The 72089-nt window shown below is 36.7% G+C and overlaps 1 non-coding gene and 1 pseudogene across 1 annotated transcript; one reads left to right on the top strand and one right to left on the bottom strand.

The window, feature by feature from the left end:
- Positions 1 to 21306: 21306 nt before the first annotated feature.
- LOC118009738 lies at positions 21307 to 21513 on the top strand. Its single transcript, XR_004679017.1, has one exon. It is a non-coding gene; the product is annotated as a small nucleolar RNA U3 (small nucleolar RNA).
- A 1530-nt stretch (positions 21514 to 23043) lies between these two features.
- LOC118009673 lies at positions 23044 to 63227 on the bottom strand (annotated as a pseudogene).
- Between the last annotated feature and the right edge of the window lie 8862 nt (positions 63228 to 72089).

Raw genomic sequence — 72089 nt, 5'->3', positions numbered from 1 at the left:
GAGGAGCATGCAGGGGGCTAGTGGTGTTAATCAAGGGCAAGGTTGGAGGTAATGGCAAAGAAAGAGCATTTCATAGAGAGACGTTTGTATTATATCTTGAGTAAGTGAATTGAAATTTACTGAGATGAAGATTGGGAGAGAATCCGTGGAAAAGGATGGACAAAGGTACAGAGGTGCAGAAAAGCATTTTAAGCCAGGAAACCAAACAGTTTGGTGTAACTCGATGTCAGGTTGAAAACAAAGGTAATGAGAGAGCTGATGTTGGACTATATGGAAGAGGCTGCTCTACCTCAATTATCTAGTAGGTCCCAGGAGCAGTTTTTGTGGGTTGCAGAAAACCATCGAAGGGGTTGAAGTCATGAAAATCTGTAATCTAGTGTGTGTTTTGAAAGAGCATTCTGATCGCAGTGTAGTGTGTGGAATAGAAGAGATGAGAGGCAGAACCAGATGAGAACTCACGAAAAATTAGCTTCTCGCTGCTTACCAGGTACACCACTGTAAATTTGCTCTACCAATAAAGTGCTGCTTATAGGAATCAGGCTTGCATTTATATTGGAGGAAGGAGGAGTTCGTGGAGTAAAGATGTGGAAAGCTGCAGCAGAAATAATTATGAGTGACTTCTGCAAATGAGTAGAGACGCTGCAAAAGCTTCTTTTTTTTGTGGGAAGTCACGAAAATCATCATTGGCTGCTGCAGTCATCAAATCTGAGCTTATAGCAAGTCTTTAGAAAGTGACTGACCTTCCTGACCTGTGAGAATATTGACTTCTAGCTTACTTCACTTTCTAAATCTTGCTTGAATTTTGTACATTGGCAAATGTTAATCCAGAACTGCAAATGGATGTGAATGGAAGTTGACCGCAGATCACTGAACACAGCAGTAAAGTACAGACTTCTGTGCCTCAAAACACAAGATGCTTGAGTATCAAACGCCAGCTCACCTTTCTGCTTCTAGATGCCTAAACTGGCTACTTACACTCACTCCCCGAAACCTATGCTTTGAACACAGACTACTGTTCCCTCCACTTTGTTCAAATTTCCTTCCCCTCTCTGTTTCTGAGCTCTTCTACTTCATTCAAGGTCCTTGCCAAGGTTTTCAGATAAGAAACCTTCCCTTAATGTCAAGAGCAGCACTAGCTAACCTTTCTCTGTTGCATCACTTAGGGTCAAATCCTAGCATCACAGAACAGCCTACAACAGTGGCTGAAATAGGTAAGGGTTTTTTATATATTACACAACCAGAGATTCAAGGGTGGTAGTTAAGCATTGACATGGGAAATCAACGTATGTTCTGCCATTTTTAATATGTGGCTTTGTGGTCTTTATGGTTACAACACAGATGGCCCCAAGCCAGGCATCACATTCACATTCCAGGGAGGAGGAAGAAGAAAAGGGAACAGGCAGCCCCAGCGCATGTCTGCTTACATTTCATTGATTGGAATTGAATAGCAAAGCAATTCCTGTCTGCAGTGGGTCTAGTTAATTGGTTTTTAGTTTAATAATCATTTGTTGTCTAATAGATCTCTGTGGAAAAAAATTAGTAAGGGAAAGGAGTAACCACAAATGTGGGGTAACATACAGTATTTGCCACACTATATTTCTCAAAGTACTTTGAATAAAACACTTTATACAAGTGTCAGAATTATTTACGTGCTCTTGTCTGTCTCACTGTCAGAATCACAGGGCCAGTGTCAATGTCTCATTCATCTTTCTATCTGAAACATGTAGAATATTATGGAAAAAAGGAGTCACTGCCAGTGGGAATATATTGAGATTTTAATAAGATAGAACTAAGTGCTGTTCAGTAAGTAGGTTCAACTAGCATATGAAAACCTCAACTCCCCCAAAGGATAGGATGTAATATTAAGTGATTGGCATACTGTGTCCATAGCTGGCAATACAGATGACAGGGACTTAAATAAGGTAGAAATAAGTATTATAACCACCGCTGACTAGTTGAGCTATTAGCCTATGAATTATATTTCCAGGTTAAAAAGTACTTATCTAGCTTGTTGGTGATCCTGTCATTTTGATTCAGAGTATAAGTGATGATGCCATTAACACTATATGCTTTTTAAAATGCCATATTCCTTAATCTATGCTAGGACTGATAGCTTTATTTATTAGAGATAGTAAATAAGCTAAAATCATATCCTGTACTGTCTTCATTCAGTAATTTTGAATTCTGGGTCACATCACACCATATTATTTATCTCTGAATCTCTATGAGAATGAGTTTGTCTCTGAAAAGGAGATGATTGGACAACCCAAACACCATTTTAGTTACAACAAAAAGGAAAATAATAGACTTTATTAATGAGAAGCATTTTTTTTTGAGTGGCTGAATAATTTGAAACTATGATAGATTCAAGGACTTTTGAATCAATTCTTTTAAATTCACTTAATAATACACAAAATTTGTATATTGTAGCTTGCATGACACACTTTACAGTTCTATAAAAATCAAATTTCAAGACATTTTCAGAGAAAGACACATCGACTGATTATTTGGATTTTGGTTTTGGTTGTGTCCTCCCCTGACACTGTCTCCAGTTCTCTCCTGTATCCTTGTCTCCCATCCCTATTGTGAAAAATATGTATTATATGATGTAGTGTGTCTTTTATAACTGTTGTTATAACTTCATGTTCTTGCTGGTTTAAAATAAATCTGCAATTATTGAATGATTATTCTTCTCAAGGGAAAATAGTCAATAGTTCTTAACTGATTGCTCTTTGGAATAACTAATCAAACCATCCTTGAGAATACTGTATTAAGTCCTTTAATTAATGAGTTACTGTATTTTTGTAAGTAGCACTGACATTCCTAGAAAAAAGGATAGGTGGAGTTATACATTATAGCATAGGAGGTTTTCTTACTATTCACCAGTATGTGTGGTCTGTACAGAATTTTAAGTACTTATTTGTGCTTTACACACTTTCATTTTAAATATGCATAGATACATAATCCACACTCTGTCTTTAATATATGGTGTCACCCAGATCTGGTCCTTTCCAAATTGACAAAGACTTCCTTGCTTTGATCAATTATCACTTAGGCCTGGCAACATAAAAGAAAATAAGAAAGTATTACTATTGGCACTAGGTCACTACTAAAAACTATATAAATTCATCCATATAAGCAGTTTGCTATTGTTGACTTATTATTGATTAATCATTGATGCTAAATTACTCCCATTTAATTGGGGGTATTAAAAAGCATATTTTAGTGTCTGTCACCATTCAAAATGAAAATGAGATGATAATGATTATATTTGTCAGGAGATGACCTTTTAGGAGGACTATTCAGAAATGAAAGAGTACAGGCTGTCATCCATCAGACAAATGCTTGCAGGAACATATCCTTGGTGTATTGTTTTTGCTTTTGTTTAGGTATAATATTTATGAGCGTGTATCTCTCTCCTTCTCCATCTCTCCACCTTTGATTCATCTCTCTACCTCTCTATTATATAACATTTCTCTTGCATATAGATAGCTGAATTTTTTTTTTTTAAGATTTTATTTATTTGACAGAGAGAGACACAGTGAGAGAGTGAACACAAGCAGGGGGAGTGGGAGAGGGAGAAGCAGGCTCCCTGCTGAGCAGGGAGCCCGATGCGGGGCTCGATCCCAGGACCCTGGGATCATGACCCGAGCCGAAGGCAGACGCTTAACGACTGAGCCACCCAGGCGCCCCTAGATAGCTGAATTTGTAATAAAAAGAACACTGCATGGGCTATTAGGACAGTTGATGCTTAAGTCTGGATTTATCCTCATTTGGAGCTTTTAAAAAGTCATCTGGACTTTTGATTTCTCAGTTTCTTCATTAATCAAATAAAAGGATTATGTTCATCATTTTATTTCTAAAACTAGAATGTCAGCTGCACCAGAATAAAAACTTAATCTGGTTTATTTACTGCTGTCTCCCAGCACCCGAAACAGTGCTTTGAATGCAGGAGGTTCTCAATAAATATTTTTGAATTAATTAATAAATCCTAGTTATTCAAAATCAAATCTCAATTTTTATTATAAGGAGAAAAGCAATATTTATAACACATGTGAATAGAGGCATAAAAAGTATACAGCACAAACATCTCTAATCCCACCACACCATATGAGCAAGAGAGTAGGACCAATTTCATAGAACTCTGCTGTGTCCTTGTTACAGGATTGTAGGGTTCTTGTCTCATGGAGTCGAAGAATGAATCGTGCAGACACAAAAGGGTGAAGTGATAGTTTATTAACTCAAGGTGAGAACAGAAAGAAAGCTCTCTAGAGTGAGAGGGGTCCCATCTGGGTCACCAAATGATGGAATTTTGGAATGTTGGTGAGGTCTGGAGCCGATGGCCAAGAAAAAATTCTTGAGCGGTCTTTGGTGCAAGAAGGTGATTTTATTAAAGCCCGGGGATAGGACCCGTGGGCAGAAAGAGCTGCACTGGGGTCATAAGAAGTGGTCCATTATATACTTTCAAGTTGGGAGGGGGTTAGGGATAGCATAAGTCTCTGAGGAATTTTGGAAACAAGGTTTCCAGGACCTTGAGGGGACCAGCTATTGTTAGGAAAAGTCATTTATTACTGTTTAGTAAACCCTCAGTCATGAGACCCCTCAGATGTATATTGGTGGGTCATATGCTTGGGGGATGATTGCCAACATATATCTGGGGGGGGGGGGGGGGTAGAGATAATGGAAGTTTCCAAAGGAATTTTTATATGTTCAAGTAGACTTCCAGGATCCAGGGGGTCGGGCTTAGATTGCCTTTTGCCCTTAACAAAGTGTCAACATCCAGGCAGTTGAGTCCCTAGAGGAATGTCACTCTTCCTTACAAGGACTTGTCAATGGACTGTAAGTAGTAAGGAAATTGAATAACCTTTCTTCTGCATTTGTTTCCCACATCATCCTGACTCTGTATTTCAGTCTGTCTCGATTTCCTCATGAGTAACATTCTCCTGATTTTGTATTTCATATTCTTTTACATTTCTTGACTGTTTCATCACCTGTAAGCATTCCTAAAATATGTCATGTATTTTTATATAATTTGGAACTTTTTATAAATAGAGTAATGATGTTTCTTTCATGATGTGATTTATGCTGAACACCATATTTGAGATATCCATCCATGGAGATACAATTTATATATTTTCACTATAATTTGAATTCTTCATTCTGTTTCTTTGCTCTGTTTCCCTGTTTTTGTGCTTATAGACACTATCTTAATTATGGTATCATTTTAACATAAAAACATTTGACAGATCTTAATATATCACATGGTGTGTCTCCTTCCTTATTATTTTCCAGGTGCGTCTTGGTCCTTCTTGGGTATTTTCTTATTCAAAAACACATTAGATTCTGCTTATTCAAGTTCCAAAATCTCTCTGTATTTTTATTGGAATGCCACTGAATCTACAGAGCATTTGGGAGTAAGTGAATTGTTATTTTATTATTTTTCCTATTCATGAAAATGAAATGTAGTTTTCTAATCTTTTTACATAATCTTTTAAAACACACTTTACATTTTTATCCCTGCATTTCATGGCTGCAATATGGATGTTTTTACAAGTCAATTTTTAATTTTTTCAGTTGTCTTTTTTAGCTATGTCTAATCTGGTCTTTTAACTCATTTGTGCAATTAATTTCAGTTATTGAAATTATTTCATTATTAGAAATTATATTTGTTATTAAAATTTTTTTCTTAGTAATTTATAAAGTTTTTTTCCTTGATCAAATTTTTCAGTTTCTCTCTTTTTTCAACATGTGAATGTTTTTATTATATATTCCATATCCAGTAATTTCAGTATCTAAAAACTGTGTGTTTTGTTTCTTTCTGTTGTTTCTTTGGATATTATGGTGCATTATTTGTGTGGATTGTGATTCTGTGTTATAGTTTATGTTCCTAGAAATTTTTTTAGCAATGAATTCCTGAGAACTGTTAACCCAAAAAGAATTTGCCTTTGCTTCTGCCAGGTCCCTAGGAATGCTGTTAACAATAGTCACTTTATAATTAAGATTTCCGCTTAAGGATTTTTGAACCATCCAAGTACTGGGATTTGCGAGCACAGATTTGAGGAGGGCCAAATTATGGGGAGAGAATATATCTGCTCCTAGACCCAGTAAAATTTAATTATAAGTTTTCTAAAGTAAATGCTCAAATAAAAGGGAGGGAAGGGGGCCTAGAGTCAGTAAGAAGCCTAAGATTTAGTCAAGCTGAGGGCCACCCCTAAATTCCTAATCAATTTCCTGGTCAATCCCGGGAAGAAGGAGAAACACAGGAGAAACTGAAGTTATTTTTATTTCACGTTAGATTGATAGTATATGATTCACAGAGTCAGAAATAATGTCATTGCACAAAATATAAAACCTGACTTTTTGCACACCTGGTCTGGCTACTGAGATTCATTAACACACACAGTAAAAATGTGTGCTGCTCTTCCCTCCTGCACAGCAGTTTATTTCAGGTTCACTGTCACACTGAGCATGTACTGCTTTAAGCTTCAGCATTATTCAGTGGTCTCTTGTCAGACTCACTGACTTGGGGATGGGATTAATACTCCAGGGCCCACCCCTCCTTACCTCTCACGCCGTACCCTGTATACACATTAAAAAGGAACCTCAGAATCACCAGTGATCTTTGCCTTCACTTTTATTATGGATTTCTAATTGTCTCATCAGTCCAGTAATGGGTTTACAATTATGCTTTTTATATTTTATGCAGCATTCTGAACTTTTTTCAATGGTAGTGTTATTGAAAAAATACCGTAGTGCTGAAAATGAAAATCTCTATCTTAGGTTTTGGTTTTTTGCTTTTTTTTAGAATGAACAAAATCTATCAAAAGTGATTGTAAACCTACAGTCATTTTTCCTATATTTATTGAGTTCATCTTATGTGTCATATATCATGCCAGGTATCAAAGACAGAAAGAATGGGATAGGATCTGCCTTCTTGGAGCTCACAATCTCCAGGCAGGGAGACTCTCAGAAACCTAGTCAATTGTAATAGAAAACTGTTCTGTGGGAACTTTGTGGACCACTTTTTTTTTTTTTTAAGATTTTATTCATTTATTTAAGAGAAAGAGCATGAGTGAGAGAGCACAAGCAGGGGGAGCAGCAGAGGGAGAGGGAAAAGCAGACTCCCCCCTGAGCAGGGAGCTCGATGTGGGGTTCCATATCAAGACCCTGAGATCATGACCTGAGCCAAAGGCAGCCGCTTAACTGACTGAGCCACCCAGGCGCCCCTTGTGGACCACTTTCAATTGGCCTTGAGAATCTGAGGCAAGCTTTGCTGAAAAGGAGGTATATGAGGTGGTTCATGATGACATAGCAGAAAATTGACAAAAAAGTGGATTTAGGGACTTATTGCAAGATGAAGAAATAACTCATGTGGAGATTCCTCATAGAGCTGGGAGTGTTGAGGTGGCTGAAGGACGGACTGTGACAGGGTTTCAGGGTATACATTTGGCTAGGTGCTGATCATATTGGAAAGGGAGATTTTGAATAATTGCTAGATTAGGCATTTGAAAGTTTTGTGGTATTGAAAATATCCAGTAAGCTGGAAAATTAATGAAGAAATGAATAAGGATATAAGATGCTTAAGAAACATTTGCTCTTTGGAGAAATTGTGAGATAGTTGAACAGCTTCCTACTTGAATACAGATTTTTTCATTTTACTTACTCTTAGCTAGCAATAAAGGTAATTTTGACTTTCTCCAAAATTAATGATTCTAATGGAAAATGTTTATATACATACACACAGACACACACACACATATATACATATATAATATTTCCCTAAGGCCCCTCTTTGTTGCCAATTTTCTGGTGAGTCAATAAGAACTAGTATACTTGCATACTCAAAATTCAAAACCTGTACCCTCAAAAATCATTACCATAGTTTTCTCATGCCAGACCCTGTAATAGAGGATTTTCCCTTCTCTAGGATCTGAGACATTATTTTTCTCAGCACACAGGAATAATGAGAAGAACAAATGCATACAGAGACTTAGAAGAGGAAATGCTTGATTAAGATATTTGCTGAATCACTGTCTGGCTGCAAAGAAAGAACATTTGTCACAACACGTGAATTTGCCAAAGCAATGTGAGAACAGGTGACCGGGGCGAGCATAATGAACTTGCCAAGGAAATCAAGTACAGCACATTTGTAGCAGCTGCTGGACTTCAAGGAACCTTAGGGAATTTACTTGAGAAGTTGAGCCAGTTTATCTACTAGCATCATTGCCAGGGATGTGTTAGGAACTTGAGAAGCCAGCTTGTACATCAGGAACGTAAAATATCATAGGAGTCACTGTGGGGAATATGAGATCCCAACAATTAAAGAGGAAGACAAAACTTGAGATAGGTTTACAGGGGCATTTGTTCCTTCAACAGATAAACTTCTTGACTATCTGCTGAAGACAGAGTATAGATTAATGTGCTGATGTGCAAAAGAAGGAAAGAAAATCCTAACCTTTGGGACCTGACTATCTAGGGAACATGATACCTGCAGATATGATATGTTCATGAGAGTGTGAAAATAGATAGAGAAGTGTCAAAATGAGTATGAATACATTAGTGCTAAGTTTTAAAATTATATTGGTCATAGTGAGCTGTAATAGATGGCTTAATAGAAGAGGTTGTACTTGTGCAGAGTTTTGAAAATTGTATGTATTTGGACCAGGGAGGACGGAGATCTTGCATGAAGGAGTCACTTGCTTCTCCTGCAGCCATGGCAGACACCACCGATCAGTCATCTTCCCACTGAACCTGGAAGCAGTATTAATCATTCTCAGTGTAGTGTTGTAGGAAGACCCTGTGTTTCATCACAGATATCATTAGAGGTGAAAAGTGTTTACCACCCCTGATTTGTATAGAGAAATTAAGGCAAGGGCATTCTAGGCAGAGGGTGGAACATGTGCAAAAGATTGGCCTTAGAATTTGTGTCCGGGGCGCCTGGGTGGCTCAGTCGTTAAGCGTCTGCCTTCGGCTTAGGTCATGATCCCAGGGTCCTGGGATGGAGCCCCGCATCGGGCTCCCTGCTCTGTGGGAAGCCTGCTTCTCTCTCTCCCACTCTCCCTGCTTGTGTTCCCTCTCTCGCTGTCTCTCTCTCTCTGTCAAATAAATAAATAAAATCTTTAAAATAAATAAATAAATAGAATTTGTGTCCAGTAGAAAGTGAGGATTTACGCTGAGTAATAGGGGAAAGAGGTTGGGTTGTTACAGTGTGGATCCTAGAGGGTCATAGACGCCCATTTAGGATATTTGTCTCACCTGGTTACTGAGAACCAGGTTTTTTGTTTTTTTTAACCATTTTAATTGCAGTATGGTTGACATATAAAGAGTGTACATATTTGTGTAGACGACTTGATGAGTTTGTAGCTAAGTATGTACCCATGAAACCACATCTATGCTATAAACATACCCATCACATCCAGAAACTTCCACCCTCTTTATTTATTATTATTTCTTTTGTGCATAAAAGTACCTAACATAAGATCTACCCTCTTGGCAAAATTTTAAGTATAAAATACATTATTGTATTGTACTCTATGCTATACAATAAATCTCCAGGTCTTACTCATCTTGTATAAATGAAACTTTGTACCCTTTGACTAATATTTCCCATTTCTTCATCCTGTCTCTGGAAGCTACTATCCTACTCTCTGCTTTTATGAGTTTGACTATTTTAGAGTCTTCATAAATGTCGTGTTGTATCTGTCCTTTGGTGTCTAGCTTATTTCACATAGCATAATATCCTCCAGGTTCATTCATATCACTGCAACAAGTAGATTTTTGGAAGCAAAAGCATGACAAGATAATGGAGTAAGTAATGTTAGATTTTTATGTAAGATTGATAGGAAAAGCAACTTATGTGGGGTTTTGTCATTATCTTAGAGTTTAGCATCTAAAACACTTCCCAATAATTTTGGGATTTTCCAACTTACATGGCAGAGCTCATTTGTCACTATTGAATGCAAAATACTCACAGTCCCAGGGTCCTCTGCAGCTAGGGAATGGGCACATATTCTACGAGGCTACAGTGAGGAGGTCAGGTTCACACTGGATCCATGCTGGCAATGAGTGGCAGTCCATAGTATCAGCAGCAGCATGAGTAGCAGAAGGAGCTATTTCCTATTTCCAGGGAAAGCAGAGGCAACAATATGCCAGGTTACTGCAATTGGCGAGGCAAGGGGTAGTAGTGTCTGTGCCTAATAGAGAGGCAAAAATGTCGGTGATTCTTGCAACATTATGCTGCAATTCTTGGTTGTTTAGTCCCAACCACAGTTTGGGGCTCTCCCAGTGATATTTTCACAACCGTTTCAACAAATGCTGCTTTTGTGTAAGTGGACCAGATTGGTTTCTGTTGCATGCAGAACTGATCCAGGGGCATTCTAGTGGGAAGAATATAAAAATGATTTAGCCATGTGTAGGTGGGCTCCTGAGGAAGTGTGATAGGACAAGTAATTTTCAAGAATGAGTGAAAAGTTTTGGTGTCTGATTGTCTGTAAGAATAGAGTGGGAAGTTTTTTTTTTTTAAGATTTTATTTATTCTTTAGAGAGAGAGAGAGCACAAGCAGGGGGAGGGGCAGAGAGGGAGGGACAAACTGAGTGGTGAGCCCAACATGGGGCTGTATCCTAGGACCCCAAGATCATGGCCTGAGCTGAAGGCAGACGCTTAGCCATCTGAGCCACCTAGGTGCCCCAAGAGTGGGAAAGTTTTTAAGTGTTTGGGTGAGCTACTGGAAAAATAATGGAGGACATTAGTGGAGGGGTGATCAATGGGATGTGGGGAGCACATTGTGTTATTCCACGTTTGAGATGCTTTTCTCTGTGATTAGACCATCTGTGCTTGCTCATTGGCTCCCACTGAATGTAAGCCCTTACTCTGTTACAGAGAGTGGCAGATAGGGGTGTTATCATCCTCGACCTAAAAAGGATGGTGTTAGGTCCTTGAGAAGGACATTCCTGGAGTGTAAAATTGGCAGGAAGCTTTTAAAAAGGTTTACATCTCCAGGCGGCAGAGAAAAAAAATTAACACACACATTAAAGATTAATTATTTTTTTCCCATTTACATACTCCTTAGAGAGTTTTTTAATGACTTAACTATTTATAGTCCTCTCAAACTCCAACTAGAGTCACAAACCAATACCAAAGTTTTACTAGTTTTTTTTTTTTAATTCAAATCTATCTACATGTGGTAAAACCAATAGGGCATTTGCATTGTTTTCATTTATGTGTAGGAAAATCAGTAAATAAAGCAGTAAGCAGATATAAACTCAATATTCAACTTTAAGAAAGAGAGTAATTTAACAATTATGAACATGTATAGGAGAGAAAATGCAAAATCTACATTTAAAATTATGTAAATAAATGATGAATTTTAAATTGATGTGAATATATTATATGAGATGGTTAATGTTGGAATGTACAATTGTATGTGCATACAAATGGAATATATATTTAAATATATTAGAATATAAGTACCAAAAATGATTCCAGAAATCACAAAATGACAGATGAGTGAAAATATACCAATAAATTCCAATAAAATTGCTCCTCAGTTACATTTATTTCCTATTTTCTAAGTGATTTCCTGATTAATCTGTAATGTTAGTTGATCCATAATGTTAGTAAATCCATAAATTGATATTTTACTCTCTTGCTTTCATCGGAAATTGAGGTAATTTAAATTATGAGGTTAAAGTTCTGCTAAGTATTCTTCTAAGTAACCAAATGGAAAAACGTCTAAATTAAGCAAACCAACTAGATGTTTTCTAATGTACTGAAAATTGATTTCCACTGGACACAGTTTTCTTCACTCTCATATTTTTTCATGTTAGCCCTTTATTCTGAGTTTTTTCCCCTGGAGAAGAATGGCAGTATCTTAGAAAAACAGTATATAACATGCTTCAGGAAACCTAAAGATATCTGAAGCATTTAAAGTGTGTAACACAGTCACTGATTTAGTTTCAGTACACACATTTCTATTTTTTCTATTTGATTTGAATATGGCCTATTGTCCTTGTCTTTTTTTCACCCCCTCTTATTCTCTTATTCAACTCTTGGTGGAGAAAAGGCCTTTTTAAAAAGCTCTTTTTTCTGTTTCATTTTTGTTTTTGTTTTTTTCTGTAGTAGACCTATGCTCAAATAGCAGGAAAAAGGTTGTATTACTATCTTCTCATGCCGAATGGCCTCAATTAGTGCATTGACCAATAAAGATTGTTTGTCTTCAGGTGCAGTTTTATTCATGCAGTAAATGGTTATTGAAGTTGTATATAAGTTGAACTTTTAAGACATCAAACCATGTGTTAAATATGTGTAGGAATGGCTCTACATAAATTGCCATCTAGTCTCCAAGAAATGTTTCTGTCTGGTTCTGGTGTCTTCTATCTTGGCCAAGGAACAAAGCTATACCTTCACTCTTTCATTCCTTTACCCTCTCCTGCAAGTTTGCAGTAGCTTGTTTGAAAAAATATTTTAGAAAATGACTGTGCATAAATGATCCCCCTATTTAAAAGGTTTCTTTATTTCTGCTTTTTGTGGGTATCTATGAGAGAACTAAAACAAATGGATTATTCCATTGAAAGTTCACTTACTGTCCTAGAAATAGAGTATGAATTTTATAAAATAAGTGGGAAGATACAGGAAGGAAATTAATATTAAATGAGGTCTTCATCTAATAATACTCAACTTTCTGCAGGAAAATGTTGCTATAACTCACATTACAGATAAAGAAATGAGGTTTAGAGAATTCTAGGATTTGGCCAAGATAGTGCATTGTGAGGTCTGATTTCTTTTTCTTTTAATATTTATTTATTTATTTGAGAGAGAGAGAGAGTGAGCAAGCGAGCAAGTTTGGGAGCAGAGGGAAAGAATCTCAAGCAGACTCCCCACTGAGTGCAGAGCCTAACTCATAGGGCCCGATCCCAGGACTCATGAGATCATGACCTAAGCTGATATCAAGAGTTGGACACCCAACCAACTAAGCCACTCAGGCACCCCAGATTTCTAAATCCATAGATGTTACTTTACAATAAGCTGCTTCCTATAATGATAACAGCTGACATTTATTAAGCACTTACCTTATGCCAGAAATTCTTTAGTGTTTTAAAAGTGTCATTGCTCTCCAGCCATGCCTGTGGTTGAATAATTTGGGATTGTGATTCATTGTAAGGAGGAGGAGCTTACATCATGGGGAACCATGGGGCATCTCAGTGGGAGACTATTAACAAGATTTACAGATTTGAGCCTATTATCCTGTTATTGGTGATTTTCAGGAAGATTTAAGGAAGCAGGGCTTTGCTCCAGATTGAATGTAGTCAGGAAGTGGGGGTATTTCTATGATTGGTTATGCTAATCTTATCTAGAAGGAGGGAAAGCTAGAATGAGGCCAAAGCTATAATTGTGAAAGCAGTCACTCATTTGGTAGAATAGAGGAACGTTTGGATTATTTTTGTTGTTTGGACAATGTTCAGGTTTTCATCTATGTTTAGGCATGATTATAGAGTGACCTTGTTTTGGTCTTGAACCATCATAGTCATATAGTAATATGTGGCCTTTTATGATATTGATATTCTATAAAATTGTTTATATTTGGGGTGTCTTTGTGGCTCAGTCAATTAAGCGTCTGCCTTCAGTTTAAGTCATAATCTCAGGGTCCTGGGATGGAGCCCTGTGTGGGGCTTCCTGCTCATCAGCAGGAAGTCTGCTTCTCCCTCTGCCCCTACCCCTGCTCAAGTGCACTCTCTCTCCCTCTCTCTCTCTCACATAAATAAATAAAATCTTTAAATTAAAAAAAAATTGTTTATGTTCAGTAGTAGAAAAAAGGCCTAGTTGACAGTACAGAGCAGTTCCCAAATGTCAAAGGCCACCTTTCTCATTCTTAGCCCCCTCTTTAGGCCAAGGGCAGATGAAATCAGGCCACAGGACATTCATCCATGCCATCCGGGTTTCTACCATTGTTAAGATTTTATTGATCAGGAGTTTCTTTGGAGAATGTAGTCTGTGGTTGGACTAGAGGCAGTCTCTCTTCCTTCTTTTGGTGTGGGACGAGTTGTTGAGGGGAGAGTGGCTGCACAGACACATTTAAGACCCTGAACAGGATCCATCAGCTGGATGTAATACAAGCAAAATTTATGACAGAAACAAAATGATTATTAGTCCTTGAAACAAGCTTTGAAGTCAGGAGTCTAGATTATAAAACCCAGGCAGTATATCTGCTGGTTCTGAGAAAGCATTACTGTAGCCTTATTTAATATATTAAGATATTGAGAGGAAAAAACCATTAATATCTGTAAACAGGTGTTAAATAAATTATAGTGCATTAATAAAATGCAATACCTTTCACCCAGTTAAAAATGGTATTGCAGATAAATATCCATTAACATTGATAGATATTTATGATGTATGGTTAAGTGAAGAATTCAAGTTACTAAGCAGAATACTGACATTAATATATATGCATAGAAAAATGTGTGGAAATAAGTTTATGAAAGTATTAACAGTAGTTACCTCTAAGTGGTGTGGTTGTGGGAGATTTTAAATTTATTTCATCTTTTGACTTACCTGTGTAGATTCTCATTTTTCTATGGCCAAAGTATTGCTTTTGTAGTGAGTAAAAAAAGGCCAACAAATATTTCTTTGCATGATGGAATTGTACTTGATTTCTATTTTTATGCATTTTGTGATTTTTAAGATATCCTAAAATAAACTATTGTCAGTATTATTAACTACAAATAACACAAAGATAAGTTAACATTTTTTTAAAAATCCCAATTTATATAAAAATGTGAAGTTATGAAACTAATAAGTTTAAGAATGCCCACCAATTCAAAATGCAAGGTCATCTACGCAACACAGTGACTTTATTTTATGTTAGCTTTATATTAAGTTTTAGTATCTGGCTGGGTCTAATTCTGACTACACTTCATGTTCAACTGTTTTAGGGAGGGGAAAAGGGCTATTCAATTTTTTTAATTACTAGTTCGAAATATTTTGAATTTAATTAAATTCACAATATTTGTTGCTTCTACAATTGTGTGATCCCATTATCTGAAAATAATACAGAAATTTTCTCCTCCTTTTTAATATATAAACTCTTTTTTGGTAACTGCTTTCTAAATCTTAATAATTTTGAATAATAGAAGATAGATTCCTTGACCTATTCATGACCTCCATGGAAAATTTAGCTTGCCATGGTTTAATAAATACTGGCAGAAGACAGGAGACTCCTGGGTAGGTGGCAAAGACAATGTATCACTTATAACAACAGCAGTAGCCAGAGTAACACTGTGGTGTTGCTTGTCTAAGCCCCAGTTCCTGGGTGCCTGGGTGGCTCAGTCAATTAAGTGGCTGCCTTTGTTTCAGGTCATGATCTCAGGGTCCTGAGATTAAGCCCTGCATCACATCAGGCTCCCTACTCAGCAGGGAGCCTGCTTCTCCCTCTTGCTCCCCCTGCTCATGCTCCATCTCTCTCTCTCTGTCAAATAAATAAGCCCCAGCTCCCACAGGGCAACAAGAGGAGGGCCAGGTGATGCCTGTACACACAGTGGAGTGTGTTACAGAAGAACCTTGAGTTTAGGAAGTCTGATCTGAGAGAGGGGCCTTATGTATTATACCATGTAATACAACTGTTCCAGAGGGAGAGCTTATTTTTATTATATTGGATAGTAAATAAATCTCCAGCAAATTATGCCTATCTTCCAAACCTGCTTGCTATACAAACCTCTTTAAAAAGATAATCCAAAGCAAGTTAGATGTCACAGCAACTGCAACTCTTCCCACTAATGATAAAAATTGCTTTGCATGATTTCAGCTTGCATGATCATTTTTATGGTCTTGCACTACTATGTGAAGTGAGGACTACATTCTCACACACACACACACACACACACAAAATAAATCTTAGAATTTGAATCAAGTTTTAAAATATGGCTTAAAATCTATATATATATATATTTATTATAAATCACTTTAGTGTGTACTGGCAGTTTTTTAATGTTGTACTTCCCCACTCTTCAGCTCATAATTTACTGCATCTCCTATTTACATGCAATACAATCTTCAAGTCAAAATTTCATTAATGACATTTAGCTTTTTCTTGTTTTCCCAATTCTTAAATGACTTAGAATGGGTTTCTATTTCTTTCTTTTTTTTTTTAAAGTTTTTATTTATTTATTTGACAGAGAGATAGCAAGAGCCAGGAACACAAGCAGGGGGAGGGGAGAGGGAGAAGCAGGCTTCCTGCCGAGCAGGGAGCCCCATGTGGGACTTGATCCCAGGGCCCTGGGATCATGGGCCGAAGGCAGAGGCTTCACGACTGAGCCACCCAGGCACCCTATTTCTTTCATATAATAAACTTGGCTTAATATATAATTTTGCGATATCAATTTACCTTATAACTGTTAATAGACACTACACTTGTACTGGGAAAGTCTGGGACAAACTTGGTTTTAATATCTTTTATAGAATATGAAATCGTGACATTCTGTGCTTCTCAAAGGAATGCACTATTACCATTGAAGACACATGATGGTGTCCTAGGCATTATGTCAGCCTAAAGGACAAACATAGCACTTCTCATCTTTAAGTGTCAAGATAACACAAAAGTGGTTCGGTTCTCTCTCAAAAAAAAAAAAAAAAAAAGGACACTTTTTTTTTTTTTTTAAGATTTTATTTATTTATTTGACAGAGAGAGAGATAGCGAGAGCAGGAATACAAGCAGGGGGAGTGGGAGAGGGAGAAGGAGGCTTCCCGCAGAGCAGGGAGCCCGATGTGGGGACTCAATCCCAGGACCCTGAGATCACGACCCGAGCCGAAGGCAGACGCTTAACGACTGAGCCACCCAGGCGCCCAAAAAAAGGACACTTTTTAATATTAAAACACACATATTATAAATCAGGATAGGAAAACTTCATGAAGTTTTATGGTAAAACAAGAAAAGTTATTTGAAAATTCATGTGTTACAGGTAGTTTACACTATATGCTTTAAACTCACTGGGGATATTTTTTCATTTCCACTGACATTAATGACATTCTGTTAAATATACTTGAGAATCACTTAGAGAAATTCTATATTCAAGTTACCAGATGTGTTTCTTTTCCTTTCCATTTTGCATTACAATTTTTGGAATTGCATGTATCAGAATTTATATTAGTCTTCCTTGTACTGTCAAACTGTTTTATGCTAAGGTAAAGTTTGGGCAAAAGGGTTGAGAGGAGTAGTATACCAAGCAAGACAGAGCTGTATCAGAATTAAGGATTTATCACATTCCATTTGCTAATTGAAGGGATTGGTGATTTGGGAAGTATAAAAAATTTTCCGGACTCTACATAGATATCTATGCATTGACATACATTCACAAATCCAACTGGGGTAAGATCTAATACTTATTCGGTGCTTACTATGTGTTTGGCATTCTTCTGAGGATACATTTATTCATTTATTTACTCATTTATTCATTATTTATTCCAGATATGTACAAATTTGTCCTTAAATATACTTAAATTTATCTTAAATATACTTTTAGCATTTCATCTATCATTAAATATTCCTGTATATTATTGTTTTAATCTGCATAGCATTCCACATAGTGAAATATTTTTTCACAATTTCTCTGTCCTTGCATTTTTAGGTTCTCTCTAGCTTTTAATTACTGTAAGTATCATTCAGTAGTTATAATAGTAGATGCACTTTGAGAAAGAGCAAAAGAGAATGTGAGGTTCCAGGAGGATACAGAAAGACAAAGGGAGCGACCAATTGATGTTTTACTACTTATGTGGATCCTGGATAGTCTTCCTAATAATGAGTTCCATGATATTATTCTGTATCATTTATTTTGTATTTTTTTTTTTTATTTTTTGCTTGCCACAAGTGTACCTGCTCTCTGTCACCATACAACACTATTACAATATCATTGATTATATTCCCTATGCTATACCTTTTATTCTCCTGACATATTCATTCCATAACTGGAAGCCTATACCTCCCATTCCCCTTCACCCATTTTGACCATCCCCCCACCCCCTTCCCCTCTGACAGCTGCCAGTGGGTTCTCTGTATTTACAAATTTGATTCTGCTTTTTGTTTGTTTATTCGTTCTGTTCTTTAGATCCCATATATGATTGAAATCATATGATATTTGTCTTTCTCATCTGAAGTATTTCCCATAGCCTAATACCCTCTAGGTCCATCCATGTTGTCTCAAGTGGCAAAATCTCATTCTTTTTTATGGTTGCATAATCTTCCATTGTGTGTGTGTGTTTGTGTGTGTGTGTGTGTGACATCTTCCTTATCTGTTTGTCTATCAGTAGACACTTAGGTTGCTTCCATATCTTGGCTATTATAAATAATTTTGCAGTAAACATAGGGGTGCATATATCTTTTCAAATTAGTATTTTTGTTTTCTTTCACGAAATATCCAGTAGTAGAATTATTGGATCATATGGTATTTTTATTTTTCAGGTTTTTAAGTAACCTCCATAGTATTTTCCACAGTAGCTGTACCAATATACATTCCCACCAACAGTGTATGAGGGTTCTTTTTTTTCCACATTCTTGCCAACTCTTGTTATTTCTTACCTTTTTGATTTTAGCCATTAAAGCAAGTGTAGGTAGTATCTCAGTGTGGTTTTGATTTGCATTTTCCTGATAATTAATGATGCTGAGCATCTTTTCATGTGTCTGTTGACCATTTATATGTCTTTGGAAAAACATCTATTGAGGTCCTCTGTCCATTTTTTATCATATTGTTTATGTTTTGTTGTTGAGTTATAAGTTCTTTATATATTTTGGATATTAACCCCTTACCTGTTATATCATTTGCAAACATCTTCTCCCATTCAGTAGGTTGCCTTTTGTTTTGTTGTTGGTTTTCTTCACTGTGCAAAAGCTTCTTAATGTGGCATAGCCCCAGTAGTTTCTTTTTGCTTTTATTTCCCTTGCCTGGGAGGCATATTTTAAAAAAATGTTTCTATGACTGATGTCAAAGAAATTACCGCCTGTGTTCTCTTCTAGGATTTTTATGGTTCAGGTCTCACATTTAGGTCTTTAATCTATTTTGAGTTTATTTTTGTGTATGGTGTAAGAAAGTGGACCAGTTTCATTCTTTTGCACATAGCTGTTCAGTTTTCCCAGCACCATTTGTTGAAGAGACTGTCTTTTCCCCATTGAATATTCTTGCCTCCCTTACCATAGATTAACTGGCTGTATAAGTGTGGGTTTTTTGCTGGGCTCTCTTTTCTGTTTTACTGATTATGTGTCTTTTTTGTGTGTGCCAGTATACTGTGTTGATTACAACAGCTTTATAGTACATCTTGAAATCTGGAATTGTGATACCTCCCTTTGTTCTTTCCCAAGATTGCTTTGGCTATTCAGAGTCTTTTTAGTCCCATTGTAGTATTTGTTCTGGTTCTATGAAAAATACTGTTGGTCTTTTGTTAGGGATTGCATTAAATCTGTAGATTGCTTTGGGTAATATGGACATTTTAACAATATCAATTATTCCAATCCATGAACATGGAATATCTTTCCATTTGTTTGTGTTATCTTTAGTTTCTCTCATCAGTGTGTTATTGTTTTCAGAATACAGTTCTTTCATCTCCTTCGGTAAGGTTATTCTGAGGTATCTTATTCTTTTTAAAAGGTGCAATGGTAAATGGAATTTTTTTCTTAATTTCTCTTTCTGCTACTTTGCTATTAGTATATAGAAATGCTACCAATTTCTGGGTATTAATTTTATATCTTGCAACTTAATTGAATTCATTTATTACTCCTAATAGTTTTTTGATGGAGTCTTCAAGATTTTCTATGTATAGTATCATGTCATCTGTAAATAGTGACAGTTTAGCCTTTTCCTTATCAATATGGATGCCTTTTATTTCTTATGCTTGCCTCATTGCTGTGGCTAAGACTTCAAGTACGATGTTGAATAAAAGTGACAGGAATGGACATTCTTGTCTCGTTCCTGATCTTAGAGGGAAGTTCTCAGTTTTTCAACGTTGATTATGATGTCAGCTGTGGATGTTTCATATGTGGCCTTTATTATGTTGAGATATGTTCCCTCTGAACCTACATTGTTGAGAGTTCTTATCATGAATGGATGTTGAATCTTCTCAAATGCTTTTTCTGCATCTGTCGAGATGATCACATGATTTTTATCCTTTGTTTTGTTGCTCTGGTGTATCACATTGATTGATTTGCAAATATTGAACCACATTTGCATCGCTGGAATAAATCTCACTTGATCATGACGAATGATCCTTTTAATGTATTGTTGAATGTGGGTTGCTAATATGTTGTTTAGTATTTTTGCATCTATGTTCATCAGGGATATTGGCCAGTAGTTTTCTTTTTCTGTGGTGTCTTTGGCTGGCTTTGGTATCAGGGTAATGCTGGCCCTAGAGAGTACATTTGGCAGGTTTCCTTTCTCTTCTGTTTTTTGGAATAGTTTGAGTAGAATAGATATTAATTTGTCTTTAAATGTTTGGTAGAATTCACCTGTAAATTTATCTGGTCCTGGACTTATATTTTTGGTAGTTTTGATTACTGATTCAATTTCATTACTAGTAATCAGTCTGTTCAGATTTTCTATTTCTTCCTGCTTTAGTTTTGGGAGATTATATGTTTCTAGGAATTCATTTCTTCTAGATTGTCTAATTTGTTGGTGTAATTTTTTTGTAGTATTCTCTTATAATTCTTTATATTTCTGTGGTGACAGTTGTTACTTCTCTTTCACTTCTGACTTTATTTACTTGAGCTCTTTCTCTTTTTTTCTTGATGTGTCTGGCTAAGGGTTTATCAATTTTATCTTTTCAAAGAACCAGCTCTTGATTTCATTGATTTTTTCATTTTTTAAATATCCATGTCATTTATTTCTGTTCTGATCTGTATTATTTCCTTCCTCCTACTCATGTTGGGTTTTGTTGTTCTTCTTTTTCTAGTTCCTTAGGTGTAAGGTCAGATTGTTTATTTGAACATTTTCCTGTTTCTTGGGGTAGGCCTGTATCACTGTGTCCTTTTTTATTGAGCTTATGAACAGCCTGTGTTTTAACCTTTGACATAGTGATGTTCTTTAAGACATATTTATTAACAGATAAAGTGGGGAGGCAAGGAGAGGTTATTTGACCTAGATCTCTAATCAGTATTATCAGCAATCATGTTACTTATGTGAACTAATACAACCATTTATTTGCTGGGCAATCTAGGATTTCCTAGGTTCTAGATGAACATTTTAGAGTTGCTGTAACCACCATTCCAGAGAAACAGAAGGATCTGGGTAGAGTCCCTTGTGGGAAAGGTAGTATCACTGAAATGCTGTGGATGGACTGTTAGAGAGAGAGGTCAGGGCCATGCTGTTCAGATATCTTTGAAAGATATCTTTTTGAAAGGACTGCAAGGAGGAGGTTCAGTGTTCTCTCCTGAGCATGAAGCTGGCTTTATGTGTTGCTTCCACAACTGCCTATTGCCATTGATGATTGTTCTTTTCTTCCTTTGGGGGAGTAAGAGGAGAGGACACAGTCTGAGTGGTTTCTGTTGAAAAAAAAGAAAAGACAAAAAGAAAGAATGGAAAGATGAGCTAGCTATTAATTAGGTATCACCATGCTAACAGAAATAGAATTGGGGGTTGTCTTGAGCCTGTCAGTGGAGCAGTTTCTGGAGATAACAATGATGATAAAATATTTTTTGAGAGAATGTGCCCACTGCCCATCAGGTTTTGTTGCTCATTGCAAAAAACATAGGATGTCAAGGAGCCTAGCCTTCTAGTTTTGTGTTCTATATATCTGTATGCATTTTAGTAAGCCAGTTAACTTTCTTATAAATTATTTTCTTCCTTTATTTAATTGGGAGAAAAATATCTGATCTCCCTACTTCACAAATTCATTTATTAGAAAAAGAAAATAAAGGATCTGAAAATGTTCTAAAAACTTAAAGCACTATTGTCACTGATATATTGTTATATGGGAGAGACCATCTTGTTGAAATTTGACCACTGTTACTAAATGGTCACATTAACACTGGCGTTCACAGTAAATCCTATGCAATTCATTCTGAAAAGGTTAGGAGAATACTGATGAGTGCTTCTTGTTGAGCTTGGAAGTTAATAACACACTAAAACCTACTATTAACACTCCAAAAATTGCAAAACATGTATACTTGGCAATAGATTTTGGCCAGTTGACATTCAGTTATTTTCAACTGGCTGAACATGGCTAAATTTTTAACTTCATATTTTTTTAAATTAAAAACCTTTTGAATGTTTTTAATCAAGATCATAGTTAGTCTTTTATTTCAACTAGTCTAATTAGCCAATGGAGCATGCTCTAGCGGTAGGCTGAAGGAAAAGGTAACAAAATAATAAGGTAAAAATACATTTCCTAGCAATTAGTGCATCAGATATTTTAGTCCTCACCAGATACTTTTAGACATTCATGTCTGAATGACTATTTTAGATTAATAATTGCTTCATTTTTTTATTATCTTGACATTAAACATTATTTTTCAAGATGATTTGCATTATGTCTTGATGACAATGCAACTACTTCAAAGTATGTTAGTGTTATTCTGATCTTACAGTTGCTATAAAATATAATTTAATATGATTCTGTATTGAATTAGTATATGTTTTTGATTCATAAAATAATTCTAAGAACAATTATGTGAAAGTGAAAAGGCTTAATTTTTCAAGGAATGCTAATGAACATGGCTATTAGCTAAATTCTTGCTTCAAAACCTGTATAGCAGTATTAAATCATGGTTAGAAACTTAAAATAATATTTGTCCTAATAAGCATGTAATAAGCTTTATACATTATAAATTTCATTCTAATAATGAAAATCATTTAAATGATTTGTGTGGAGTACCTTCTTCCTTTTTCTTTCTTTCTTTTTAATAAAGGCCTTTTGTTTTTTCTATACCTTTACAGATACAACTGACAACACTCTTGAACCCATGGAGAACTGTGGTCACACTCACATCTGCTGTGGGGCATCTACTGAGAAGCTGAAGTGTCATGACACAGGTGGCCAGGCCCCGCCCAGGACAAAATTCTACTCTGCAATCAGGATGTCGCCTTCTTGTAGGTAATATAGAGATGCTGAGTCACAGACTGGGTAGTGGTTGCCATGGAAACGGTCTGTTCAAGTTTGCCTTCAGCCTGAATTTTTAGGTAATCGGATCCACATAGGGTTCCTTGGCAAGGACAGCCTGGTAATGGAGTGGGACACCATGCACAGCTCCTGCTGGTTCACTCTGCCCTCCACCTCCACAATACCTGCGTTCTGGGTGCTAAGGCCATCTTGTTGGTGTCAGGCTTCAGGTGGATGATTTATGTGTCAGGGTGGAAGGTTCAAACCAGAATTTCTACATGGACTGACTCACATGGGAGATGTGTACCTCTTCTAGGTACTAGAAGTTTGTGGCATTGGGTTGGTCCTGGTGGATCTGGCATCCAGATACTCAGCATTTGGGATGGTGGTTCCACCACTGGGTTCATCTTGGGAGGTTTGCAGCTGGGGGCAGCAGGCTGCTCAGGTAGGTACTTACTTAAGTGACTCCAGCTTTTCCTGAAGCTTGTGCACCTGGCTGTTAGATAGGCTGATCCTCTGCCACAGGGTCTTCAGCTCATCATTCTCAACCTGCTCTTGCAGGCAGCACACCTGGCTCTTGTTCTGCTGGAAAAAGCAGGAGGAGTGCAGCAAGTTGATGAGTATGCAGGCCCCCATGCTGACAGGATGATCTTGGTGGTGGACATGGGACTGGCCATTGCTCATGTGCTCATTCTGCGCAGTTTCCATGGCTGACTTCAGGGTGACATCTTTCAGAGGGGCAGAGGGGCTCTTGGAGGGCCTCTGGGACATTGCTATGGGCAGCAACTCAGGGGGCTCTGAGCCAATCACTTGTCAGGCTAATCCTGCTGCAGCCAGTCTCTATGTCTTTAAGTCAACAGGCTCTGAGTGTGCTTGGAGAATGAAGTAAGCTAATAAATTTGTATGCCCCAGATCCTGGGAGCAGGTAAAGTCACCCATAGAAATGGCACTCTAATCTACCAGGCCCCCTCCCGGGGAGGTGATGTTCTCACTGCCACATATACAGAAGATGCATTTGCTTCTCCTTGGCTGCCTGACTCTGTGGTGTCTAGTCTCCTGGAGTTACTTCCAGAGACTGTTGTGCCTTCTCCTGACTGGTGACCTCCTGGGCTGCCCTGGGTGCAATGCTCACTCCCTTCCCCTTAACTTAGGTTGTTTCAAATGTCTTTTCATATAATCTCCCACTACATTTTACTGTTGTTGTAATCTAATGTTTCATTTTGAAATAATTTAAAAATTTGTTCTAGAAGTACAATTAATTGTGCATGAAGTACCTAGATTCTTTTCTATAAAGCTCTTATAAGGATACTTCTATTATGTATAATTAATATCAAAATTATAGTCATTTCCTATTACCCTTTTAATCAACATCATCCATAATACAAAAAAAGTAAGACCTAATTCTACAGTTAATGAATTTAAATAGATGTGGAATTAAAAAAAAGTGCCTGGGTGGCTTCAGTCGTTAAGCATCTGCCTTTGGCTCAGGTCATGGTCCCAGGGTCCTGGGATCAAGCCCCGCATCGGGCTCCCTGCTCCGTGGGAAGCCTGCTTCTCCTTGTCCCACTCCCCCTGCTTGTGTTCCCTCTCTCGTGTGTCTCTCTCTGTCAAAATAAAATCTTAAAAAAAAAAAAAAGATAAAACTAATTACCAACAAGATTGAAAATATTTTAATTGGAAATTGTCATAAAGCCATGTAAATTTCAGTGCTTTCCTCCCTCCTCCACATCTAGCAAAACTCAGAAAGTGAGTCATGAAGACGACTAAAATATCAGGCTAAATCATTTCAAGAGAGAGGATTTTTTTTCTCAGTGACTTAGTAAAATTTTTATAATATTTGCATTTTAACTGATAAATTAAGTTTTATTCTTTGGAATTTTTAACATCAAATAAAAAAATAAAACATTAACTAGATGATTATAGACTCTGGGAAATTGCTTACATACATTAGTGTTGGAGTTAGTTATTCAGAATGCAGTGGAACCTCCATTGAAAATTTTTCCTCAGAGAATTACCTTATAAGTTCTGTGATTTTATAAGATGGTTCTGGCCTGTGCTGAGAAGGGTGGTTTGGTTGGGGAAGACTTTGAAGGGAAGGAAATACATGTGATAGCCTCAGCAGTCTAGTCAAGAAATATTAAGGTTTAACTCCAATAGGGTAATGATGATTTAAGTTGATGGTAAAAGTAGTACAAAAGAAAATGTAAAAGGACTTACCTACCAATTGATTTGGTAGAGTAAATAATGAGACTATTTTTTTTCTCCAGTGATGTTAGAAGGATACCCAAAGTATAACCAAGATAAGTAAAACAGCCTTGAAAGTGGATCAAGTGGGAGGAAATAATTATTTAGTGGGTAAAAATGGAGGCATTGCCAATGTGCAAGATGATAAATAAAAGTATTTGAAGTCATGGTATTAAATAAATTTGGGATTGAATAGAGAGGATAAGTAAGAAGACCTAAAACTGTTTAGAGTTAGAATAAAATTAAAACAGCATGTAGAAAGATAGCAAAGAGCAGAACCCTGCAGATGACGGTGACTTTGGAGACAGAGTCTCCAAAGGATGGAAAATTGAGGAAAGATAATGTGATTTGTTTAGAGGTAGGCTGAACTTGAAATAATTGTAGTGGATGTTTGAAGATTTAGTGGGAACATGTTGGTATGTCAGATTAAAGGAGAGAGGAGATGATAACACAATAGGAGCAAGAAGAGTAGATTACTTCCTTGAAGAGTTTGGAAGAGAAAATATAGAGGCCTTTTAAGGTGTACTGCCCTTCTTGCTGCTTCATTCTGTTTAGGTTGAGGTTAACGTGTGTTCAGCAGAAAGGACAAAACTGTGAGGAGGAAACACTGACAGTCTGAGGAGTGGAGAGTGGAAGTACAGGCCATGTGTAGCATTCAGAGCACACAGAGGTCTCAGAAAGGACTTCCATAGCAAAGCTGCCAGGTTTGGGTTTAATCCTTTCAAATTTGTTAGGGCTGGGTGACAAACTATATAAAGAAGACAGAATGGAAGAGGTGCTGCCCATCCTCTCTTCATAACTTCAAGTCTACTCTCCCTTGTCTGCATCCTCCCTGTTGGAGAAGGGCAGGGACGGATTACTCATATGGACTGCCTCTGTGGGCCAGTGGGAAGCACTACAGGAGATGTCTGCAGGTTGGGAGGAGTGAGATGGGCTGTTGATTGCCTGGCTCCCTGCTTGCTGGTGTGCAATCAGTTGGCCAAATTCCCCCCAAGCCAGCCTTGGCCTGGCTACCCTCTTCAGGCACTTAACTCTGAATTCTGGATACTCTAAGATCATGGGGTTGTGAAGGCCCAGAACAGTGACAACAACAGAATATGCACAAGCCCTCCTACCCACTTCTCTTTAGGAAATGATTCCCCTAGTAATCTTTCCTCACATTATCCAACTTTGAATGTGTCATCTGTTTCATCTAATATCATAATTGATAAAGGTAGTGCTCAAGATTAGAAAAAATAAGAGGAAGAAACAGCAAATCTGCAAAATCTCTTGAGTACAGTGAGTCAGAGTATGGATTCTGGGTGAGAAGAATATAGGAGAGGAAAGTTTTATTTAAGAAAACTTGTCAGAAATCAGGTCTTTGGATGGTATCTACACTATTCTTCATAAAAATTCTGTCATCTTGTAACCTTTATGTATATTCACATAATTCTCGACTTGGAACTTGGTTTTTGAGACTTACATGATCATACGTGGTTTAAAAAAACAAGAGTCACAAACCTCCCATGGTTTGCATAGCCCTGACAGAAAGGGGTTATAAAATTTAAATAAAATAAAACACCCAAGACAAAGGGCTGATATCCAAGATCTGTAAAGAACTTCTCAAACTCAACACCCAAAAAACAAATAAGTCAAAAAAAGGGCAGAAGACATGAATAGACACTTCTCAAAAGAAGACATACAAATGGCTAACAGACACATGAAAAAATGTTCATCATCATTAGCCATCAGGAAAATTCAAATCAAAACCACATTGAGATACCACCTTACACCAGTTAGAATGGCAAAAATTGACAAGGCAAGAAACAACAAATGTTGGAAGGTTGTGGAGAAAGGGGAACCCTCTTACACTGTTGGTGGGAATGCAAGTTGGTACAGCCACTTTGGAAAACTGTGGGAATTCCTCAAAAAATGAAAAATAGAGCTACCCTATGATCCAGCAATTGCACTACCGGGTATTTACCCCAAAGACACAGATGTAGTGAAAAGAAGGGCCATATGCACCCCAATGTTCATAGCAGCAATGTCCACAATAGCCAAACTGTGGAAAGAGCCAAGATGCCCTTCAGTAGATGAATGGATAAAGAAGATGTGGTCCATATATACAATGGAATATTACTCAGCCATCAGAAAGGATGAATACCCAACATTTGCATCAACATGGATGGGACTGGAGGAGATTATACTACGTGAAATAAGTCAAGCAGAGACAGTCAATTATCATATTGATATGATATCTGGTTTCACTTACTTATGGAACATAAGGAATAGCATGGAGGACATTAGGAGAAGGAAGGGAAAAATGAAGGGGGGGAATCAGAGGAGGAGATAAACCATAGAGACTATGGACTCCAAGAAACAAACTGAGGGTTTTAAAGGGTGGGAGGATGGGGGGATGGGTTAGCCTGCCAGTGATGTATTAAGGAGGGCACGTATTGCATGGAGCATTGGGTGTTATATGCAAACAATGAATCATGGAACACTACATCAAAAACTGATGACGTACTGTATGGTGACTAACATAACATAACAATAAAAAAATTAAAAAAAAATAAAAAATAAATAAATAAAATAAAACACTCCTAGCCTAGAAACCATTTCCTTCTGCCATAGAGATTTTTACTCTATTGTGGGTTTTGGCCAAATTATCATAAATTGCATCACCTTTGAACCAGGCTATAATTATATAGTCATTAAGCAAATATTTACCAAGTACAGTTGTGGCTTTGGAGATAGTAGAAAGTAAGACAGAAAATGTCCCTATACCTGTGAGCCTTTTAGTCTACTGAGAGAAAGAGAGAACAAATAGTAAATGGATAAATAAGGTAATTTTAGCTAGTGTTGAATTCTACAAAGAACCCAGGGCAATATGATGGTTAAAGAACATTTTGCTAACACCAGAGCTGAGGCCTAAAGGAAAATAAAGTATGAACCATGCACACATCCTGTGCTTTAGGAAAAGAGAAGTGCTCACACAAAGTGCTATGACAAGAAGATTTTGGTGTGCTAGAGAAGCAAGAAGGTCGTTTTGGCCAGAGCACTAAACATTAGGAGACAGGTCCAGAAAAGCAGTCTGGGGACAGATCACCATGACCTTTAAGTCTTGGTAAGGGGTTATTTATTCTAAATGTACAGGAAGCTCCTGAAGAGTTCAAGTGTAGTGGTGACATCATTTTGTTTTAATTTTTAAACGTATTTCTCCTGCTATTCTGGGAAGCACAGATTGTAGGCAGACGAGCAGAAGCAGAGACCCACTGAAGTTATTTGCAATACTATCAGTAATAATGATATTTGAATGTTTACGCTTGCAAAGCATAGCGTTATCTCATTTAACTGCAAAATAGCCTATTTTATTTATTTATTTATTTGAGAGAGAGAGCGAGATTGAGGAGGGCCAGAGGAAAAGGGAGAGAGAATCTCAAGCAAACTCTGCAGTGAGCCCGGAGCCCAATGCAGAACTTGATCTCATGACCCTAAGATCATGACCTGAGCTGAAACCAAGAGTTGGACAGTCAACTGACTCCACCACCCAGATGCCCCAAAACAGCCTATGTTTTAAGTTACTATCATTGCAGTTTGTAAATGAAGCCATGCACAGGCACTAACCTTTTTGAGATTGGCTGTAGCAACTTTTTACTAGATATGTCTTCTGAGACAAGGGAAACAAAAGCAAAATTGAACTGTTGGGACTACATCCAGACAAAAAGCTCCTGCACAGTGAAGGTAACAATCAACGAAATTAAAAGGCAACCTTTGGAATGGGAGAATCTAATAAAGAGTTAAATCCAAAATCTATGAACATATGTAATAAAGAGTTAAATCCAAAATCTATGAAGAACTTATCAAACTCAACACCCAAAAATCCAATAACCCAATTAAAAAATGGGCAAAAGACATGGATAGACATTTTTCCAAAGAAAACATACAGATGGCCAACAGACACATGAAAGATGCTCAACATCACTTATCATCAAGGAAATACAAATCAAAACTATGATGAGATATTATCTCACACCTGTCAGAATGGCTAAAATTAACAACACAAGAAACAATAGGTGTAGGGGAGGATGTGGAGAAAGGGCTCTTACACTGCTGGTGGGAATGCAAACTGGTGCAGCTGCTCTGGAAATCAGCATGGAGGTTCCTCTAAAAGTTAAAAATAGAATTACCCTAAGATCCAGCAATTACACTACTAGGTATTTACCCAAAGGATACAAAAATACTTATTCAAAGAGGCACATGCACCCCGATATTTATAGCAGTATTATATACAATGACCAAATTACAGAAGCAACCCCAATGTCCATCAACTAATGAATGGATAAAAAAGAGATGGTTATTATATATATATATATATTATATATATATATATATATTATATATATATATAATGGAATATTGCTCAGCCATAAAAAAGATTGAAATGTTACCATTTGCAACAATGTAGATTGAGCTAGAGAGTATTATGCTAAGTGAAATAAGTCAGTAAGAGAAAGACAAATACTGAGTTCACTCATATGTGGAACTTGAGAAACATGTCAGATGAACATAGGGGGGAAAAAAGAGAGGGGCAAACCATATGAGAGACTTTTAACCATAGAGAACAAACTGAGGGTTTCTGGAAGGGAGGTGGGTGGCAGGGGGTGGAGGGAATGGGTTAAATGGGTGATGGGGATTAAGGAGGGCACTTGTGATGAGCACTGGGTGTTGTATGTAAGTGATGAACCATTAAATGCTACACCTGAAACTAATATTACACTGTATGTTAACTAACTGGAATTTAACTAAAAACTTGAAAAAATAAAAGGAAATGAAGCCATGGAGGTACAGAGGAACTAAGCAAGTCCCTCTACATCATAAAGTTAGCATGCGATGGAGCCCAAGAAACACCAAATACCTAGACACCACAGCCTTTTTCACCACCACACTGTGCTCATAATTTGAATTTATATTTATTAGAGTTGGCTATAACCGAATTGACAATATTAAAGTCTTCAAAAGTAACCTTCTTATGTGAAAACCAGTGTTGGTGAAAAATGCTAGAGATAGAAAATGTTAACATTTACAGCAATAAAGCGTGAGATGAGACAGTGAATAATCAAACCTTAAAATTTTCAGGAGAAGCTGTTTCTTTATGAAAGCTTTCCCTTATCTATATTTTAGCCAGCATTTATATATCTCACCTCTGTTTTCCTTGCAAACATCTATTTTAAGCCATATATGCATACAGAATGCTAGATTATTTGAAGTTTCAGTGATCTCATCTTAAAAGCTTAGAGAGTCCAATATAGACATTCCCCACATAAAAAGATTAAAATATAACTTTACTCCAATGACTCTTCAGCCAAGAATTTTTCTTTTTAAAGCACTTCCAAAAATAAAATTTGGATGAAGCTTACAAAGCATACTTGTTCTGGTAACATAAATGGCAAGTGAAAAAGGGGTGGTGAATGACTAACAACAAGTTCATTAAGGATGACAATATGTAGTTTAGTCCCTTCTGGCCAAGAAAAACGCCTCCAGACAAAGTGATAATGACCCAGAAATAGCTGAGTGCTCAGAAGCTGGCAGATACACATAATACAAGTTAACTACAGGACCTACAATCTGTCCATTTGCTTTGGCCCTTCCACACCTCATAGTGTGAATCTGTGCACAAGTGATTTGGACAAGGTGGGTAAGTACTGTGGAGATGACCAAGATTGGTGCTAATGTTCCAGCCCTTACTTAAGAAGTAGATGCCAGTGAGTTTCTCTGAAATGTTGTCTGGCGAGATTTACCAAGCTTTTTTTTTTTTTTTTGAAACATAAATGAAATGAGAAAAAAATAGATATTCACATTTTTAACATAAATATACCTCAAGACTGCGGGCATCTGGGTGGCTGAGTTGGTTGAGTGCCTGCCTTTGGCTCAGGTCATGATCTCAGGGTCCTGGGATCCAGCTCCACATAGCATTGGGCTCCCTACTCAGCAGGGAGCCTGCTTCTCCCTCTCCCTTTGCCCCTCTCCTTGCTCTCTCTCTCTATCAAATGATAATCTTTAATTAATTAATAATTTCTATTTAAATTTTCTTTAATTAATTTTTTAATTAATTAATAATAAAATCTTTAAAAAATATATACCTCAAGATTGAATACAAGAGCATCTTTAATGTTCAGAAAAGTAGAAGTCTGTCTGCAACTCTTTTAAGTAAGTGTTCATTTAAAATGGTAGTAATGTAGCTAAAGAATTTCTGACTAATACAAAACTTAAAACAATTTTATTGACCAAGTCCTAAAAATTTATATTGGCCTTTAACAAAATATCTTCTAGCGATTCTTTATAAATTTGACAGATAGTTTTTATTTCCCTCTGTTATGCCTCCACTTTAGAAGCCACAAGACAATTACAAAATGTCATCAAGATTGAAGAGCAAGATAAATTCTTTTACACTGTTTGAATGGTCTACTACCTATAGGAATTCAGAAATTTTTTTGGCTTTCAAACCGGAAACTTGGAAAATCTTATGTTGAATTATTCTTTACAAAAGCAATGCATTCAGTAATTAGTAAAATTAAATGATAATTAAGAATGCTACGGGCGCCTGGGTGGCTCAGTTGGTTAAGCAACTGCCTTTGGCTCAGGTCATGATCCTGGGGTCCCGGGATCGAGTCCCGCATCGGGCTCCCTGCTCGGCGGGGAGCCTGCTTCTCCCTCTGACCCTCCCCCCTCTCATGTACTCTCTCTCATCTCGCTCTCTCAAATAAATAAATAAATCTTTAAAAAAAAAAAGAATGCTACTAATTTTTAAAAATTGCAGTAAGATTTTAGTACTTTGAAATAGGTTTTAAGCGGTGAGTAAAGAAATAGAAAAGTAATAGAAGTTAAAGCTTATGTAATAGTTTAAAATGCATTATTTTCCTCAAAAGTATATTTATGAATAATTAAAATAAAGATCCCTCTCATGGCACCATTATATATCTGTGATTTTTTTTAAAAGCAGAGAAAGTGAAACTATCTTTATCAAAACTACAGTTGTAAAATTCTGTGGTCACTTAGAGTTAATAAACAAAAAAAATGGACTTTAGAAAAAGGCCTCTATGGAATAAATGCTATTTGAATAAAGTAGATGTCAAAATATTTAAATCATATATTTCACATCAAAGAATGTCCCAGAGTTTTAAAGAAAATACTGGGAGGGGCGCCTGGGTGCCTCAGTCATTAAGCATCTGCCTTCGGCTCAGGTCATGATCCCAGGGTCCTGGGATCAAGCCCTGCATCGGGCTCCCTGCTCAGCGAGAAGCCTGCTTCTCCCTCTCCCACTCCCCCTGCTTGTGTTCCCTCTCTCACTGTGTCTCTCTCTGTCAAATAAATAAAATCTTAAAAAAAAAAAATACCGGGAAACAAAGTGACCATCATACTGGGAATTATGAAAGTAAAATTGATTTTAAAAGACAATAAGCAGTCCAATTTAAAATAGAGACAAGTTAAATTCCAATATACAAGTAAGAATATTCTTTTTTAAGAAACATAGCAATGTGTTTATCTCTACTGTTTCTTCCTTTTTAAAAATATATTTTAATTTTAATTATTTTTTTTTATTTGAGTGTAGTTGACACGCAATGTTCCATGAGTTTTAGGTGTACAACATAGTGATTCAACATCTCTCTCTGTTATGCTATGCTTTCACAAGTGTAGCTCCCACTACCTTCAGTCACCATGCAATGCCATGTTTCTTTTTTCTGTTACTATTTTCTGTCACTTAGGACTCAGCAGAACCCTTGACAAGATTTGTAAGGCATATAATATGGGAACAGATAGAACTATTTTCAAATGACTATGCTTCTCTTGAAAAAACTTTTTATATAAAGCAACCTAAAAATTATAGTGAAATTCAAAAGTTCTTGAGGCATGTAGTGTATTGCTGTGTCAGATGTTCAGTGGCACTCAAGGATGGAAGACCCTGTAAGATTGTGGCAGGAAAAAAATAAGACCTTTGCAATCAGACCTGTATTTTAATTCTGGAGCAAAAGTAACAACTGCCAATTAAAAAAAAATAAAGTGTAAATTGCTCTGGGCAACATAGACATTTTAATGAAGTTTATGCTTCCAATCAATGAGCGTGGAATGTTTTTTCATCTCTTTGTGTCTTCCTCAATTTCTTTCATAAGTGTTCTGTAGTTTCTATCGTATAGATCCTTTACCACTTTGGTTAGGTTTATTCCTAGGTGTCTTTCGGTTTTTGGAGCTGTTATAAATGGAATTGATTCCTCAATTTCTCTTTCTTCAGTTACATTGTTAGTGTATAGAAATGCAACTGATTTCTGTGCATTGATTTTGTATCCTTCCGTGTTGATGAATTGCTGTATGCGTTCTAATAACTTGGGGGTAGAATCTTTTGGGTTTTCCACGTAAAGTATCATGTCATCTGCGAAGAGAGAGAGTTTGAGTTCTTCTTTGCCAATTCGAATGCCTTTTATTTCTTTTTGTTGTCTGATTGCTGAGGCTAGGACTTCTAGTATTATGTTGAACAATAATGGTGAGAGTGGGCAACCTTGTAGTGTTCCTGACCTTAAGGGGAAAGCTCTCAGTTTTTCCCCATTGAGAATGATATTTGCTGTGGGCTTTTCATAGATGGCTTTTATGATATTGAGGTATGTATCCTCTATCCCTACACTGTGAAGAGTTTTTTTTTTTTTTAAAGATTTTATTTATTTATTTGAGAGAGAGAGAGAATGAGAGAGAGCACATGAGAGGAGTTAGGGTTAGAGGGAGAAGCAGACTCCCCGCCGAGCAGGGAGCCCAATGTGGGACTTGATCCAGGGACTCCAGGATCATGACCTGAGCCAAAGGCAGTTGCTTAACCAACTGAGCCACCCAGGCACCCGTGAAGAGTTTTAATCAGGAAAGGATGCTGTATTTTGTCAAATGCTTTTTCTGCATCAATTGAGAGGGTCATATCGTTCTTGTCTTTTCTTTTATTGATGTGCTCTACCAGGTTGTTTGATTTGCAAATGTTGAATCGCCCTTGCATCCCAGGAATAAATCCCACCTGGTCGTGGTGAATAATTCTTTTAATGTACTGTTGGATCCTATTGGCTAGAATCTTGTTGAGTATTTTAGCATCCATGTTCACCAGGGATATTGGTCTGTAATTCTCCTTTTTGATGGGGTCTTTGTCTGGTTTTGGGGTTGGGGTAATGCTGGCCTCATAGAATGAGTTTGGAAGTTTTCCTTCTATTTCTATTTTTTGAAACAGCTTCAGTAGAATAGGTATTATCTCTTCCTTAAATGTTTGGTAGAATTTCCCTGGGAAGTCATCTGGCCCTGGACTCTTGTTTTTTGGGAGGTTCTTGATTACTGCTTCAATTTCCTTGCTGGTTACTGGTCTGTTCAGATTGTCTATTTCTTCCTATTTCAGTCTTGGTAGTTTATAAGTTCCCAGGAATGCTTCCATTTCTTCTAGATTGCTTAATTTGTTGGCATGTAGTTACTGGTAATAATTTCTAATAACTGTTTCTATATCCTTGGTGTTAGTCGTGATCTCTCCCCTTTCATTCATTATTTTATTAATTTGGGTCCTTTCCGTTTTTTTTTTTTTTTTTTGAATACGTCTGGCCAGCAGTTTATCGATCTTATTAATTCTTTCAAAGAACCAGCTTCTAGTTTCATTGATCTGTTCTACTGTTCTTCTAGTTTCTATTTCATTGATTTCTGCTCTAATCTCTATTATTTCTCTTTTGCTTGGTTTAGGTCTTATTTGCTGTTCTTTCTCCAGGTCCTTTAGGTGTAAGGTTAGCTTGTACATTTAGGACTTTTCTAATTTTTTGAGAGAGGCTTGGATGGCTATGTATTTCCCTCTTAGGACCGCCTTTGCAGTATCCCATAGTTGGACCAATGTGTTTTCATTCTCATTAGTTTCCATGAGTTGTTTAAGTTCTTCTTTAATTTCCTGGTTGACCCAGTCATTCTTTAGCAAGATGCTCTTTAACTTCCAAGTGTTTGAGTTCCTTCCAAATTTCTTCTTGTGGTTGCGTTCCAGTTTCACAGCATTGTGGTCTGAAAATATGCAGGGGATAATCTCAATCTTTTGGTATCAGTTGAGACCTTATTTGTGACCCAGTATGTGGTCCATTCTGGAGAAGCTTCAGAATGAATATTCTGTTGTTTTAGGATGGAATGTTCTGTATATATTTACAAAGTCCCTCTGGTCCAATGTGTCATTCAAAGCTCTTGTTTCCTTGTTGATTTTTCTGCTTAGATGATCTGTCCATTGCTATGAATGGAGTGTTGAGGTCTCCTACTATTAATGTATTACTATCTATATATATCTTTATTTTGTTTATTGATTGGCTTATATAATTAGCTGTTCCCATGTTAGGGGCATAGATATTTACAATTGTTAGCCCTACTTATTGGATAGACCCTGACCATTGACATTTTTCACAGACTGTAACAAACAATCCTAAAATTTTTTTTTTTTAAGATTTTTTTTTATTCTTATGTTAATTCCCATACATTACATCATTAGTTTTAGATGAAGTGTTCCATGATTCATTGTTTGTGCACAACACCCAGTGCTCCATGCAGAATGTGCCCTCCTCAATACCCACCACCAGGCTAACCCATCCTCCCACCCCCCTCCCCTCTAGAACCCTGTTTGTTTTTCAGAGTCCATCGTCTCTCATGGTTCGTCTACCCCTCCGATTTCCCCCGCTTCATTCTTCCCCTCCCCAGTGTCTATCACCCAGTCACCCCATCCCTCCCACCCCACCCCCCACTCCAACAACCCTCAGTTTGATTCCTGCGATTAAGAATTCCTCATATCAGTGAGATCATATGATACATGTCTTTCTCTTTTTGACTTATTTCACTCAACATAATACCCTCCAGTTCCATCCACGTCATTGTAAATGGCAAGATCTCATTCCTTTTGATGGCTGCATAATATTCCATTGTATATATATACCACATCTTCTTTATCCATTCATCTGTCGATGGACATCTTGGCTCTTTCCACAGTTTGGCTATTGTGGACATTGCTGCTATAAACATCGGGGTACATGTACCCCTTCGGATCCCTACTTTTGTATCTTTGGCGTAAATACCCAGTAGTGCAATTGCTGGATCATATGGTAGCTCTATTTTCAACTTTTTGAGGAACCTCCATACAGTTTTCCAGAGTGGCTGCACCAGCTTGCATTCCCACCAACAGTGTAGGAGGGTTCCCCTTTCTCCGCATCCCCGCCAACATCTGTCATTTCCTGACTTGTTAATTTTAGCCATTCTGACTGGTGTGAGGTGGTATCTCATTGAGGTTTTGATTTGGATTTCCCTGATGCCGAGCGATATTGAGCACTTTTTCATGTGTCTGTTGGCCATTTGGATGTCTTCTTTGGAAAAATGTCTGTTCATGTCTTCTGCCCATTTCTTGATTGGATTCTTTGTTCTTTGGGTGTTGAGTTTGATGAGTTCTTTATAGATTTTGGATACTAGCCCTTTATCTGATATGTCATTTGCAAATATCTTCTCCCATTCTGTCGGTTGTCTTTTGGTTTTGTTGACTGTTTCCTTTGCTTTGCAAAAGCTTTTTATCTTGATGAAGTCCCAATAGTTCATTTTTGCCCTTGCTTCCCTTGCCTTTGGCGATGTTTCTAGGAAGAAGTTGCTTCGGTTGAGGTCAAAGAGGTTGCTGCCTGTGTTCTCCTTTAGGATTTTGATGGACTCCTGTCTCACATTGAGGTCTTTCAACCATTTGGAGTCTATTTTTGTGTGTGGTGTAAGGAAATGGTCCAGTTTCATTCTTCTGCATGTGGCTATCCAATTTTCCCAACACCATTTGTTAAAGAGACTGTCTTTGTTCCATTGGACATTCTTTCCTGCTTTGTCGAAGATTAGTTGACCATAGAGTTGAGGGTCCATTTCTGGGCTCTCTGTTCTGTTCCATTGATCTATGTGTCTGTTTTTGTGCCAGTACCATGCTGTCTTGATGATGACAGCTTTGTAATAGAGCTGGAAGTCCGGAATTGTGATGCTGCCGGCTTTGCTTTTCTTTTTCAATATTCCTCTGGCTATGCGGGGTCTTTTCTGGTTCCATACAAATTTTAGGATTATTTGTTCCATTTCTTTGAAAAAAGTGGATGGTATTTTGATGGGGATTGCATTGAATGTGTAGACTGCTCTAGGTAGCATTGACATCTTCACAATATTTGTTCTTCCAATCCATGAGCATGGAACGTTTTTCCATTTCTTTGTGTCTTCCTCAATTTCTTTCATGAGTATTTTATAGTTTTCTGAGTACAGATCCTTTGTCTCTTTGGTTAGATTTATTCCTAGGTATCTTATGGTTTTGGGTGCAATTGTAAATGGGATGGACTCCTTAATTTCTCTTTCTTCTGTCTTGTTGTTGGTGTATAGGAATGCCATTGACTTCTGTGCATTGATTTTATATCCTGCCACTTTACTGAATTCCTGTATGAGTTCTAGCAGTTTTGGGGTGGAGTCTTTGGGGTTTTCCACATAAAGTATCATATCATCTGCAAAGAGTGAGAGTTTGACTTCTTCTTTGCCAATTTGGATGCCTTTGATTTCTTTTTGTTGTCTGATTGCTGTGGCTAGGACTTCCAATACTATGTTGAATAGCAGTGATGATAGTGGACATCCCTGCCGCGTTCCTGACCTTAGGGGGGAAGCTCTCAGTTTTTCCCCATTGAGAATAATATTTGCTGTAGGTTTTTCATAGATGGCTTTTATGATATTGAGGTATGTACCCTCTATCCCTATACTCTGAAGAGTTTTGATCAAGAAAGGATGCTGTACTTTGTCAAAAGCTTTTTCTGCATCTATTGAGAGGATCATATGATTCTTGTTCTTTCTTTTGTTAATGTATTGTATCACATTGATTGATTTGCGGATGTTGAACCAACCTTGCAGCCCAGGGATAAATCCCACTTGGTCGTGGTGAATAATCCTTTTAATATACTGTTGGATCCTATTGGCTAGTATTTTGGTGAGAATTTTTGCATCCATGTTCATCAGGGTTATTGGTCTGTAATTCTCCTTTTTGATGGGGTCTTTGTCTGGTTTTGGGATCAAGGTAATGCTGGCCTCATAAAATGAGTTTGGAAGTTTTCCTTCCGTTTCTATTTTTTGGAACAGTTTCAGAAGAATAGGTATTAATTCTTCTTGAAATGTTTGGTAGAATTCCCCTGGGAAGCCATCTGGCCCTGGGCTTTTGTTTTTTGGGAGATTTTTGATGACTGCTTCAATTTCCTTAGTGGTTATAGGTCTGTTCAGGTTTTCTATTTCATCCTGGTTCAGTTTTGGTAGTTTGTACATCTCTAGGAATGCATCCATCTCTTCCAGGTTATCTAATTTGCTGGCATAGAGTTGCTCATAATATGTTCTTATAATTGTTTGTATTTCTTTGGTGTTGGTTGTGATCTCTCCTTTTTCATTCATGATTTTGTTGATTTGGGTCATTTCTCTTCTCTTTTTGATAAGTCTGGCCAGGGGTTTATCAATCTTGTTAATTCTTTCAAAGAACCAGCTCCTAGTTTCGTTGATCTGTTCTACTGTTCTTTTAGTTTCTATTTCATTGACTTCTACTCTGATCTTTATGATTTCTCTTCTGCTGGGTTTAGGCTTTATTTGCTGTTCTTTCTCCCGCTCCTTTAGGTGTAGGGTTAGGTTGTGTACTTGAGACCTTTCTTGTTTCTTGAGAAAGGCTTGTATTGCTATATACTTTCCTCTTAGGACTGCTTTTGCTGCATCCCAAAGATTTTGAACAGTTGTGTTTTCATTTTCATTGGTTTCCATGTATTTTTTTAATTCTTCTTTAATTTCCTGGTTGACCCATTCATTCTTCAGTAGGATGCTCTTTATCCTTCATGTATTTGAGTTCTTTCCAATTTTCCTCTTGTGATTGAGTTCTAGTTTCAAAGCATTGTGGTCTGAAAATAGGCAGGGAATGATCCCAATCTTTTGGTACCAGTTGAGACCTGATTTGTGACCTAGGATGTAACAATCCTAAAATTTGTATGGAACCAGAAAAGGCCCCAAATTGCCAGGAGGGTGTTAAAAAAGAAAACCAAAGCTGGCGGCATCACAATGCCTGACTTCAAGCTATATTACAAAGCAATAGTCATCAAGACAGTATGGTATGGGCACAAAAACAGACAAATAGATCAATGGAACAGAATAGAGAGCTCAGAAATGGACCCTCAACTCTATGGTCAACTAGCCATCAGGGAAGTACAGGGAAATACAAATCAAAACCACAATGAGATACCTCCTTATACCAGCTAGAATGGCCAAAATTAAAAAACAGGAAACAGCAAGTGTTGGCGAGGTTGTGGAGAAAGCGGAACCCTCTTACACTGTTGGTGGGAATGCAAGTTGGTACAGCCATTCTGTGAAACAGTATGGAGGGTCCTCAAGAGGCTAAAAATAGAGCTACCCTACAACCCAGCAATTGTACTACTAGGTATTTACCCCAAAGACACAGATGTAGTAAAAAGAAGAGGCACCTGAACCCCAATGTTCATAGCAGCAATGTCCACAGTACCCAAACTGTGGAAGGAGCCGAGATGCCCTTCAACGGATGAATGGATAAAGTGATGTGGTCCATATATACAATGGAATATTACTCAGCCATCAGAAAGGATGAATACTCACCATTTGCATTGACATGGATGGAATTGGAGGGTCTTATGCTAAGTGAAATAAGTCAAACAGAGAAAGACAGTTATCATATGGTTTCACTCATGTGGAACATAAGGAATAGAGCAGAGGACCTCAGGGGAAGGGAGGGAAAACTGAATGGGAAGAAATCAGAGAGGGAGAGAAACTATGAGAGACTCTGGACTCCGGGAAACAAACCGAGAGTTATAGAAGGGAGGGGGGTGGGGGGGATAGGGTGACCAGGTGATGGGTATTAAGGAGGGCACGTGTTGGGGTGAGCACTGGGTGTTATATGCAACTAATGAAACACTGAACACTACAACAAAAATTTATGATGTACTATATGCTGGCTAACTGAATGTAATAAAAAAAATTGAAATGAATTATGTTGGCAGTTTTTTTTGATAAATTATTTAAATTCTGGTGACTCCAGAAAAACTGCTTTTTTTTTTTTAATCATCAGTTAACTAAGTTGTTTTATTTGTAAAGTGGTGTTACAGTTTTACATGTAGTTTTAAAAATGATATGTAGGAAAAGTTTAGAAACCGTAAAAAAAATATATATTTTTCTCTAGGTTATGGAGACCATTATGGTAAAGCTCTATTATATTTGGTCCAAAATGTACAAATTTAGACACCATCTAAATCCCAGAACTTATCTCCAATTAGAAGAAAATGCTGTTGAAGTGATAAAAGTGTCTCTGTGTCAGTAATGTTGAATAATTTGTTGTAAACACTAACATATGAAATATATTATCACCTTTTATTCATTCATTTCTTCCTTCCTTCATTTGTTCATTTAGAAAATATTTATGGCATATTCAATATAGTCCAGATCTGTGCTAGATGCTAGAACATCTAGTCAGCATCTGGTTGAGAGATTGATATTTTAAAAGATACATAAGAAATAACATGACAAGGATTTTAACAGAAAAACAATACTAAGAAAACAAATGCTATTACTGGGAAAGGACATTCAGACAAATTTGTTTTTCATGGTTTATTCAGTCACTCATTTATTCATTTAACAAACATTTATTGAGCATTTAGTGTATGTCAAGCACAGTGCTAGATACTGTGTCCAAATAAGTCCAAATCTTTGATTGTCTTTTACTACTTAATATGTGGCTTTTTGCTTCACTAATTACATCTCACATTTACCTTATTTTGAGTCAAAATTTTTATATGAATTTTGACAATGGAGAAAGTTCTGTTTTGTCTTCTTTGCCCAACTTTTTTTTTTTTTAAATGATTTACCAAACACCTTGATGTTTTTAAAGCCCTACCTTGTAATTGAGGGTCTTCCCCAAAGGAATTCTGCTTCTCAAATTCAACCCTGTAACTAGGGGTTCCACCATATAGAGACATATTTTCCAACACCTGCCTGCATCTATAAATTGTCTGTACTAAAATTCCTTTTTGCAAGTCCCAAAAGAAAAATATAAGTGGTCAATAAGCAAAATGTTCTACATCTTAATGCAAAATGTTCTACATATCTAAAATTTAGTTAATTTTATTTAAGATAAGATAGCATTTTTTTGCCATTAACTGAGCATAGTTAAAAACAGTACTTTCTAGGGGTACCTGGGTGGTTCAGTCAGTTAAGTGTCTGCCTTTTTTTCAATTTTTTAACTTTAAAAAAGTTTTTATTAATTATTACTTATATTAATTCCAGTTAGTTAAATACAGTGTAATATTAGTTTCAGGTGTACAATTTAGTGATTCAACACTTCCATACAACACCAGGTACTCATCACAAGTGCCCTCCTTAGTCCCTATCAACTATTTGACCCATCCCTACACTCACCTCCCCTCTGGCAACCATCAGTTTGTTCTCTATAGTTAAGAGTCTGTTTCTGTTTTGCCTCTCTGTCTCTTTCTTTTCCCCCCATTGCTCATTTGTTTTGTTTCTCAAATTCCACATACAAGTGAAATCATATAGTATTTGTCTTTCTCTGACTTACTTCGCTTAGCATAATACTCTCTAGTTCCATCCACATCATTGGAAATGACAAGATTTTGTTCTTTTTTATGGCTGAGTAATATTCTAGTGTGTGTGTGTGTGTGTGTCTGTGTGTGTACAATATATATGTATATAAAATTATTTTGGGGAGCAGAAAGTTTTTAATTTTTTTAAACAAATACACCAAAGAATCATGTAATGTTGCCAGCATTGGATGCACTCCTGGGCCACAATTCTGCACCTTCCTTTGCAACTGGTTTTGTGATAGCAGAACCTTTCATTTCGCCTTTATTATTTACCATGACACCTGCGTTATCTTCAAAATAGAGAAACAAACCCTCTTTTCTCCAGTATGACTTTCATTGTTGAATTACCACTGCTGGATGTACCTTCTTTCTGAGCTCTGGATTGCCTTTCTATAAATATCACCTCTTTATCCATTCTTCAGTCAATGGACATTTGGGCTGCTTCCATAATTTGATCATTGTAGATAATGATGCTATAAACATTAGGGTGGAAGTATCCTTTTTAATTACTATTTTTGTATTCTTTTTTTTTAATTTTTTAATTTTTTTTTATTCTTATGTTAATCCCCATACATTACATCATTAGTTTTAGATGAAGTGGTCCGTGATTCATTGTGCATAACACCCAGTGCTCCATGTAGAATGTGCCCTCCTCAATACCCACCACCAGGCTAACCCATCCTCCCACCCCCCTCCCTTCTAGAACCCTGTTTGTTTTTCAGAGTCCATCGTCTCTTATGGTTCGTCTACCCCTCCAATTTCCCCCGCTTCATTCTTCCCCTCCCGCTACCTTCTTCTTCTTCTTTTTTTTTTCTTAACATATATTGCATTATTTGTTTCAGAGGTACAGATCTGAGATTCAACAGTCTTGCACAATTCACAGCGCTTACCAGAGCACATACCCTCCCCAGTGTCTATCACCCAGTCACCCCATCCCTCCCACCCCACCCCCCACTCCAACAACACTCAGTTTGTTTCCTGCGATTACTATTTTTGTATTCTTTAGGTAAATATGTAGTAGTGCATTGCTGGATCTTAGGGTAGTTCTATTTTTAACTTTTTGAGGAACCTCCATACTGTTTTCCAGAGTGGCTGCACCAGCTTGCATTCCCACCAACAGTACAGAAGGGTTCCCCTTTCTCCACATCTTCAACACTTGTTGTTTCTTGTGTTGTTAATTTTAGCCATTCTGACAGGTGTGAGGTGATGTCTCATTGTAGTTTGATTTGCATTTCCCTGATGATGAGTGATGTTGAGTATTTTTTCATGTGTCTGTTGGCAATCTATATGTATTCTTTGGAAAAATGTCTATTCATGTCTTCTGCCCATTTTTTTGTGATATATAGCAGCTTGTATTGCCCTTTAACAAAGTAATATATATACATATTATACACACACATATATATATATATTTAAAAACATTTTCAAAATGAATGGTAATAACAATAGCAACACTTCAATGGCACTTATTACATCCTAGTAATGTTCCAAGTGCTTTACTTATATTCACTCATTTTAATTCTGAAAGTAAACCTATGGAGTACTGTCATTATTATTCCTAATTTACAGATAAAGAGACTGAGGCACTGGGGGCTAGGTAAATACCCAAGGTCATGATTAAACTGTATTCAAACTCTAGCTGGCTACAGGGTCTATGCTCATAATCACTATTCAAATCATGTCTCTAAATACATTCTGCCTTTTTAAATTGGGTTATTTGTTTTTTGGGTATTGAGTTGTATAAGTTCTTTATATATTTTGGATACTAATCCTTTATCAGATATATCATTAGCAAATATCTTCTCCCATTCAGTAGGTTGCCTTTTAGTTTTGTTGATTGTTTCCTTTACTGTGCGGATATTTATTTTGTTAAATTCCCAATAGTTTATTTTTGCTTTGTTGCTCTTGTCTCAGGAGACATTTCTAGTAAGAAGTTGCTACGGCTGATGTCAAAGAGGTTACTCCCTATGTTCTCCTCTAGGATTTTGATGGTTTCATGTCTCATATTTAGGTTTTTAACCCATTTTGAATATTTGTGTAGTGTAAGAAAGTGGTCCAATTTCATTCTTTTGTATGTTGCTGTCCAGTTTTCCCAACACCATTTGTTGAAGAGACTGGCAGTTGACAGTTCTTTTTTTAAATTGTACTTTTAAATATTGTTTCTTTTTCTTCTCTCTTGTGTTGGTTCCAATTAAACAACTTCTGTCATCCTTAGTTTTGTTCCTCTATGCATAATGTCTTTGTTCTCTATGTTTAAGATTTCTTTTTCTCACTGGTTTTGAACATTTTATTATATTATGACTTGTGGCAGTTTTCTTCATGTTTGTTGTGCTTGGGGTTTGTTGCACTTGCATCAGGGGGTCTATAGTTTAATGAAGAATGGAAAAACTTCAGTCATTATTACCTCAAATATCTTTTCAGCCTTATACCTCCTCTCTTTGGGAGACTTTGATTATAAGTATCGTAGGCCACTTGAAGTTGTTCCAGTCATTAATTCGTCCTCTTTTCACCTTTTAATATTCTTTTTCTCTCTGTGTATTTCATATGGGAAGTTTCTATTACAATATCTTCAAATTTACTAATCTTTTCTTCCTCAAAGTCTATCTAATTCATTGTAGTAGTTTTCATCTCAGACGTAATAGATTTTTAATTATAATTTTTATTATGTTATGTCACCATACAGTACATCATTAGTTTTTGATGTAGTGTTCCATGATTCATTGTTTGCATATAACACCCAGTGCTCCATGCAATATGTGCCCTCCTTAATACCCATCACTGTGCTCACCCATCCCCCGGCCCCCTCTAAAACTCTCAGTTTGATTCCCGGAGTCCATAGTCTCTCATGGTTCATCTCCCCCTCTGATCCCACCCCCCTTCATTTTCCCTTCCTTCTCCTAATGTCCTACATGCTATTCCTTATGTTCCACAAATAAGTGAAACCATATGATAATTGACTTTCTCTGCTTGACTTATTTCACTTAGTATAATCTCCTCCAGTCTCATCCATGTTGATGCAAATGTTGGGTATTCATCCTTTCTGACTGAGTAATATTCCATTGTATATATGGACCACATCTTCTTTATCCATTCATCTGTTGAAGGGCATCTTGGCTCTTTCCACAGTTTGGCTATTGTGGACATTGCTGCTATGAACATTGGGGTGCATATGGCCCTTCTTTCCACTTACATCTGTGTCTTTGGGGTAAATACCCAGTAGTGCAATTGTTGGGTCATAGGGTAGCTCTATTTTTAACTTTTTGAGGAATTTCTGCATGTTTTCCAAAGTGGCTGTACCAACTTGTATTCCCACCAACAGTGTAAGAGGGTTCCCCTTTCCCCACAACCTCTCCAACATTTGTTGTTTCTTGTCTTGTCAATTTTTGCCATTCTAACTGGTGTAAGGTGGTGTCTCAGTGTGGTTTTTATTTGAATCAGTAGACGTTTGAAGGTGCTTTTTAAATATTTTCCATGTTTCTACTTAAATTTGTAATTACAGTTATAAAAACTGTTCTAATATCTTTTTCTACTAACCCTTACATTTGTGTTACTTCTGAGTCCATTTATTAATTGACTTTTCCCTCATTATGTGTCATGTTTTTCTGCCTCTCTGCATGCCTCATAATTTTTTATTGGATGTCAAGCATTATGAATTTTAACTTGAGTTCTAGATATGTTTGTATTTCTATAAGTCTTCTTGAACTTTTTTCTGGGATCCAGTCAGGGTTCTTGGAAACAGTTTGATCCTTTTATGATTTGTTGGGCTAGACCAGAGCAATATTTAGTCTTAGCCTAATTATTCCACACTGCTAGGGCAAAACACTTCTGATTAAACATTTCTAATGTTCCATGATAATAAGGTTTGCAAGTCTCACTGTTGTGGAAAAGGGATTATTCCTGGCCTTCTTTGTGTATTATTGACTGCCCCCTCTAATCATTTAGGATGGTTCTTTTCCCAGAATTGTATAACTTCCTTGTAACATGTGCTGAATATTTGAAGTGGACTCTGAAGATCTCCTGAGTTTTTTCTGTGTATAGCTTCTTCTTCTTTGATACCTTGCCCTGTGAGCTCTTGCCCCTTTGGTGTCCTTAGACTCTCATGTCTTAGGTAGGTACTGAATCAAAGTGTCTTTCCTAGAAATTTTTGGAAGTTATTCCATATCTTCTGGCATTGATTGTTGCTTGGATGATATCTGAGATTAGTCTAGATTTAATTTTTCTCCCTTGTAGGTGATTTACTTTTTGTACCTGGATGTCACAAGTCTTCCTTTAATTTTTTTGTTTTTTATTGAGGTATAATTGACATATTAGTTTCAGGTATACAATATAATGATTTGATATTTGTATATGCTTATGAATTGATCATCACAATTAAGTCTAGTTTCCCCATATAAAGCTACATAATATTCAATACAATATTATTGACTATACTTACCAACCTGTACATTATATCTCCATGACTGATTTATTTTATGACTGGAAGTTTGTACTTTTTTACCATGTTCTCACATTTAACTTAGCCTCAACTCCTTTCCCCTCTGGCATCCATCAGTCTGCATCTATGAGTTGGTTTTGTTTTGTTTTTTAAATTCCATGTGTAAGTGCAATCGTATGGCATGTGTCTTTCTCTGTGACTTAATTCACTTAACATAATACACTCAAGACATATCCATGTTGTTGCAAAAGGCAATATTTCCTTCTTTTTTATGGCTGAGTAGTATTCCATTGAGTAAAGTACCATGTCTTCTTTCTACATTTGTAGGAGTGCGGACAACACTGACTCCATCTTTGGCCCTCCATGTTCCAGACCCATTGGAAGTTAATATATACCCTGACCAGAATTCAAGAAGGCTTGTTCTGATCTTCCCTAAAGTAGCACACATAAGGCACCACTTTAGTAGAGATGACTGACACACAGAAGGTGCCACTTTAAATACTAGTAGAGATGACTGGCATACAGAGGGTGTCACTTCAAATAACTAGTAGAGATCCTCTGGCACTCTAGATGGTGCCACTGTAGATAATTATCCTTTGACCTCACCACAATGCCCCTTCACTCTATAAAAGCTGTGGATTCAGGTCCAGACTGGATGGAGAAGAGCTCCTAGATCATCTGTCCACCCACTCCCTCTGTCAGTAAGTTACCTGAATAAAACTCCGTGTAAATGGTATGGAGTGGCTTTGTTTTTCAGTCTCAAAGTGCCTTTCAGTTCAGTTCAGAGGATACTTTGCTGACCCTCCTCCGTCTTCTAACACCATTCATCCATTGATAGACACTCTGGTTCTTTCCGTATCTTGGCTATTGTGAGTAAAGCAGCAGTAAACATAGGGGTGAATATATCTTTTCAAATTACTGTTTTCATTTCTAGAGATAAAAACCCAGAAGTAGAATTATTAGATCATATGGTAGTTCTATTTTTAGTTTTCTGGGAGAGCTCCATACTGCTTTCCATACTGGCTGTATCAGTTTACATTCCCACCAACAGTGCATGAAGGTTCCCTTTTCTCCACACCCTCACCAATACTTGTTATTTCTTGTCTTTCTGATAATAGCCATTCTAACATATGAAATGATATCACATTATGATTTTGATTTGCATTTCCCTGATGATCAGTGATACTGATAATTTTTTCATGTACTTGTTGGCCATCTGTATGTCTTCGTTGAAAAAATGCCTACTCGGATCCACTGCCCGTTTTTTGATTAGATTGTTTAGGGTTTTTTGTCATTGAGTTGTAGAAGTTCATTATACAATTTCAGTATTAACCCTTTATTGGATATATGATTTCCACATATCTAACCTCATTCAGTAGGTTGCCTTTTTATTTTGTTTTTCCCTTTGCTGTGCAGAAGCTTTTTAGTTGGTAAGAGTCCCATATGTTTATTTTTGCTTTCTTGCCATTGCTTTTAGAATCACATCCAGGGGTGCCTGGGTGGCTCAGTCAGTTAAGCATCTGTTCAGCTCAGGATCTTGATCTCAGAGTCCTGGGATTGAGCCATACATTGGGCTCCCTGCTCAGTGGGGAGTCTGCATCTCCCTCCCCCTCTACCCTCCCACCTCACTGGTGATCCCTGTCTCTCTGTCTCTCTCATGCTCAAATAAATAAATAAATAAATAAATAAATAAAATCTAAAAAAAATCAGATCCAAAAATTATTGCCAAACTGATGTGAAGGAGCTTACAGCCCATGTTTTCTTCTAGGAGTTTTATGGTTTCTGGTCTTATATTCAAGTCTTTAATCCATTTTGAGTTAATTTTTGTGTATTGTGTTAAGATGTTAGTCCAGTTTCATTCTTTTTTATATGACTGTCCCAACACCATTTGTTGAAGAGGCTGTCCTTTCCCCATTGTATATTCTTGCCTCCATTGTTGTAAATTAATTGGTCATATATTCATGGGTTGGTTTCTGAGCTCTGTTTTGTTCCATTGTTCTATTGGGCTGTTTTTATACCAATACCGTAGTATTTGATTACTAAAGCTTTGTAGTATAGTTTGAAATTCCGGAAGCGTGATACCTCTAGTTTTATTCTCTCTCAAGCTTGCTTTAGCTATTTAGGATCTTTTTGTGGTTCCATATAAATTTTAAGGCTGTCCTATTTCTGTGAAAAATGCCATTTTAACTTTGATATGAATATTTGTGATCATGGTATCTCCCCTGCCAGGTAAGTATTGATATGAATATTTGTAACAATATTAATTCATCCAATTAGGAAGATAGGCCTGTGTCACCATAAGCTTCACTCTAAGAACTGATTTTAGCATGTTGTTTTTACATTTTCATTTGTCTCAAGGTTTCTCCTTTGATTTCTTGGTTGACCCATTGGTTGTTCAGGAGCATGTTGTTTAATCTCCACATATTTGTAATTTTTCCAGGGTTTTCTTTCCTGTAATTGATTTCTACTTTTATAACATTGTGGTCTGAAAAGGTGCTTGATATGATTTCAATCTTCTTAAAATTATTGAGACGTTTTTGTGGCCTAACATGATCTATCCTGGAGAATCTTCCATGTGCACTTGAGAAGAATATGTATTATTCTGCCTTTGATTGGAATGTTCTGTATATATCTATTAAGTCCATCTGGTCTAATGTGTCACTGAAGGTCAACATTTCCTTACTGGTTTTCTGTCTGGATGATCTATCCATTGATGTAAGTGGGGTATTAAAGTCCCCTGATGTCACTGTATTGCTCCTGATTTCTCTGTTTAATTCTGTTTAATAAGCGCTTTATATATTTAGGTGCTTCTATGTTGGGTGCATAAATATTTGCAAATGTTATGGCTTCTTACTAGATTGATGCTTTTATCCTCATTTAATGCCCATCTTTGCTTTAAAGTCTATTTTGTCTGATATTGGTATAGCTACCCCATATTCCTTTTGTTTCAATTTTCATGAAAAATCTTATTCCATCTCTTCACTTTCAATTTGTTTATCCTTACATCTGAGGTAAATCTCTTGTAGGCAGCATATAGATGGGTCTTGTTTTTTTATTTATTTATCCACTCTATGACTTTTGATTAGAGAATTTAGTATATTTACATTTAAAGTAATTATAGATAAGTGCATACTACCATTTTATTCATTGTTTTCCAACTGTTTTGTAATTCTTCTCTGATTCTTTCTTCTCTTGTTCTTTTCCCTTGTGGTTTGATGCCTCGTTTTAGTGTTATGTTTAGATTTCATTCTCATTACTTTTTAAGGTATTTACATTGTTGTTTGCTTTGTGGTTACCACAAAGCTATTATATATCAGCCTACGTATATATTAGTCTATCTTAAGTTGATAACAAGTTAAGTTTGAATACATTATAAAATACATTATAATGTATTATGAATACATTAAGTTTGAATACATGTATAAAATACATTTTATATTTTTACTCCCCCTCTCTTATTTTATGTTTTTGATGTCACCTTTTACATCTCTTTATTTTGTATATTCATTAATGAATTGTTGTAGTTATAGTTATTTTTACTACTTCTGTCTTTTAACCTTCATGTTAGCTTTTAAGTGATTATTAGTCCACTACCCTAGCTATATATTTACTTTTACCAGTAAGATTTTTACTTATTCATATGTTTTCTTGTTACTAATTAATGCCCTCTCTTTTCAACTTAACAAAGTCCCTTTAACATTTATCGTAAGGCTGATTTAGTGGTGGTGAACTCCTTTAGGTTTTGCTTGTCTGGAAAACTCTATCTCTCCTTCAATTCTGAATGAAACGTTGCTGGGTAGAGTATTCTTAGGTGGAAGTTTATTGCCTTCAACACTTTGAAAATATCATGCCATTGTCTTCTAGACAGCAAAGTTTCTGCTAAAAAATCTGCTTATATTCTTATGGTGGTCTCCTTGTATATAATAAATTGTTTTTCTCTTGCTGCTTTTAAGATTCTCTCTTTATTTTCAACTTTTGACATTTTAATTATAATGCATTTTAATGTAGATCTCTTTGGGTTCATCTTTTTGAAACTCTCTGGACTTCCTGGATCTGGATTTCTGTTTCCTTCTTCCCCGTGTTAGGCAAGTTTTCAACCAGTATTTCTTCAAATAAGTTTTCTGTTTCTCTCTCTTCTCCTTCTGGGACTCCTATAATGCAAATGTTGTTCCACTTGACATTGTCCTATAGGTCCCTAAAGTTATCTTCATTTTTAAAAAATTCTTTTTACTTTTTGCTGTTCTGTTTGAGTAAGTTCTTTCTACTAACCTGTCTTCCAGGTCATTGATCCTTTCCTTTGCTTCATCTAGTCTCCTGTTGAACCCCTCTAGTGTATTTTTATTTCAGCTCTGTGACTTGGTACTTACCTATATTTTTTATATATTTGTTGAAGCTCTCCCTGGGTTCATCTGTTCTTCTCTTGAGACGGTGAGCATTTTTATGACCATTACTTTGAACTCTTTATCAGGTCAATTACCTATCTCCATTTCATAAGGTTTTTTTCCTTGGATTTTATCTTGTTCTTTCATTTGGAACACATTCCTCTGTTTCCTCATTTTACTTGGCTTTCTCTGTTTGTTTTTATGTATTAGGTGAAGCAGCTATCTCTCCCAGTCTTAAAGGAGTGATCACAGGAAGACAGAGGTATTTTTCAGTCTGTGGTCTGTGCAGTGACTTGGGAATGGTAACCTGCCAAGAACTGTGTCTCAGATTGTTTCAGTCCCATGGGGCCCAGAAATGCAAGTTTCTCTGACCATCAGAACCAGGCATTCAAAGGGTATTCACTCTGTGGACTGTATGTACCCACCAGCTTTTGTGGGACCACAGGAGAATGCCTGGGTACATCTGCCCACTGGATTTAGCAGGGAAAGGCCATGGGGGAATGCATGGCTAGGGTGATCCCACCTCCCAGGTTTAGCTCCAGGGGAGCCCCAGCCTGGGACATGCAGTGCTATCAAGGAGAGGGAGACTGCAAAAAATGACACCTACCAGTGCCTCCGTCCCTGGAGAGAGTTCCAACAGACCCCTGCTCCTCCACATGTTTTAAGATTAGCCATTAATCTCCTTCACTTGTGGACTAAGTACTTTTCAACTTGCTACTTTTGTACTAGGTCCCAGGATAAGTAAGTCTGTGCTCAAGCCTATGAATGGAGTCTAAGTTTTTTATAGCCCTTTGTGTCCCCTGGATGTAGTCCCATTGGTTTTCAAAGCCAGACATTTTGGGGGCTCATCTCTCTGTGCATTTCCCATGGTTTGAAGTGCCTGATGTGGTTCTTGAACCTTTCACTCCTCCGGGATATGCTCTGCATTTGTGAGATCCCTCCCACTTACAGGTTGTGGCACTGGGCGGGGGGGGGGGGGGTTGGCAAGACCATATTTCTGCCTTTCCTACACATCTTGATGTGGCCTTTTCATCCTTTGTTGTGGAGGAGCTGTTCATCTATTTCACAGGTCTTTTTCAGAGAAAATTGCCCTGGATTTAGCTGTAGATTTGGTATATCCATAGAAGGAGGTGAATGTAGGGTCTTCCTATGCTGCCATCTTGAATGGTTTCCACCTTCCTTTATATTTCAATAGTTAGCCATAATTTATCTTATTGTGCTTGTTTTTATCAGTTTTTCCAGGAGATATTATACCTTCTTAATATGCCTAGTCATATCTTCCTATATTTAAGATCCATTCTCCTTATATTCATTATCTGAGAGATATTATCTTTATGTTGGATCATTTTTGCCTGCTTTAAATAATTTTAACCTCCTCATTCGTTATTTCTTTATTCTTGCCTTTTTTTTTACCCATTATGATTCTGTCAAATCTTTTCTTATTCATCCACATCTATTCTATTCATCACTGTCTTTTAACTTAGGCAATATATTTGCAATGGAACTATTTATTTCTATATTTGTTTCCTTAACTCTAAAAGTTTCCTTATGTTTTCATCTCATTCTGATTTTTTAATTATATAATTTTGAGCTCTTTTTATATTATGCTAATTTTTTGTGTTTCTGCAGCACTTGTGTAGTGCTGCTTTTATTTCTTTTTCTTTTTTTTTTTTTAAAGATTTTATTTATTTATTTGACAGAGAGAGAGAGACAGCGAGAGAGGGAACACAAGCAGGGGGAGTGGGAGAGGGAGAAGCAGGCCTCCCATGGAGCAGGGAGCCCGATGCAGGGCTCCATCCCAGGACCCTGGGATCATGACCTGAGCTGAAGGCAGATGCTTAATGACTGAGCCACCCAAGCGCCCTGCTGCTTTTATTTCTTAGATGATACTTTCTCCCATGCTGCATTCTTTGTCTCTTTTCTGCATTTGTTGTTTTTCTTTCATTTTGGTTCATTCTTTCCTTCAATGTGTTTTTAGTATGTTTGCAAAAGTGCCATACCAAAGTGCCATACCATTACTTTTCATTTGTTTCTCTGATACAGGCATATTTATCCAAACTTTTTATTTGTTTTGATGAAATGTGAGAGATGTCTTTGATACCCATCTTATTTGGGACTAATCCACCTTTCCCTACCCTACTTAGCACTTCTTTCTGTTCACTTTCCTGAGGCCTGGCATATCTGGGGGCTACAAGGTGAGCTGGGATGAGGCTGGGTTCATCTGAGACTTTGGTCTTTCTTCTAAGACCCAATTACTTTTCTGTTAACAGAACCCAATCTGTCCAGACAGGAGTATAATCTTAGTTGGAAAGGAAGCTTAGTCTTCAATTCTCTAGCTTTTACCAAGAGGACATTTTCCTCAGTACACCAGACTACCATCTTTATCCACTACCTTTGGAAATGTGAATAGCTGGAAGGGGTTTTGCTTGGTGTTTGCTCATGGAAGTAGACATGCATGGTTAAGCCACTCTTTCCTTTTGGGAACCAAGGTACTTGGAAGAAGCATGAGCACTGGTCTGCTCTTGGATTCTATTAACTTTTACAAGGGTGAGCCTTCACAAGAGGAGGTCTTCAGATTTCCAGCTCTGGTAATTAGTGCATGGGCAAGTGAATCTAAATCAGTATTAGGAATCCTGCTACCTTGCAACTACATGCTACATCCTCCTTTGCAGTTTTATCACTAGCAGGGACAACTTTTTGTCTCCATATACTGATTCTTTGCCTTTTTTTTTTTTTTTTTGACAGATTCAGAATCTGATTAAGAAAAAGAAAGTTATTATTCATTAGCCCCTTTATAACTTCCCTCATCTCCTTCTCTGATAGTGCAATGTCCTGGAGAATAGGAAGCCCTGGATACCACTCTTATCTCTGCTGTAGTTCACAAAGTGGTATGTCAGAGCTTCTTTCTACTCATGGAATCTTGCCCCTTGACCTTTCTCATTATTAACCGTTTTTCCTCCAAACTCAGAAAATTGGAGGATATCACTTACCTTTTTTTTTCATTTAGTTTCGGCAAGGATGGGAACAGTGGAAGGAACTGAGCCTCTGTAAACCCAGAACCTTCTTTTCCTTGTTTTGGCTATTATATTTTACAATTTAAGGCATAAAGTTGGAACTCTTCCCTTTTTGACTGCTACTGGTATATTTTTACTGGATCTTATTATATTTTGTGCATTTTATTGACTAGTGGATTCAAAGAATTCTGAAACCTCTTCCAAAATTTCCCAGATATTACAAATGATACAGAGGTTTTAAGTACACAGTTACTCATAAAAGTAGTCTGGATATAATTTCCCAAGTCTTGTGAACCTTATCATATCATGAACTTCAGTGAAAGAATTATGCTACAGAAATAGAGGTAGGCATTTTGTGTTCCAAATCATATTAGCAAAGATAATCTTGGTTTTTCCTTATTTTACTTCCCTAATTGTTTCGAGGAAGTATAGGAGCTAATCTCAAAAAGACCTCTTCTAAAGTGCCTTAATATTTTTAGACGTTAGAATAAGCTGGTGTCAAAGATTATGTTAAATAATTGGTGAGTAGTAGCTATAGAATAAGTAACACTCTAATTAGACTCTTATGGAAGGCTTAATCTGTGCCAGACTCACCTAGGAATCCTATTACCCAAAAGGTAACTTACTCATGCTAATTATGGTTTATTTTTCCCTAACTGTAGGGGCTCTAATAACGATAGAGCAACATTAAGCAAATAAGACACAGGAAGGGTAGCATAACAAATAAATGAAGGTCCCTATCACCTTTGTTTGACCTCCTATATTTGTTGCTGCCTTTTTGGGTAGCAGTTTTATCATTAGTGCTGGGAAATACAAAAGTGTCCCTGAGCTTCTAAGAGAGCTGTGCTTCCTGTTAATTTTCTAAGGTAATTTAGAACAAGAAGCATGTGGAGGCACTATAGGGTTCTAAAAATTTTGGTATATAATACAGAATATTTAGCAGGAAACCAATCAACAATGATTTAACTGCATATTTCCAGAATATGAGAGGATAAATAAAATGATGACAATATGGGTAATTTGATCACCATGATCACTAGGCAAGCTAGTTAACAATCAAGCCATCACAAAAGACTGCAAAGGGAAAAAATTGCTTTTTTGGTTCAACTTCTGCTGTCTGAAGTGTGAATGTATCCCGGTGGGTGGATAAGTGGTTGAAAATCATCCTTGCCTTCCTGGCAAAGCTTCCTGGCTTTCTTGGCTGTGACCAGTACACTAGTTAGCTTGTTTTCTAGACTGGCAGCTGCCCATCCCCTGGAGAAGCACTCATGCATCTCTTTCCCTGCCTGAGGGAAGTTTTATTTTTCCAAGTTTCATCTCTTACACTTAAATCAGTGAAAGCAAAGCCTGCTCACTAATGCCTTGTGTTTCCAACTCATTCATCAAGCTTCAGCCTGACATGCTGGGCTGCCTTAGTACAGTTTATTATTACCATTCTTGGCCTGTGTTGCCCTAAGCAAAATCTAGCCAAAAGCTTAATAACACTTCCAGCTAGCTTCTCAGTATCCTATTGTTTATTTTTACATATTGGTTGTGTTTGTCACTATAACGTAGTGTCTTGTACATAGTGTGCACTCAGAAATGTTTTATTCCATGAGTGATAGTAGTAATTAGTATAGATTTTTATGATAATTTTTATATATGATAATATAAATATAAACAAAATCTTTCTTGCATTGTTCTGAGAAGGAAAGTTTATTTTTTTAGTAAGCAAGGATATTCATTTGAATTCTATAAAATTATTAAGAAAATCCTTGTTTTCCTAATTCTGTCTTAGGAACTAAGAAAAAAGTGTTTCTTGATTTGATAATATTTTTTTTAAGATTTTATTTGTTTACTTGAGAGAGAATGAGTGAGAGAGAGCAGAGCACAAGAGGGAGAGGGAGGAGCAGACTCCCCACTGAACAGGGAGTCCCAGTATGGGACTTGATCCCAGGACCCTGGGATCATGACCTGAGATGAAGGCAGACACTTAGCCAACTGAGCCACCCAGATGCCTGATTTGATAATATTTCTATGTGAAGTAGGACTTATAAGATTTATCTGAATCATCACCTTTGTCATCTGGACTTATTTTAGTTTCTGTTTTGCACTGCAGATTTTTTTTTCGTAAGGAAATAAATTGAAACGAATTAAGTCAATGTAAAGAAACTACATTTAGTTCAATAGCCAAAGACATCCTTTAGAATTTTCCAAATTTTTAAACAGTATTACTGAAATTAAATTTATTTTACCAAAATGAGATAGCTGCTTAAGAGTACTTTCAAAATCTGGATAAATAACAACAACAATTTATTGTTAAACTGAGGCACGTGGGTGGCTCAGATAGTTAAGCGTCTGCCTTCGGCTCAGGTCATGATCCCAAGGTCCTGGGATCGAGCCCCGCATCAGGCTCCTGGCTCAGCAGGGAGCCTGCTTCTCCCTTTTCCTCTGCCTCTCCCCCGTTCATGCTGTCTTTCTCTCTCTGTATCTCTGTCTCAAATGAATAAATAAAATCTTTAAAAAAAATAAAAAATAAAAATAAATGTATGTTCATGTCCTCTACCCATTTCTTGACTGGATTATTAAAAAAAGTAATAAATAAAATAGTTAGAAGAGTAATGATTTTTTAAATCAGAAATAGTCAAGAATAAAAAATCAAGCTTTGATTTTATGCCCCAATCAAAGAAAGCAGCAAAAGTGAGATTAGGAAGGAATGTGTCCAGTCAAAGTGAAAACAGTACTACTGTAACCACAGAAGTATATGACTTTTTCAAGTAATATCCAAGAAAAGGTGCAAAAATACATGAAATGTTTAAGAATAATGTGATAGAGAAAAGGGAACCCTTATGCAATGTTGGTGGGAGTATAAATTGGTTTAGCAGCTATGGAAATCAGTATGACGGTTTCTCAAGAAATTAAAAATAGGACTACTTTATGATTCAGCAATCCTGCTTCCGGGTATATATCCAAAAGAAATGAAATTTGAAGAGATATCTGCACCCCCATGTTCACTGTAGCATTATTCATAATAACGAAGACATGGAAACAACCTATATGTCTGCTGGTGGATGAATAGATAAAGAAAATGTGGTATGTATATATACATATGTGTATGTGTGTGTATGTATATAATATGCATACATGATAGAGTATTTCTCAGCCATAAAAAATTAGGAAATCCTGCTATTTGTAATAACATGGGTAATCCTAGAGGGCAGTATGCTAAATGAAATAAGTCAGACACAGAATGATAAATACTACCTGGTATCACTTTTATGTAGAATCTTAAAAAGCCAAACTTGCAGAAATAGAGAGTAGATTGATGATTGCCAGGGTCCTGGGTATGGGGGAAATAGGGAGATATTGATCAAATGATGCAAATTTTCCATTATAAGATGAATAAGTCCTGGGGATATAATGTATAGATGGTGACTAGAGTTAATAATACTGTGTTATATACTTGAAAGTTGCTAAGAGAATAGACCTTAAGTGTTCTCACCACACACACACACACACACACACACACACGATGACTCTGTGATATGGTGGATGTGTTAACTAACCTTATTATGTTAATCATTTTGCAATATATATACAAATATCAAATTATCACATTATATATGTTAAACTTCCACAAGATTATATGTCAATTATATCTCAGTAAAACTGAAGGAAAAAAAGAAATCGATCTTTCTGAAAAATTAACCCAGAGAAAATCAAATTGATATTAAGGAATGCTTATAGTTGTCCAAGGGAAAAAAAAAAAAAAGAATAATGTGAGTATTTTTCTCATTGTTATCAACATTGTGTTCTGCATCAACAATTGAAAATACTTGTGGAATACCTATAGTTTTAATGAAATGAAAACAACTTCAGGGGCACCTGGGTGGCTCAGTCAGTTAAGCCTCCAACTCTTGATTTTGGCTTAGGCATGATCTCAGAGTTGTGGGATTGAGGCCTGCATGGAGCTCCACGCTCAGCTCGGAGTCTGCTTCTCCCTCTGTCTCTCTGTTCCTCCCCCCACTTGCTTGCTCACGCTCGCAAATAAATAAATAAATAAATAATTTTTAAAAAAGATTTTATTTAAGACACAGAGATAGAGAGAGAGAGAGAGAGCACGCATGAGCAGGGGGAGAGGCAGAGGGAGAAGGAGAAGCAGGCTCCCCGCCTGGGAGCCGGATGTGGGGCTCAATCCAGGGACTCCAGGATCATGACCTGAGCCGAAGGCAGATGCTTAACCATCTGAGCCACCCAGGCGCCCCTAAATAAAATATTTTTTAAAAAACATTAACTCCATATTTAATCCACTACATATACATATGTAGGCACATGCATGCAAACACATATATTTGGTTGCAGAAAATATAAATGTATGTGGAAGATTTTATTCAGTTAAATTCAAGCCAAAGGATTTAGTTAGATAACCTTTTATGGTTTTCTAAAATTTCTTGGTTACTATGAAATCTGGGTGTTAATGTACTCTCTACTTCACTCATTTATCCAACCGAGTTGGAAGGTTTTTCCAGATTTTTATATCTTTGAAGAGGTACTATAGCTCTACTGATTCTGGAGTAGGCTACGTGTGGAATTAAAAGCAAATGTAAATGCTGACATTTTCAGATCCAAAATATGTAGTTTCCAACCTACTATGGTCTGTGGAATTAGAGTTTCTTTATTTCCCGGAGTGCTAGGTCAAATTATTTTTTGAAGGACATAAGCTCTGATCAATACAAATACTTTTTCTTCAGAAATATCTAACAAATTGGATACCTTATTTTAACTAATAATACGGGTAACGTATTCGTTTCCTATTGCTACTGTAACAAATTACCACAAACTCAGTAGTTTAAAACAATGCAAAATTTTTTCTTATGACTCTGAGTGTCAGAAGTTCAAAATGGGTTCAATGACTAAAACTAATGTGTTCATAGGGCAGTGTTGCTTCTGAAGGTTCTAGTAATTTTATAGTGGACAAATCTGGGCAGATACAATGTTGATCATAAGTAATGAGACATATTGTCATTTATTTATTATTTTTCCTAATACGATGTTCTGAGAAAGTTATAACCTTATTTTTGTGGTATTCTTGCCAAAAAAAATGACGTTAATATAATCATGAGAAAACAGAAGACAAACCAAAATTAAGGGATATTTTTAAGGGAGAAAATAGCTGGTTAATGCTCTTCAACCATGTTAAGGTCATGAAGGACAAAGACTAAGGAACTCTGACAGGTTAAGGACATAAGAAGGCATGACAACTAAATGCAATGTAGGATCCTGGTCCAGAAAAAGAACGATAGAGAGAAAGCAAATGAGATGCAAATAATGTCTGTAGTTTAATAGTATTGTATCAATATTAATTATTCATGTAATTATTCAAAATTATATGAAATGTTAACATTAAGGCAAACTGGGTGAAGTGAGAACTCTATACTATTTTTGCAACTTTTCTGTAAGCCACAGTTATTTCAAAATTTAGAAAAATCTTTTAAATACCTTCTTTAATGCTATCAAAATACCAAAGCAGCCTACAGTTAACCCACTGCCCCAGATCTCGTTTTCCATGGTTATGACATGGATGAGGTCTCTGTCTTTTCTGATGATTTTCCTATCAAAATATTCTACTTACTTCCACTTTGTGACCTGGTATTAGGTCAAAATGTTAGGAGCTATCGCATTTCTCCTGTGTACTTACCCCTCCATTAAATTAATTTGTACAGTGGCAAGATGATTACTGCCTTGCAGTCTAAACCAGCAGGTTACCCATAGATGTGGTTCACATGGAAAATAAGATGTAATTTAAAAAATGATAATTTTTAGTATTAATTAAAACTTCTAATAATAAATATTAATGCCAGCATTCATTTAAACAGGCTACCAGATTAAGAGGTTTATTTAAACACCAGTCATCCTTCTGTTATTTACCTTTGCTTAGTATTAGCATTGTCTGTATCAGGCCTCTTCTGGAATCTACTATGTCTGCAACTCTGGGGTACAGGATAATAAATCATTGTGGATCATTATCCTGCTCTGGAAGGTTTTTTGTGGCATTCTCACAAAACAGGACTTTGTTTTTCTGTTTATCTTGCTTAGCCTGTTAGCTAAAGAAATAACATTTACTTTTTTGACATTCCTAGTTTAGTCATTTAAAATAAAGCATATCAGAGAGGAGGTGGGTGGGGGAATGGGTGAAATCGGTGAAGGGGATTAAGAGCATGCTTATGATGAACACTGAATAATGATGTATAGAATTGTTGAATCACTCTATTGTACACCTGAAACTAATATAACACTGTATGTTAATTATACTGGAATTAAAATGAAAGACTTAATTAAAACAAACAAATAAAGAACCAGATCAGGAGCAGATTTCTTGTATGTCCTACCTAACTTCTTTGCTCTTACTATTAGGGAAGCAAAGAATTACTAAAAGGAAAGAAATAAGATCTTTCTCTAGTCATCAACTTTCTGACACATAGTCTCTCTTTTGAAACTAATGCTTGGATCACTACAGATTTCTATAGGCAAGGTTTATGCATGAAACCTTTCTCCTGTGGCTCTCTTAATGATAAGGTTAGCTGGCTGTTCAGCTCATAGCCAAACCAGGTTCTGATCCAAGCTACTGTCCGTTGTAATTTAAACTCATTAGAATATAACTTTTAATCCACATTTAAGCTGCCAATACTAAATTTTGAAAGGAGAATGTAAAGTTAATTATCACAGCAGTCTTAAAAAAAAAATCAGTGAGTTTTTCTGGGCCTTTAGTTCTTTCCTACAAAACAAAGTTAGTAATTCTCCCAGTTAATTACTGAAGTTCTGTGAAGAGCAAATAGTCATTGGCAGTGAACGTGATGTAAGAGCATTAATATTGAAGAGTGACGAGTAACCACGCACCTCTGATTAAGTGCCTTGAAATTTAACGTCACTTGAAGGAAATCCGTGGCCCTTCTGTGTCTCCTAACATTCCTAAACATGAGAAGGTGGTTTTGGGAGATAGATTTATATTCAGAAGCTTTTAAATATGTTCTCAAGAAGCAGCACAAGGCGGGGCACAATACTGTACAAAGAGCCCCGAGGAGCCCCCAGGTGTCATATATTCCTTCCCTCACCATCTTTCCCCTCTTATGGTGCTAATTTACTCTGCAATGTGCTCCAGTAATTGGAATCCCTCTTTATAGATTGCAAACCCTTTTTGGAAGAGAATTTTCCTTATACATCTTTAGAACGTATTTAATGCATAGCCCACTGCTCTGCATATAGTAAGTGTTTAGTAAATATTGGTTGAATTCAAATAAGGAAATAGAGCCTTTAAATTTTAACATGTCCCTTAAAAAGTCATTTTTTAAAAATCTGAAAGAGAAGTGTGTGTGTGTGTGTGTGTGTGTGTGTGAAGAAGATCAAGCCAGGAAGAGAAACCAATATATCCAGAGGCTGTGTGAGGAGACTGTGTCATGTGTTATTCTAGCAGTACTATTTAGGGCAGTGGTTCTCAACCAGGGTGATTTTGCTTCACCAAGGAGGCACTTGGCAATGTCTGGGGACATTGTTAATTGTCATGAGTTGTGGAGTATGGAGTGCTGCCACTGGCATATAATGGGTAAAGACCAAGGATGCTGGTAAAAGCTCTGGAATGTACAGTACAAATAATTATCTGGTTCCAAAATGTCAGCAGTGCCAAGGCTGAGAAACTCTGGCATAGATCAAACCAAGCTGGGGTCAGTATGATAAAACAGAGATTTTACTAGAACATAGCCCTTCTCCAAATGTAAAATTATTTTTTTATGCGCTTGCTTCTTTTTAAAGTATGTATCTTTCTCATTTGCACTCCTATCCCACATAATAGTATTACTGTGAAAATGAAAATCTTTGCCTTTAAAGTTAGAGTAGAAGCAGAACCTGGAATAGCTTTCTTTTAAGGACTTTCCTATTCTGACATCCTGAATTTTTTCCCCTCTATGTGATCTTACCAAAAAGATGGCTGAGCGGAGTTCTTAGATAACCTTACACGTAGGTAGGATGACCAGTTTCTGCCTTTTGGGAAGGCAAATTTACTTCTACAACTTTTCCTCTTCTGCTTTTTTTGGGGTAGGGGGAGATAGTGTATCTACTCCAAGATTTTAGGGATAAAAGTTAGCATAATAAGAGTAAAGTTTGAAAAGAGAGTGACAACCAAAACACAATTAAAAGGTGAAAACAGGAATAATGTCCATTTTAGCAGTGTGGCCAAATTTAACTTGAGTTGGGGATCTCAGTTAATCTGTGTGATATATTATTTTAAATTTATAGAGCATTCATTTAAATGGGTTTAAAAAAGTGACTAAGGCAATTGAAATTATGATATCAGAGATTTGGCAGTTATCTGATCCTGAAGGTCATGGCACAATTAGGCTGAGAAATCCTGGCTTGGAACCTGGAAGCCCTGAGTTAGTCTAGTAATTTTCTTGGTTTTCCTTATACTCTGGATCTAGGGGTAACCCGGGACAGAGTCAAACTTCTTGAGCTGTTTGCTAATGCAAATCTTGAGATATTCCTCAGCCAGTCAACCAACCAATAATCAGCTCAAGGTCATCCCTGTACCATGGATGGAACAAGTTGTCAGTATTTAAGGCATAAAATTCATTTTGGTGAAATGCTCAGGCCATTTGACATTACTCTTAATAGATTATTAAGAGTATTGACACATCGCATCCTCCATCCTCCGAGTTCTGACTCAAACCTGTAATAATGTGTTTACAATAGTTTCCTCAATGATATGAACAATTTGCCTATGAGCTGAAAATATGCAGTATGATACCCATTATTATCAATCTACCCATTCTGCAAGCCCAATTCATGGTAATTAATGCAAACACCTCACCTATTTCTTTTTGCTTTTGCTTTCAGCTCCTGAATTTTTATTTGTCTATTTTTTCTGTGGTGAGGAAGTTTCATAGCTCAGCAAAGTCTTAGAACTTTTTTTTTTTAATAAACAGGCTGTAAAATGCAGCTGCATCTAGCTGTAAGACATCAAGCAAGTGACCTAGGACTTGTTATTTTTCTTCTCAGTTTCTGTAGCTAAGGCAAGGGCTTTTTCTTGGCCTCTACTCAGTGATAGGCAACAACCTGAAGCTTTTAAAGTGGGAGAGGAAACCTAGAAGGTAAGATTTGTTTCACAAAGAAATCCCAGCAAGTTACCTAGGGATGCATTATTAATCATCTCCTCTTGTTGACAGTGCAGAGATCACTTTGTTGATATTCATCATGTCTGTTGGTAAAAAAAAAAAAAAAAAAAAGAGGGAGAAGGAGATCGAATAACATCATTACTCTTACAGTCATTCTCTGTTTCTGCTTTATATTTGGAGATTTAGTACAGTGCATGTCTGTTTCAGTAATTGTGGTGTAATAAACATCTGTGGAGGATGGTGTAACATGTTTGTCTCTGCAGAGCCCCATAGCAAATAACATGTACATCATCGACTCTCAGATAACTCTTAGAGAGGGCCTATAACTACTGAGCACATATCAGGGAATGATGTATAATTTATATCCTGATGTAGAAAGAAAAAAAGTGAAAGAAATTTGGCTGGTAGTTTCTCATTAACTTTCGAGAGCTCTAGTAGTTCTTATTTCCTGGTTTCATCAGGAAAGTGTGTGTTTACCATGTACTTTTAGTCTATAAACACTCCATCCTGCCAATGATACCAAAAAAAAAAAAATCCACACTGTGCAATCTAATTTCCCATATCTTGTCCCTTGTAGAATTTCTAAAGCATGGATACAGATGCTTCAAGTACAGATCTACTCTTTATTATCAAGAGGCTTCATTCTTTTAAATTGCCTCCATGACGATTCCATGATCTGGGACTGGACTGGCTACATAATTGGCCAGGTGCAGTAGCAAATGACAATGAGAGCCCCCCTGGTTAAAAGTTATGAAGAGGGACACCTGGCTGGCTCACTCAGTTAAGCATCTGGCTCTTGATTTCCACTCAGGTCATGATCTTGGGGTCTTGGGATCGAGCCCCATGTCAGGCTCTGCGCTCAGCCGGGAGCCCACTTGAGATTCTCTCTCCTCCTCTACCTCTGCCCTCCCCCCCAATAATAAATAAATAAATAAATCTTTAAATATAAATAAATAAAAATAAAAAAATATGAAGAATTTTGCGATGGCAACAGCAGGGCATTATACCAAGCATGGAATCCTCTGTGGCCACTCAGAGAACAACCACAAAGCCCATCTGCAAAACTGGCAAACCTAATAAGAACCATGCCCATGAAGGTTACTTGGAAATGATATCCATTAGATAGCCATTCTACACAAGGAAAGCCCTGTACATATCATTTTTTAATTATAAAGTTCTCCATATTACTTTATAATACTTCTAATGGTATTGAAAAGTCCAATTCATGTCATTTTTTGTAATTTTATTGAGGTGTAGTGGAAGTAGACTGACGTACACATATATAGAATGCAAAACTTGACAATTCTCAACATATGCATCCTCCCAAAAGACCATCACCACGAGAAAGGTAACAAATGTTTTATCATCCTCAAAAGCTTCTTCCTTTTTGTAATCCATCCTTCCTTCTCTACACCCTGTCCCATGGCAACCACTAATAGGCTTTCTGTCACTGTAGTTTAATTTGAATTTTCTGCAAGCATAGAATATGTACATTTGTCTAGCCTTTTTCCCTCAGCATAATGACTTTGAAGTTCATTCGTATTGTTACTTGTATCAATATTTCATTCCTTTTTATTGCTGATCAGTATTCCTTTCAGTAAACTATTTATCCATCACATGCTAATAGAGACCCATGTTTTCTTTGGTGTTTGGCTCTTATGTGGAAAGCTGCAATGAATACCCATCCTTGTATGAAATGTGATTTTTATTTTCTTGGGTTATAACTGGGATAGGAATAGTTGAGTTACATAGTGGTTAAACGTTTAAATTTTTAAGGTAGTGGCAAATTGTTTCTTAGAGTGGTTGTTGCATTTTATAGTCCCACCAGCAGTATGTGAGGGTGATGTAGGAAATGTTGGGATTTAGAGCCAATGGCCAAGAAAGAATTCTTGAGACATCTTTAGGGCAAAAAGGTGGCTTTATTAAAGCAGGGGGACAGGACCCGGGGGCAGAAAGGGCTGCACTGGGGTTGTGACCAGTGACTGATTATATACTTTCAAGTTGGGAAGGGGTTAGAGACATCACAAGCCTCAAAGGTATTTTGGAAACAAGGTTTCTGGGACCTTGAGGGGACCAGCTATTGTTAGAAAAAGGTCATTTATTACTGTTTAGTAAACCCTCAGTCAATGAGACCCTTCAGATGTGTATCAGTGGGCCATATGATTGGAGGATGATTGCTAACATGTGTTGCAGGGTAGAGATAAAGGAAGTTCCTAAAGGAATTTTTATGTTAAAGTAGACTCACTGGATCCTGGGGGTTCAGGCTAAGACTGCCTTTTGCCCTTAGCAAAGTGTCAACATCAAGGCAGATGAGCTCACAGAGGAAGTCATTCTACCTATTTCAAGGACTTGACAATCGGCTGTAGGCAATAAGGAGATTTAATTTTTTCTTTTGCCTTTGTTTCCCTTATCAAAAGTTCTAGTAGTTCCATATACTCAAAACACTTGTTATGGTCAGAAAAGACCAACTCATGTGATATTTAATTCTCTTCTAATATTACCTTAAATGTATTTGTAGAGAATTTCTCAGAGAATTCTGATTTTTATTTCCAAAATTTTATTATGAAATGTTTCAGGCAGAAAAGTTGAAAAAATTGTACAGTGAACCCTCATATATATACACCACCTAAATCTAATAATTATTATTTTGCTATGTTTGCTTTATCACCTATCTATACACTTACCTCTCCATCTATCCAGTCACCACTCAATTTTAAAGGATGAAAGAATATGTAAGTATAATGGGGAATAACACAGATCTCAGACACAGATTGTCATCCAATAAAAATTATGTTTTCTTCTCAGATTTTTCGCTTACAGTTGATAGTTTCTTGTTAGATTAAAAAATCTAGAACAGAATTTCGAGATCATGTAGTTCTTAACATCATCATTTTCTTCACTACACAAATGAGAATCTATGGCCAAATTAAATGATTTGCGCAAGGTAATAAGGTTAATCGTGAATCAGATTTCATGATTTCTAGATCAACATTCTGTGCCCAAATCCACATTTTCTCACAATATTAATTATTCATATTTTAAATGAATAAAATGTGTTACTGTTACTGAATTGTAAAAAATTATTTTGCAGTCCATTTGTTAAGATACAGTTCTGTATTATAATTATATACAAAAGCCTGCATTTTTAAAGTTGAAAGGAATATTAGTATTCTCTATGTTTTTACCAACGCTAGTGACCATTTGAAACCTGACTCTGGAGTGAGTGGGTTAGTACTTTGAAAAAATGTTTAAGGCAATTCAGTTATTTTTCCTAATTTTCTTTATTTGTAGTGAAACATTAAGTATATAAATGACCCATATTTTTTTCTCCCTTTTTGTCTCCATTTACCAATCTTTGGGACATTTATCTTTATGCCAGCAACTCCATCGGAATTTTTCAGATGAAGGAAGAGGAAATGGAACTTAGAGAAGTCCAATTTTATTTGTTAATAAGAAGGAGGTTGAAAGTAATGGTTAAAATTGGATTTTTAAGCTATCAGTGGATGTAATTTATTCCATCATGCCGGGTCCCCATTTGCCTTCTCTTTATTGCAGGTAATTGAGAATTAGTCACGTTTGTTATTTTTAGCACTCCCCTATTTTGTCTGGAAATGGAAATGAAATTACAAAAACAGGTAAAGAAAAGCTATCAAAAATATTTTTAAAATCACCACTCCTGATTCAGTGAGCCAGGAAATATTAGGAGACTTGGAAAAGGATTGTTCTAAGATAAAAATTAGGTGGGTTTTGTTTGAGTTGATTATTCATCTAAATAGCCAAGATTGAGTAGAATCACTGAGATCTCCTTGCCACACATCTTAAAGTAAGTGTGTTGGTGCTAAGAAGAGAGCAGGGGACTCTGATTTCAGTTATTTTACTACTAATTCTTGATTTTGAGAAAGTGAATTTTTGAAGCTTTGGAATAGGGTTTTTAACTTGCTTTTTTCTCCCTTAATCTTGAAATTTTACCCATTTACACAAACTGTTTTTTAGAAAGAATATTCCAGATGCATTTAAAAATTTGATGGTCAGTAGACAGTTTAATCTGAAGAAAAAAGACTGATTTATATTTCTAGGTACCCTCAAAATAGAAAGTAGAGCTTCCAGTGCTATTTCTTTGTAAGGGTTTAAATTCATGTACAGGCTGTTAATTTGAAGGGCGTTTGAAGTTTGAATTATAATGCATCAGTCATCCTTGAAAACTCAGGCAATTAATATACACAAATACAAAATTCCCTAAACAATATTTTTGTACACACTTCATTTATATATGCTTATAGGAATTACTCATGCTAAACTGCAATTTACCAAATCCCTGGTAACGAAACAAATCACCCTGTCATTTTATACTTAAAAATGTCAATACTAACTTTTTTCAAAATGCAGGTATGGCATTTGATTGCAGATACTTAGTGATGCCAGAATTCTCATCTTAATAGTGAGAAGGAAAAATGTTCTATTTTAAGAATCATTATGCCAGTTAACAAGTTATTATTAACATAATAAATTACTATTTCCTTTGTTAAAAGGATCTTCTGACATCTTGACAAATTTAACACATCTACCAAGTGGAAGTTACTCATTTATCACTCTAGAGATCAGTATCACCACTTTTAAATACATATACTTACAATAATGGCAATGCCCTATGCTTTGTTACAGTTCTCGTTCACTTTCTATGCAAGTGAATTAACCTTGTGGCAGTCCCCTATCCCTGAAAATAGAAAGAACTCAGTAAATAACTTTAAAGAACAGTGTCTATTACACAGGTATTCAGAGGAATTTACGAATGACTTGCAATGTATTTGGGGGAACTAAATGTCAATATTTTATTCAATCTACTTTTGAATTTTTATTTTAAAACCAAAAGATTGTGTTTTTTTAATCTTTCTAATTTTTCCTTTCATCATATTTATGCAGGTCCTTCAGAGTGCTTAGAAATGCCTAAGAATTTTAATGGAAAGTTATTCATTTGGGTAAAAACATGGAAAATAACCTGATTACATTAATGATTTAAAAATACACATTTAATAATTGACAATGATAAAAAGTTAATGTTTATAATTAATTTGATAAAGAAATTACTAGTGGTTATAAATGCCTCCAAGTGAAATTTGGAGAAGGTAAGTGGTATATGCCACAGACAAATTATAATGGGGCAGAGAACCAGAGATTTTTAATTTGGAGAGGTTTTACTTGCCTTGATATCTTTGAAGGTATCAACAGAAAGTCATCTTCCTTACCTTAGACCATGACCTTTTTTTTAAAGTTTAAATTCAATTAACCAATTTATAGTACATCATTAGTTTCAGATGTAGTGTTTAATAATTTATCAGTTGCATATAACACCTCATGCTCATTATATCACGTGCCCTCCTTAATACCCAGCACCCAATTACCCCATCCTCCCACTCACCTCTGCTCCAGCAACCCTCAGTTTGTTTCCAGTAGTTAAGAGTCTTTCATGGTTTTTCTCCCTCTCTGATGGCTTCCCATTCAGTTTTCCCTCCCTTCCCCCATGATCCTCTGCCCTGTTTCTTATACTTCACATATGAGTAAAACCATATGATAATTGTGCTTTTCAGACTGACTTATTTTGCTCAGCATAATACCCTACAGTTACATCCACATTGATGTAATGGTAGGTATTCATCCTTTCTGATGGCTGAGTAATATTCCATTGTATATATATATACCACATCTTCTTTATCCATTCATCTGTTGATGGACATCTCAGCTCTTTCCAGAGTTTGGCTATTGTGGACACTGCTGCTATGAACATTGGGGTTCAGGTGCCCCTTCAGATCACTACATTTGTATCTTTGGGGTAAATACCTAGTAGTGCAATTGCTAGGTCATAGGGTAGCTCTATTTTTAAACTCTTGAGGAACCTCTATACCATTTTCCAGAGTAGCTGTACCAGCTTGCATTCCCACCAACAGTGTAAGAGGGTTCCCCTTTCTCTGCATCCTTGCCAACATTTGTTATTTCCTGTCTTGTTAACTTTAGCCATTCTGACTGGTATGAGGTGGTATCTCTTTGTGGTTTTGATTTGGATTTCCCTGATGCCGAGTGATGTGGAGCATTTTTTCATGTTTCTGTTGGCCATTTGTATGTCTTCTTTGAAGAAGTGTTCATGTCTCCTGCCCATTTCTTGACTGGATTATTTGTTTTTTTGGGTGTTGAGTTTGGTAAGTCCTTTATATATATTGGATACTAGCCCTTTATCTGATATGTCATTTGAAAATATCTTCTCCCATTCTGTAGGTTGCCTTTTAGTTTTGTTGACCGTTTCCTTTGATGTGCAGAAGCTTTTTATCTTATCAAGTCCCAATAGTTCATTTTTGCTTTTGTTTCCCTTGCCTTTGGAGATATGTCTAGCAAGAAGTTGCTGTGGCTGAGGTCGAAGAGGTTGCTGCCTGTGTTCTCCTCTAGGATTTTGATGGATTCCTGCCTCACGTTTAGGTCTTTCATCCATTTTGAGTTTATCTTTGTGTGTGGTGTAAGAAAATGGTCCAGTTTCATTCTTCTACATGTGGCTGCTGGGAAAATTGGACAGCCCCATGACCTTTATTCTTACCTAATTCTCAGCCTTAGCTTTCCCTAGCCCTTCACTGTGGGCTCACTCATATTCCCAAATCAGGATAGAAACAGTGGGCAGGGTTGCCTGGCTGGCTCAGTTGGTAGAACATGTGACTCTCGATCTTTGGGTTGTGAGTTCAAGGCCTGCTTTGGGTGTAGAGATTACTTAAAAAAAAAAAAGAGAGAGAGAGAGTGGGCATATTTAGAGAGTCCTGTGGTTTTCAAGAGTAGGAGCTTATTATAGTGTTTTTTTCCAAAATAAAAAGTGAGTTCCTACTCATGAATATTAGACTCCTTTTTATAGAAAAAGTTTTACAAGCTCAAACTCAGTGTACATCTTCTGACAGATACTGGTTTGCCTCTGAAGAAAATCAGTGTATTAGAAATCAGTATGTTCTTCAAAATTGCAAGACAACCACGAACTTCTGGATTTGGACTTCTTAACTCCTCTCCCCTTGACTCCAGGACCTATAAACATTTCAGTTATTTCTTTGATTTCAACCACATCTTTCTTTTTGATCTTAGAGTCCTCTGAACTTTTATTGGGTATTTGATTACTATTTTTTTTCTACTTTGAATTTTGAGTTTCTTTCCACAGAAATTTGAACTTGTCCATTTGATTGGAGCTCTGCACTTTTAATTTAGAAATCACAGGACTCATTTCTGTCTGAAGAATTACCAAGGTCATAAAAGTATCATACTTCTAGGATGTATGTAAAATTATGACAACTGCTGATATGCTAATAAGAGGATCTGGTGACCTCTTCTGGTTCATTTTTACTCTGCTCCCTTCCATGATTCTAGGGAGCAACACCATGCCTTGCACTCCAGCTTACTCCTAAGGAGTACTTAATTTTACACAGCATGATGGTTATTTCTTTTTCCCAGAGGGTCAGAGATTTTTTTGTCCTTTAGGCCCGGGTACAGAATCACTACTTCTAGGAGTCCTGCCCAACAACCTGATCTAACAGTCTCTCAAGCTCTTTCTGTCCTTTTATCCTTATTGCTATCACTGCCTTGTGTTTTATTACTCATTATTTCTTAATTTGTTTATTTGCCTTCTTCCTCCACTGGAACACAAGATCCATGACCTGAAGGACCAGATCTCTGTTATTCACTACTGCAGAAGAACAGTGTCTGGCATAGAGAGGACTCTCAGGAAATGTTGGTTGAATGGCAGATATTGACAAAGGAAGGTCTCTCTAAAATTACAGGCACTAGGCATCTCTAAATGTAAAACAATAACAATTAAAATGGTATCTTAATTTTGTCTAACTGAAAACATGGAATTATATAGACTAAATCATCTTAGAAAGAATGTTAAATATTGGGTACCTGGGGGGCTCAGTAGGTTAAGCATCTGCCTTCGGCTCAGGTCATGATCCCAGGGTCCTGGGATCTAGCAGCATTGGGCTCCCTGCTCAGCAGGGAGGCTGCTTCTCCCTCTGCCTCTGCCCCTCCCTCTACTTGTGCTCTCTCATGCTCTCTCTTTCTCAAATAAATTAGCTAATTAATTAATTTTTAAAAGGAATGTTAGGGCGCCTGGGTGGCTCAGTTGGTTAAGCGACTGCCTTCGGCTCAGGTCATGATCCTGGAGTCCCTGGATCGAGTCCTGCATCGGGCTCCCTGCTTGGTGGGGAGTCTGCTTCTCCCTCTGACCCTCCCCCGTCTCATGTGCTCTCTCTCATTCTCTCTCTCAAATAAATAAATAAAATCTTTAAAAAAAAAAGGAATGTTAAGTATTACAAATATCAATTCTAACAATATTCTAGGGACAGCTAATTTGTTCAGAAATATTAACAATCAATAATAATTGTGTAATTGATTTTTAATTTTTATTTCTGAACATCACTAGTGTGCTTACAGTCCGGTGAAAACGAAACACTTCTTTGTGCTTTTAATGGTGTTTTAATTTAAAGGTTCATACATTTTTTGATGACCTTGGAGATAACTTTTTCAATCATCATGGGTAGTTGCAGCTGAAGGTTTGATTTCTCTTTTTTTGCTGCTGCTCCTAGAATGTGCCCTTGACTTTGCTTTCTTCTGAACTGATACTTTTGTTCCTGTTCAGAAATCAAAAATAGCATGTGAACATTACATCATACATAATTTTTCCACCAAAGCATTTGAGGATAACTTAGATTCATTTATTAGAGTTTTATTTTCCCAAATCTTGTAATACCCTAGAGTTCTACAGTAACTAACCTTACACTGAATGCCAGAGGACATGCACTAAGCTCTTATTTAAAATCTATTTATGATGTATTTTAAATATTCAGTAGAGACGCCTTAAACATGCAGCCTTAGTTTATTGAAAATGGATTTCCTAAAACCAGGAGATTAGATATTTATATCAGGCATTTGTATAAAGACAGGTTTTGCAAATCTGTCATACAAAGGACTGATTATGATGATCACGTATTGTTTAGCAGCCCAGTTATATTTTTCTATATTAGTAACTGCTATAGCCCACCCATATCATTCTATATTTTGTTTTCATTTTTAACTTATGTTTGATTCATGTTTCTGATTGAATGAAGATTGCTTATAAATGTAGAAACTTCAAGCT

The sequence above is a fragment of the Mirounga leonina genome, unplaced genomic scaffold, assembly GCF_011800145.1.
Source record: "Mirounga leonina isolate KUSES-001 unplaced genomic scaffold, KU_Mleo_1.0 Mir_127, whole genome shotgun sequence".
In the NCBI taxonomy this organism is placed as follows: domain Eukaryota; kingdom Metazoa; phylum Chordata; class Mammalia; order Carnivora; family Phocidae; genus Mirounga; species Mirounga leonina.
This window is presented reverse-complemented; position numbering and strand designations above follow the sequence as displayed.